We start from the raw sequence: 71,072 nt of genomic DNA on the forward strand, positions 1-71,072 counted from the left end.
GGCTCAGGAAACATCTTAAACCCAAAGCATCTGCCCAGCTCTTCACATCCAGTACAAACCTGAGGTGAATGATCCCCTCTGACTTCCTCCCAGAGCCATTTCAGTGGCAATCAGAGGGAACATTTCCCAGAGAAACAGTTCATATCAAATTTATAAGCCTTCCCTTGGGGAGGAAACATCCATTTCCCTTTCTACCTGTCATTCTTCCTTGTTTATTGAATCAATAAGGCCTGAAATCTGGCAGGCGTTAAGTAAAAAATGAGCTGCTTATATCAAAGAGAGCCTGGATGGATAAAAAAACCCCACCCCAAACTGTTAAAATCAAGATGCAGTTAATGGGAGCAAAAATAAATAGAAACAGAATCTAAATGTAAATGAATATTACATCACCACTGGCATTTAAGCTCATTTTCAAATCCAGAATTAGAAACAGATTTAACTTGCAGAAACTTGCTGTGTTCACACAGACAGAGCTGCTTTGGGGGCACAGCTCTGAACCTTCTGCTCCCCCCTCAAAAAAAAACCATCTGGAGGTGGAGAAAGGAGCAAGGGGAATCAGGCAGAGAGGGCAAAGCCTGACTTTCTGGTCAAAAAGAGGGTGAAGAGGTCAGGAGAAATACAATTATGTCCCTTTCTCTGCAGGAGATGCAGTCTGGTTGTGTTTGCAGCTCCCACTGAATTCACTCAGCCTCAAGCAGATTAAAGGTGAAAGCAAATAATTCAATTCCAGCTCAGGAGAAGGTTGGGCCCTTAATTAACTGAGAAAGATTCCAGAAAGAGGAAAATAACCCCAAATGGAGTTTGAGCATCAGATTTCTTGCCCAGCTGTCACCTCAAACCCTCAAGATCCGTGGTGAGCAAGCTCAAGGCACAGTCACAGACTGGGAATACTCCTGGAGTGCTGAAGTTTGGAGGTGCACCTGGACACCTCCTCCTCCATCACCCTTCCCGTGGGAGAACCTGCTCAATCCCTGCTCTCCTCCTCCAGGGGCATTACCCCCTGGATATTGTTAATCTCCCCCTATCTGAGTGGGGGCAGAACCTTCCTGGGGTGAAACTTCTCCAAGTTTACGATTCCATGGCACCCTTCCCATTGGTGGATTCCTGCTGGTTTAAAGGGCCCCGTGGCAGCATTTTGAGGACTGTCATGGTACAAAACACAAAAAACACAACTCCAGTAACAGAATTCAACAGCTCCACCAGTCTCCCATGACAGCTTGGCCCAAGGTGCAGCCCAGCAGGACCCAGTTTTCCAGGGAGACTGGAGGTTAAAACATTATCAACACAGATAACAGGCTTTTAGAGATGCTTTATCCAACCATTTTCTCCTTCCTTTCATAGAATCCAAGAATCCCAGAATGGTTTGGTTGGGAAGGGACCTTAAAACCCATCCAGTTCCACAGGCATGGACACCTTCCACTAGACCAGGCTGCTCCAAGCTCTGTTTCAACCCGAGATTTGGTCCCTTTTGGAGCTCATGAAATCCCATTAATTTTTCATGAACTTGGATCCCATGGGTCAAAACTCTTTTTTACCTGGAAAATGTCATCTTCATCTTGGAAAAAGCAAGTTTGTACCAAAAGAAAGAGTCATAGGAAATGGTTCACTAGAGGAGCTCTGTACTCTCACAGTTAGTGAGGCAAGGGCTCATGGAACTAATAAATTATTCTTTCTTACTTTGGTATTCCTAATGTCACTGTCCTGAATCACTCTGAGCTAGAAAGTCAAGTTTCACAGATCTGGAAATACCCACAGAAACATTTGTGGGGACACAAAGGGAATCACTGTCTGTTTAAAGGTCCTTCTGCCATGTTTGGGTATAATTCAGTTTGCAACACGGTGATATTAATACAAAATTATTGAATCCTTAAGGATCTTAAAGAAAAACTACTTGCTCCCAAATCTTTACTGTGGAGAGAGGAACAAAGTGTCTCATTTCAAGAGACCATGGCAGGGAGTTGGAAGAAGATGATCTTTAAGGTCTCTCCCTACCCAAAGCATTCTGTGATTCTGTGAAAGACTCGTGACAGATGAAGAAAGGCAAAGCCATGCAAAGCAGACTTCAGAAAAAAACCTGAAAAAAACAATAATGGCTCTTCCCTTTTGATGGAGAAAACTTGGAGCAGCTATATTTGGATTTGTAACCAGAAAACAACACTGTGCTTTCTGAAAAAGTGCCGTGTCCTTTCAGAGGTACCAGAGGTCTGAGGTGGCACAGGGTCAGTGCCGTTATTGGCTCGCTCTGATCTCTTGGAATAGCTCTTCTCTGACCAGGAATTCTATGAAAAGATCAGTGGAATGCTGCTTTCAGCATGAAATCATCTTGCTGCAAAGGATCTGAGACCTGAACACTGAGGCGTTTTCCTTCCTCATGACCCCCACACTCACACACGGAAGCTCTGGTGCCACAGGAAGCTCCAGCACTGGTGGGCTCCTCACTTAGCTGAGCTCCTTCCCTCTGCTTCCCTGAGAATTGTCATTTCGCTGTGGGAATGTGTCATTTGTGAAGGCAGACGAGGCAGGAGAGGGAAGGGAGGAGGGACAAAGGCAAAGCTCACCTTTGCAAACAGCAGCATCTGCCCTGATTGTGGCCAACAGGGACAGGAGGCAACTGAGTCTCAGCTGCTGAGGCTGGTGGGGTGTGTGTGGGACACACCAGGCAAGGACCACCCTAAAACACAGCCAGGCTCAGTCCCAGCAGTGGGAGAACATGTTCCCATGGGGATTTGGATGGGCAGAATAAAGGTAGGGAAAGGAGTGGGCAAAAGTACCAGGAGCTCTGCAAGCACAAGTCCTCATTTCACACAGACACTGAAGAAAGGCTTTGTCAGCTCTTTCAGATCGTCAGTCTTGGGGGTTGTCTCCTCTGGGACCTCAGGCAGGAGCAGGGCAGTGCCCATCCCTGTGCTGGCCCTGCTGGGGCATCTCCAGTGCTGGGGCAGTTCTGGGCCCCTCATTCCAAGAGAGACACTGAGGGGCTGGAGTGTGTGCAGGGACGGGAACGGAGCTGGGAAGGGGCTGGAGCAGCAGGAGGGGCTGAGGGAGCTGGGGGGGCTCAGCCTGGAGAAAAGGAGGCTCAGGGGGGACCTTCTGGTTCTGCAATCCCTGACAGGAGGGGGGAGCCGGGGGGGGGTCGAGCTCTGCTCCCAGGGAACAGGGACAGGAGGAGAGGGAACGGCCTCAGCTGTGCCAGGGGAGGGGCAGGTGGGACATCAGGAGGAATTTCTGCCTGGAAAGGGTGGTCAGGCACTGGCAGGGGCTGCCCAGGGAGGTTTGGAGTGCCCAGCCCTGGAGGTGTCCAGAAAGGACTGAATGTGGCACTCAGTGCTCTGGGCTGGGGACGAGGTGGGGATGGGACACAGGGGGGACTCGATGAACCTGGAGGGCTTTTCCAACCTTAATGATTCCGGGATTCTCTGATTTTCTTCTCTATTAAAGTGCCAAGAATGCCTGTCCAACCCCCTGTAAGTTCAGAGGGGCTCAGGGTCATGTTCCAGGTGAGTGTGAGGAGGGGTCAGTGCCCACCCAGCCCCAGAGAGAGCCCTGCAGGTACATCCACAGTGCCAGTGTGGTGGGGATAGCCCTGTGTCCCCTCAGGGCTCCCTGCCTGTTTGCTTCCAACCAGGAATAATTTCTTCAGGAAGAAAGAGCCAGTTGAGCAGCTTCATCCTGCAGGAGCTCCTCTGCAGCACCCCTGGAATGCCTTGGATTTGGAAACCAGGCTCTCACCAGCCACCAAGATGATCTGTCGGAGGCATTCCTCCCCCTGCAGGAGGTTTTAAGATATTTAAGAGGGTCTAAGAAATTCCCTGTGCCACATTCCATAAACATGATGTGCTCAGGCCCTGGGAAGGTCTAGAGAAGACAGGTAGAATTCTGTCACCCCCATCACGTGCCTCAAACTCCAGGTATTTTGAGACTTTTTAGGTAATGAAGGTTAGAGTTGAATCAAGATCCCCTGGGCAGCTAAAGAAGATTTGAGATGATTGTCCCTTATTCTTATGTGCCTTAGACAGTCAAATTATTGTGCATAAGCTGGAATTTGAGGTTTGAAATCAAAATCTCCCATATGGGAAGAAGAGGGGAGAGGGATCCTTTGACCTCCCACGAGCCAAAGCAAGAATGACAGAGTTAAGGATGTGACTTTAGGAAGCCTGGCACTCTGAAATTTAATCATGTCTGCTGTGGCAGGGAGAATTAATTTTTTTAAAACAGGAAAAGCTTAAATATTTCCCAAAATATGCATCCTCCATGACTATTTGTAAGGCATCGTGGATGGGCTTGGCACTTCACTGACAGAAACACTGGCAGGTCTCTGCCTGGAGGAATTTCTAATTAGAGCAGAGCAAGGGAAGATGATGGGTAAGAGTGTATGGGAGGACAGGGATACAACAGGGAAAGATCAAGAGGAGAATTAGATGTTCTTTTCTGCCTTTTTTTTTTTTTTTTGGCTCATTTTAATGTGATACATTTTAAACCTAAGATTAAGATCTGACTGAACTTCAGGTTTTTTGCTGCCCAGATTTTCTTCCGCTCCAAACTGGAGCATAAAACCAAAAAATTTGAAATTCCTCCTGCAGTAAATCCACACAGGAAAGGTGATGTGGGAACAGCCTCCCTGAGCTGCCTCACTTTCCTTGGTGAGAGCATTTTTATCCAGCTTTATCCTCCTGGAAACAATTGTGGTAGAAATCAAAGCACAGTAGACTGTGCTTTGCTGCTGTGGAACACCCAAGGCACAAGGAGGCCTTGGATGTCTCCCTGGGTTCTGTGGAAAGTTTTGGGAAGGGAGCTGTTCCTGGGAAGTGGTTTGAGGTGGCCAAAGAGTTCCTAATGGCAAACAGCTTCAGGAGAAATCCCTCAACTACACCCAACCCACCACAGAAGAACAGGGGCTGGAATCAAAGTGCTGGGTGTGGGATGGTGTGAGAAAAAAGAGGGAAAAATGAAGGAAAAAAGATGAATCCAAGGCCCTTGAGGGAGGCCAAGGGAGCCAGGACAGCTGTGCTCTTTCCCAGTATTTGAATTAAAATCCAACCCAAAGCAATTCCCTCAGCCAGAAGCTGCAGGTCCAGGAGAGCACAGAGCCCTCCAAACCTCTGTGGGCACAGAGCTGGGAGCACTGGGCACTGTGAAAACAGGGGGATGGCATTTCACTGACCCCTGGGACATCTCACAGGAGCAGGAATCACCGGTTCTGCTCTCACAGGAGCAGGATTCACTGGTTCTGCTCCCAGAGGAGCAGGATTCACTGGATCTGCTCTCATAGGAGAGCTGAAATGCCGAGCAGATGCCACATTTGGGGACACAGCTCCTCCCCTGCTAATAATCTGTTCCAAAACTCAGGGAGGCCCAGAATGCCTCGATCCAAGGGTTCCACATGGGATACTGGGATCTAATCTTTCTTCAGACTCTGTTTCTGACTTCTAAAGCTGGCTAGGGATTTCCCTGGATGCTGCCACCTCCCCAGATGAATGTGAAGCACAGTTCACCACATCCACCTTTCAAATGAGCTCCCTTGTCCTCAGAATCCAAAGTGTTGGGGACACCTCACTCCCTTTACCTAGGCCCATGAAGTGCCACCTATAACCTTTCAGGAACTGAAAAACAAGCAGGAAGACACATCTCTGTAAGATCCCAGCCCTTTTTGGGTGGGAAGAGAACAGCTGTGATGAACCCACACATCTCCTGGGTGCTGAGCTTCCTAAAGGATACCCCTGGCCTGGAGACATTGCCAACCCCCGATGGCCAGCAGCATCCAGGGAACCAGAGCAGGCTACACATTCCCACATCATTTCAAGTCTGTTAATACAGTGCTGGAGTGAAGAGCTTTCCCTCAAGCCCACAACTGTGATTTGGAAGGCTCTGGCTGTGTCTTGCACATCAGTGAGTCACTCTGTATTTTCTTGCTGCCTGAGAAACAATTATGACTGTGCAGGAAGGAGAAAGGCAAAACAAGTTTTGATCTTGCTCTGGGTTAAGCACTTGATTTGAACTCAGGAATAAGCCCCTGGGGGGTGTAAAATCACTGCTGGGAAGGGGAAAGGTGGTAGGTTCCAAGGAGTGAGGACAAAGACAGTCACACAAGCACAATTTACCTGCTGCAGGTAAACTAAAGCCTTCCTACAGCAGAAGAAAAGAGCCTCCCTTGGAGAATAAACACAGAGTGACTGGGAGGTGTTAAAGGCAGAGAACTACAAGGAATTATGTGATAAAATAAATGGATAAAGCCAAAGCAATGGTGTGGAGAAGGGAAATGGAGTGTTTAGGCACATGTTACAAACCCAGGCTTTTACAGAACTGTGCTCATTCCTTTTGCTGAATCTCCTGAATTTCCACCACTGTGGAAGTCCTGGTTGCAACAGCACAGGGCTGATAACAAGAGGACAGGAGAAGGACTTGGAAAAATATTTAGCTGTGGATAAAGTCCATGAAGGAAAGAAAACAACAAACCAGCTCTGAATAAAATACATTTTTGGCTGCCTTTCATCCAGATCTCCCACCAGTTTTTATTTACACATCAACACATCTAGGCTCATGGTAATTCCATAGAGGCTGTGGCTGCCCCATCCCTGGAAGTGTCCAAGGCCAGGTTGGACAGGGCTTGGAGCAACTTGGGCTAATGGGCAGTGTCCTGGGGGTTGGAATGAGATGGTCTTTAGGGTCTCTTCCATCCCAACCCATTCCATGATTCCATGAGCCAGGAACAAAGCAGCAGCTGGCAGTGCCAGGCCCTGACACTCACCCAGTGCTGGAACCAGCCCCAGGGCCCCTTTCCCAACCTCAGGAACACTCACAGAGTAGCCACAAACCCAGGAAGTGACACTGAATTCCTCTCAGCAGGGTAACAGTGCCCATCTGTGGGGAAAGAGCTGTGCTCTGTGCCATCCACACCCAGCCAGCACTGAGGCCCAGGCTGGCTCTTTCCCTCTGAGCTGCAATCCACGTTATCTGGGCCATGGGAAGAGCCAGGTGCCTCCTCTCCACAGCCATCTGTGACCAGGCAGGATGGTGGTGCTGGATCAGGAGCCTTTCCCAGGGAGCAGGGGACAGTGAAGCTCAGGGAAAGGAGGGGATGTGGAGGAGCAGCACTGCCCAGCCCGCTGCTCTCAGGTCTCTGAGTGGGGAAGGGGCAGTGACAACAACACAGGACCCTCCAGCACCTGCTCCCACTGAGCATCCCTTCTGCAAGGGCAGAGGCTGCTGCTGCTGAGGCTGAGAAGGGTCCTCAGACCACCAAAGGAACACAACCAGCACAAGAACTCCCACTGGCAGCTGCGGGGTGGCAAAGTTTCCTGTAGGGTTTTCATCAGGCCGAGGGCTCCTCTGTTCTCACAGCTGCATAGGAAGCCACCTGGGGCATTGGACATCCCAAAGAGCCCAGAGCACCCCTTCCCATCCCACTGCGGAGCAGATCTCCTGGAAATGGCTTTTCCTGGAGCTGAAATCAAACCACCCAACTGCAAATTCAAGGGGCACCTGCACTAAAGAGAACCCAGAGGCTTCAGACTGAGGAAAAGGAGAGGTGGGAGATCTTTCCACATCTGATTTTTCCTGCCTTCCTTGGGAGTGCTTTCTGCCTGTCTGTGTTGGTTGTGAGGATGCAGCTGGGGCCCCCTGTCCAAAAAAAGGGAGTGCAGAACTGCTCTGCAGGGACTGGGGGAACCCCAAACCCCACGGTGCTGCCTCAGGGAGAAGGGACCAGGTCACAGAGGAGGATGTGCTGCATGTCTGGTGATCCATGGCTGGGGCTGCTTTGTGCTCAGAGAAGGAAAAGGAAAAAAGGAAAAGGGTAAAAAAAGGAAAAGGGTAAAAAAAGGAAAAAGGGGAAAAGGAAGGGGGAAAGGGGGAGAAAAGAAGGGGGAGAAAAGAAGGGGGAGAAAAGAAGGGGGAGAAAAGAAGGGGGAGAAAAGAAGGGGGAGAAAAGAAGGGGGAGAAAAGAAGGGGGGAGAAAAGAAGGGGGAGAAAAGAAGAAGGGAGAAAAGAAGGGGGAGAAAAGAAGGGGGAGAAAAGAAGGGGGAGAAAAGGAAAGGAAAAAGGAAAGGAAATAGGACAAAGGAAAAAAAGAAAAGGGGAAAAGGGAAAAGGGGAAAAGGGAAAAGGGGAAGGGGAAAAGGGGAAGGGGAAAAGGGGGAAGGAAAAGGGGAAGGGGAAAAGGGGAAGGGGAAAAGGGGGAAGGGGAAAAGGGGAAGGGGAAAAGGGGAAAGGAAAAAGGGAAGGGGAAAAGGGGGAAGGGGAAAGGGGAAGGGGAGAAAGGGAAAAGGGGAAGAGAAAAGGGGGAAGGGGAAAAGGGGAAGGAAAAGGAAGAAAAGGGGGAAGGGGAAAAAGGAAGGAAAAGGGGGAAGGGGAAGAAAAGGAAAAAGGGAAGGAAGGAAAAAAGGAAGGGGAAAAAAGGGGGAAGGGGAAAAAAAAAGGGGAAGGGAAAAAAAGGGGAAGGGGAAAAAAGGGGAAGGGGAAAGAAAAGGGGAAGGGAAGAAAAGGAGGAAAAGGAAGGAAAAGGAAAAAGGGAAAAAGGGAAAAAAGGGGAAAAGGGGAAAAGGGGAAAAGGGGAAAAGGGGAAAAGGGGAAAAGGGGAAAAGGGGAAAAGGGGAAAAGGGGAAAAGGAAGGAGAGAGAGGTTGGTTCTGTATAAGGCTCGTTTTGGTACCACTCTGGTTTCTGCTACAACAAATGCTTGAAGATGAACGAAAAGGCTCTTACCACCCTGTGGGTGTGTCTACAGGGTGTGTCTCAGACATCCAAAGCAGTTGGATGATTCCCCTTCCTCTGGAACAGCTGCTTTCAGTGCCCCTGATTTGCTCTGTGGATGCAGAGCTGGATCCTGCTGTCACTTTGCAACAAGACTCACTGGACCATTGGAGCACCTTCACTTCCACCTCCTCTCCTCTTCCTTCTGAGCAATAATTTGACTAAAGAAAAAGGCTTTTCATGTGGGATCAGAGGTGCAGGCCCCAGAGAGCGAAAGGATGAGTCCTGTGAACTGTCAGTGCTCAGAATTCCTCCAGCTCCCCCCAGCAGAGCTCAGCACCTCCTGAGAGCAGGATTAATGAGCAACAGCAGCACCAAAACTCTTCACAAAACAGGAACGTTGTGCTCAGATGCCAGGGGGGTGGAAGACACAAGCTCTGCAAGTTCCATGACTGGACCTGGACTATGATTCACCTGTTCCACTCCATCCTCTGGCTTTTCCCCTTCCCTTAGGCCTTCTGAGTCACAGCTCACTGAGCTTTGGCCTAAACTTCAAATCAGTAGAGCTGCTTCAACTGTTTCTCTGTGGGCTGGTAATGTTCAGATGTAGTAAAACAAAGCCAAACTCCTTGAATTGTTATTTCCTTCTGTTTAAAGAATTTAAACCCACGATTTGAAAACATATCTGATTTCCCTTTCTCAGTACACGGCAGGACCTGGGATATGCAGAAGCAACAAGTGAACAAAAAAATCCATCCTCCCGAGGCTTCCCATCCTCTTTCTTCCATGCTATTTCCATTAATCAGGAGTGGAAAATGTAAACATTGGTTTAGCTGCTTCGCTGCAAACTCCTCTAGGTTTTCCAGAGTGCAAGCTGTGCATCAGTAAACCTGATCTGCTTATTCTGGATGTGATCCTAAACCTTTCCAGAGTTCCAGAATATCCTCAGTGAGCAACAAAAACACTTCCCAAGGAATCAGTGAAAAAGGGGACACCACAAGTGTCCTCCTCTCCAAATGGGATGCACTGGTGCTATCACAGATTCACTCACAGCTTCCAGTGAGGAGTTCCAGTTACACTGGTTGGGATTTGTCCTTCCCCACCCTCCCAGGATCCTCTCGGTGCAATCAGGGTTGGAACAGATGGGGCTCATTAGAGAGGCACATCCCTAATAAATATCCCAGCCTTGATACTTGTTAAAATCATTCATTTTAACTTGATGCAACAACAAATTATGCAGGGCAGCTGTGCTGGCAGCACAGTAATTTGTGTCAACCCCCCACCGTGACATTGGGAAAAGGGAGCTGGGAATGAGGAGCCAAAAAAAGGCAGTGGTTTGTTGTTGGCACAGCTTAATGAAGGTGTCATTAATGAGGCCAATGATTGGTATCATCTGGTGGAACAAAAGGAGCAGCACTTCTGCTGCCTTCCATTCCCAATGCCAGGACTCTGCAGCCATGGTTCAACAATGGGATCTGCTGGAACGTCAGCAGGGTTGGAAATAACCCCCCAGAAATAACCCCCTTGTGCTAAGGTGTTCTTGGAGGGTGCAGCAATGAGGGGGAAATATCTATTACTGCTGAGGAGATAATGGGACATTCCTGGGTAAAGACTGGAGATAACAGGACATTCCTAGGTAAAGACATGCTCCAGGTGCCATTCAGGTGCCATCCATGCCAGCTCAGGTGCCAATTCCCCACGTGCTCCGTTCTGGAAGCTGTTGGGAAGCAGAGAGGTCATGGATTATTATCAGCAAATTGTAGGTTGTTTTATTCCAAGCCCAAACCTACAGAGTCAGGCCTGGAGGAGACAATGTCCTCAGTGCAATCTGGACTGCTTGCTTTCCAGAACAGGCTCCCAAATGCCCAAAATATCTTCTATACACCCCTGTGTTACTGGGAAAAGGGCTGCACTGAGAAGGGAACTGGTGCCTTCAGCAGTGCCAGCTCAGGGCAATCATGAGCTCAAACTACTGGGAGAGTTGCACATTGACAGAAATAGGTGATTTCACCAAACAGGAGGAAATGCTTGTTTTCCTCTCATTTTAGCTGTGGAAATTAGGAGGAATTCTGTTGGATGTGCACTGTTGTAAAAACCTTGAGACAGGAGAATAAATCATGGAATCCCAGATTGGTTTGGGTTGGAAGGGACCTTAAAGCCCACCCAGTCCCACCCCTGCCATGGGCAGGGGCACCTTCCACTAGCCCAGGTTGTTCCAACCTGGCCTTGGACACTTCCAGGGATCCAGGGGCAGCCACAGCTGCTCTGGGCAACCTGTGCCAGGGCCTGCCCACCCTCCCAGGGAAGGATTTCTCCCCAATATCCCATCTCACCCTGCCCTCTAGCAGTGGAAAACCATTCCCCCTTGTCCTGGCACTCCAAGCCCTTGAAGTCCAGGAATTTTTCTCTCCACATTTGCTGACATGGAAGAAGTTCCTGGCACTTCCAGCAGCTGTCCATGCCTGGCTGTGGGAAGGGCTGTGCAGCAGCAGAGGTGCTTTAGGAGGCTGTGATGGGAGAAGGCTTTGGGCTCCTCCTGCTCTCCAGCAACATGTCCAGTGTTCAGCTTCCTCTGTACACCCCCCCTCACACCGGGGTCCCAGGACTGGGCTGCACCACCTGACACAGGGGACTGGGAGCCAAGTCACCCTGTGGATCACCATCTCCAGCCTTCATACTGCCAGGATACTCCTGCAGCACAGTCTCCAAGGGATTAACAGAGGATCTGCTTTCCCCTGCACAGATGACAGGGCAGCAAACACTTCCCTTGCCCTGCAGGGACCCCAGCGCTGAAAATCCCAAAGCAACACCTTCAACCTACCACAGGAAACCCGACAGCAGAGGAAGGGACAAGTTTACTCACCTCCTGGGTGCCATATGCTGGAGGGGAATATTTTGGGCTTTTAGGAAGCTTGGGGTTTCCATGTTTTCCATGTGTGAGGAAGCGTCTGCCACCAAGGAATGTTGCTCCATTGAGCTGCGAGCAACGGGTCCAAATATTCCTGGAGAAGGGATTTTGGGGTTTAGATGGGCTATTAATCATTTTCCCTGGAGCAACAGGCACCCAGCTCTGCACCAGGCACGGAGGGAGAGACGTGCTGGAGAGTTAAATCCCGCTGTAAGCACGTCATTTTCCAGCGGGTTGGGTCCAATTCCGGACACCACGAGCACATGTAGGACACAGTGACAAGCTGTGCTGTGCTGCAGCCCAATGCCGAGTGACAAAAATCCCAAATCCCTAAAAAGAGATTCAGGAAGTGGCTGGGTGGAAGGGTGAGCACAGGGAGGTGGTAATTAGATCAGTGGAGGAAGGTGGTAATTAGATCTGCTGCTCACCACGGGCTCAGCCTTCAGCTGTCACTCCCCCACTCCCGAGAACTTGTGGAAAACATTCCTGTCTCCTGGAGAGAGCATCCCTCCTCATCATGTGCAAATGGGCATCTGGGAGGGAAACTCTTCCACGAAAGCAGAGGAATCCTTGTCCCTGGATGACCAACTCCAGATCTGCCCAGTGGATCTCAGGCATGTCAGGAATGCAGTGATGGGACAAGGAGTGATGGTACAAATGGAAAGAGGAAATTTAGGTTAATATTAGGAAGGAATTCTTCCCTAGGAGGGTGGGCAGGCCCTGGCACAGGTTGCCCACAGCAGCTGTGGCTGCCCCTGGATCCCTGGGAGTGTCCAAGGCCAGGTTGGAGCACCCTGGGCTGGTGGAAGGTGTCCGTGCCCATGGCAGGGGTGGGACTGGATGGGCTTTCAGGTCCCTTCCAACCCCTTAACAATCTGTGATTTCATGTCCTCTCATGGTTATAACTCTGAATCCCAACCAGAGATCAGGGCAGATTCCAAAATCAGGGTGCTCACAGAGGTTTAATGTCATGTCATCTGACCACTTTCTGCTGGACTGATTTTCCAGTTGTTCCAGTCTTTATTTTTTTGACTAAATTTAGAACCAGTGGGACAACTGTGGCCCAGGGACATGGTGGGGTCACCACCACCCTCTGGAGGTGTTCAAGAGGTGTCTGGATGTGGCACTTGGGGACATGGTTTAGGGGTGATTGTGGTGGTGGTGGGTTGGCAGCTGGACTAGATGATCCTGAAGGTCTCTTTCAACCTTGATGATTCTGTGGAGATTAGGAATATTAGGTGTAGATTAGATATTAGGGAAAATTTCTTCATTAAAAGGGTTGTTCAGCACTGGCACACCAGGGAAGGACTTACCATCCCAGGAAATGTTCAAAAAGCACATGGATGTGGCACTGGAGGACATGGCTTGGTGGTGAACGTGGTAGTGGTGCCGATTGGTGGTTGGACTTGATGATCCTAAAGATCTTTTCCAGATAATCCCATGCATGTGGAATATAAATATTGTGCAACACACAGGTTTAGAGCACTTTAAACAGTTAACTTCCAGTAACAACTCTGGAAAGGTCTCATGAGTCCCCATTTTTAATTGCACGTTCTCCCTGCAGTGATCCAGTGATTCTAAGACACAGATCCCCAGTCCCTTCCATATTTTCTGATTTCCAGCCAATAAGCAGGACAGCACATCTCATGGCTACAAAAGCTTTGGCAGACTACAACAAATTTAAAAAAAATAAATAAAAAAATCTATACTGAATCAAAGGGTCAAAATTGAACTAGAGCACAATGTTTAGGTGCAGTGGATGTTGCTGCAGTGTTAGCAAAACCTCAGGCTCTAATCCCAGGTGTTATGTCCTACTAAATTTCCAGTTCCCTGAATTAAAAAGAAATTTTAAGGTTGTGAACAAAAGCTCCAAACCACGAACTGAGAATGAAATCAAAAAGATAAAACCAACTGAATTTGGAGTTGGCCTCCAGGTCAGTGGCGGGGGGGGCTGTGATGGCACAAGGAGGTGAAGTAAAGGTTGCAGAGGTTGCAGAGTCTCTGAATTATTTTCTCTCTTCCAGGGCAGGCTGATGTCATTCCCACCTGATGCAAAATGAAGGTATAATAAATCCCAAACGGAATCCTCGCTGTCCCTGCCTGGAGCAGGAGAGCAAACCAGCACGGCACAGGAACACTAGAGGGAGCAGAGGGTGAGGAGGAGCGAAGGCAGCAAAGGAAACGCCACTCCAGCTTCTGAGGTGGGTTTGAGGAGGAGGGGAAGGGAAAGGGGGGGTGTTTCTGGTGCCTCGAGCATTGTCCCAAATTTAGTGAGCAAACAGGAGGATGTGTGTGACAGGAAGGTGGAGGACAGAAGGCACCAGCTGGATTCTCCTTTTCCACGTGTGATTAAGGATTTGGGTTCTTCAGGTCCAGCTGAGAGCCAGGTCAGCACTTTTTGGGCATGACTTGCCCAGGCTCAGCTGGTCTCCTGGAAAAGCTGGATCCCAGCTCACTGCCCTGGGGCTGCTGGGCCTCTCCTTATGGGAAAGGGAGAAAGCAGGAATGTCCTTTTGCTCAGTGAGCAAGGCAGACACAACCCAGCCCAGAAAACCCACCCATCCTATCTGGTTCTTCCTCAGGTTTGCTCTGGAACTTCCCTAACCCCCCCGGCCAGTTCCAGGCTTTCTCACTGGTTTCCTCAGTGAAAATCCAAGCGGCCCCACGTCCCTTTAAATAATCAGAATGTGACTGGGCTGCTCCCTGCCCAGTTTAATTCTCTCCCTTTCAAAGGTATTAGGACTTATTAGCACTTCAGGAGTTTGTTTTCCAGCTCTGTGCTTTGATCCTCTGCTTCCACCAGGCAGCTCTCCCCGAGCTGCTTCCCGACTTGTTCCACAGTTAATTTGTTTGGAGATCACTGGAAGTCCGAGGGCTCCAGGCACTGGGAACGTGCCAGTTGGTGCCAGGTGATTTAATTTGGAGTGGGGCAGCAGGAAGGAGGAGTTTAAACCGTTTAAAGGCTTGTCCCTCTTGCCACTGAGGAGCAGGGAGAGCAGCAGATCTGCTCAGAAAGGCTGGGATTTAAGATCCAAGAGGTGACCTTGGAGCTCATTTATTTTGGGTGCTCAGCAGATGCTGAGACATGAACTGTGCATGTGAAATACCAGTTTAAGCTGCTCTGTCATGAGGAAGCCAAGCCTCAGCCTCTAATAAATCTCCAACAGAAGGTTGGCAAAATAACCTTCTGAGAAGCTGCATTTTGACAGGATTTTTTTTTTTTTTTTAAACCATTAAGTTTTGTTTGCTGGAGCTTTGCCTTGCAAAGTGCTGGATCTGCATCCCAACACGCTGCAGGTTTAGAGAACATTTCTCAGTGTCGCTTCATATTTTAAAAATATTCTGAAAGAGTGGATTTGTCTCCTCTAGGTACAGGCTGGACTTTAGGAGATGAAACCTTTGCGATTTATCCCAGTCTTATCTTATTAATATATTTTAATTATTACATCAGGAGAAGTAATAATTAATAATAATGTAATATCTTCATGTTACCAGCTGTCAGAATTAGCCCACACCCTTTCATGGGGGTGAAGCTACCACCAGTCTTTTTGTGGCAATCCCAACCCAATTTCCCAGCTGTCCAAAGGCTCCTTTTGCTGGCACTAATTCCCCCTTTAGGAGAACTGTGCAGCTTGGTGATATTAAAGTCAGCAAAACTCTGAAGTACAGATTCATTTTGCAGGTTTTGTACCAGGGAATGTTCCTGAGGTCAGTCCTACCTCAGCACCATGTGCTGAGGAAGGATTCCAGCCTCCCTGGCTGGCACAGAGCTCCAAGGAGAATGAAACTGCACCAGGAAAGCTCCACTTTGTACAAATATAATCCAACTACGTGCTGGGGCAAAGCACACACCACCAAAAAAAATGAGATTTGCTGACACATGGGCTTTGGCATCGCACACCTTTTCCTGTTCTGGACTAAGACAGCTCTCGGGACTCTCCTGGGCAGCCCTCATTGGCTGCACCAGTGAAAACGCTCTTTTTTTTTTGCAGCACAAAGGAAACTGTAGAAGAGTTTCTACTGGCAAAATGAAAAGAATTTTTAAAAAGTCACAGCCTATGGGGACGCAGGGCCAATGTCCTGCACTTGGGGCACCACAACCCCCAGCAGCCAAGGGGAAGAGCAGATGGAAAGTGCCCAGTGGGAAAGGCCCTGGGGGTGCTGGTGGCAGGGGGTGCCCAGGGAGGTTTGGAGTCCCCAGCCCTGGAGGTGTCCCAGGAAGGACTGGCAGTGGAACTCAGTGCTCTGGGCTGGGGGACAAAGTGGGCATCGGGCACATCAACAAGGCACAGGACGAGAGGAAATGGCCTCAAGCTGTGCCAGGTTGTTCAGGTTGGATATTGAGGAAAAATTCTTCATGGAAAGTGTTGCAAAGCATTGGAATGGAAGTGGTGGAGTCCCCATCCTTGGAAGTGTTCAAGAAACACTTGGGATGTGGCACTTGGGAACAGGTTTATTGGTGACCATGGTAGTGCTGGTTGGTGGTTGGACTTGATCTTAAAGGTCTTTTCCAACCTTAGCAGTCCCTTGATTCCCTGACACACAAAAGCCCTTGTTCAATCAGCTCCACAGAACAGCCACACAACAGGTTTTGAGTGGAGAGTTCAGGCATCCAGAAAATACAGTGGCATCTGGTGTGTGGATCAGCAGGAACAAAGCTCTGCAGAATAAAACTGAAAGGGGAGAAATGCTGGGGGGTCTGTGAAAGGAAACAACTGAGAGATGCACAAATGAGCCAACAAACTTCTCACAAGTGACACCACCGACACAGGTGTGAAGGTACCAGGTTTTTTTCCCCCAGGATTGTGACTGCACAGACTGAGACACGTGCAGGCACAGGAACTCCAAGGCTTCTGCAAGTGCAAGGTACAAACAGCAAAGGCTTAGGAATTACAAAAAACAACAACAGTAAAGCTTCAAATCTAAACAGCAAGGCGGAAATTTTAATTCAACTGTTGGGAAAAACAAAACCAAAGCAGAAATTAATCAAAAATCTATCACAGTTGCCACATTTCCCAGGGTCACAGGTGCTGCTGTGGAAGGAAAACTGAGCATTTACTGCTGCAAGACATTTTAGCAGAACTGAACACAACTGGCCAGGAATTTTACTGGGACTGTGTTCACTGATCCCACAGCAGGAAGGGCAGGTGGATCCAAGGGGGGATCGCACTGGAATGCAGGACTCAGATGTCCTCCCATCACCCAGGAACACCCAGGCTTGGTCCATTTCATATTCCCAGTTTTGCTTCCTCAGGTGGTCGAATGCCCAGAGCTGTGGCTGCCCCAGCCCTGGAAGTGTCCAAGGCCAGGTTGGAGCACCCTGGACTGGTGGGAGGTGTCCCTGCCCATGGCAGGGGTGGGACTGGATGGGCTTTAAGGTCCTTTCCAACCCAAACCATTCTGGAATTCTGTAACTTCTGAAACCATTGGCCAATTCAAACCTAATTTCAGAAAAGCCCAGAGAAAATCGTGTTTCATGAAAAAAAAAAAAAAGAGAGATTGGGTAGAACAAAGGACCAGGAACAATCTCCTTAAGCAACCTCTTGTGACTAAGAGATGGGAATCGCTGTGGGCTCATTCCCTGGTGACTCACTGAGTGGGGGATGAAAGGGCACCCTTTGTCTTAAAAAAACTACCCACAGGAACATGGGGTAAGATTGTGTTGTGGCTTCAATGACCTTAAGCTCAAATCCAGCTCTGCCAACAGAGTCTGGTGACACAGGAGGGTGAGCTCAGCTTGGTCTTTAAATCTGTTCTAACATCCCATTAGCAGCCTCTTCTACGGAGGTGAAACCCAACATTAACTCCACTTGTGCCTAGAAATGAGACAAAGCATGGCTGAGAACTCCTGAGATGAAATGCTGCTGGCAGAACCACACAGCTTCTGAGGCCCCTTACAAATCCCTGTGGCAGTTCCCTATGAACACCCCCTGGAATGGGATGTGGCACAGGGAACCAGCTCCTCCCCAGAACAGCTCTTTCTCTGGGATATCTGTGCCCATCCATCACCACAAGGCAGCAGAGGCAATTTGTGAGGTTCCAAACCTCATCTCCCTGGCTCTATTTTTCCTTCCCTCCTGCTACAGTTCCTGTCTCAGGGTGTGTGACAGCACCGAGGCTGCTGCAGCAATCAAGGATCCACTCGCAGCATCCCAGTTCCAAAGGCAAGAGATTCACTTCAGCAAAAGCCCAGCAAACATCCCCACTGCTCACAGAACACCTGAAAAGCATATTTGTGGAGTGTTTGTGTCAGCTGACAGAGCAAGGTGTGTAATGAGCACTCAGTTCTCACCCCATTCCGACCAAGGTTGTTTTAATCCCATCACCACCAGCTTGATGTGAAGGTCTGAAGCTGGTTATGCTTCAGGATATCTTATCATAGAATCATGGAATGGTTTGGGTCGGAAGGGACCTTAAAGACATCTCATTCCACCCCCTGCCATGGGCAGGGACACCTTTCATTACCCCAGATTGCTCCAACCTGACCTTGGACACTTCCAGGGGTCCAGGAGCAACCACAGCTGCTCTGGGCACCCTGTACCAGGGCCTCCCCACCCTCCCAGCCAACAATTCCTTCCCAATATCCCATCTTACCCTGCCCTCTGGCAGTTTGAAGCCATTCCCTGTGTCCTCCCCAACTTGTATTCACTGCCAGGAGCACCCTGGAAGAGCTATTTGACCACTGATCCCACATTATTAAGTGGGAGATTAATTAAACCCCCTAAAGTGTTAATCATTGATTTTCATGCCTCCCTGCAGTGTTATGTGTGATGCTTTTTCTCAGGGAGTTAAACCTATTGCTCTTGCTTTTGTGTCAAGATTATGAGATTAAGAGAAACCAATCACTTTCCATTTACACTCTGTGTAACTCTGGATAAATAAACCAGAATTACTCCAGGATTACAATCTCCTTAACTAAAGAGATGTCCTAAAAACCTCACTGGTGTCCAGGTAAATAATTAAACCCCACAAGTTCCTATTTCCTAGACCTGTTCCCTGCAGTCAAACATGCACCTGCTCACATTAATGATGATCACCCAATATTGGTGATCTGCCTTTATTCAGCAGGGCAGAGCCCACAGAGCCCTCGGAGTGGGAGCTGGGCTCTGTCCTGACCCAAACACCAGGAGCAGAGCCCAGTTAACCCAGTCCTGCGCCCTGCTGCTGCTGTTTGAGCCAGGACTCCCACTGAGCTGCAGCTGGAAATGATGAGGAACCCCAACTTTCTATTTGGAAAGACTCTCAGGTAGAGAAGCCACCGAGAAACCACCACCACCATGGAGTTACTGTGGGATCACTCACCAGTTAAAGCTGCAAAACACTTCAGAGCAAATGTTTACACTTTGCTCCATAAAATAGAGTGGGGAAAAGAGTGGGAGGAAAATGTAGCAGGCCAAAAAAGCTGACATTTGTGTAAATACCTGCCTCCAACCCCTCCGTTCCTAACCTTGCAGGATTTCAAAGTCCATCACTTGTTTTAGCACACCAGCTGCTTCTCCCTCAGAGCCGGTGACAGCGGGAGAGTGAGAATGACACCACTTGGAGACAAACCAGCTTGAGTGAAAAACAACTTTTGGATATATATATATATTACACACAATATTCCAAGTTAAAAGAACATTACTGGAAAAGCTAAGACAAATATTCCAAAGTGCCAAAATTCCAGGATTAAGTGGCCTGTGCGACCTGAATTGGAGCCTTTTGTGTGGTGCGGCATCGCTGCCACCCCCAATCACACAATCATGGACTATTTTTTCCTGCAGGGCCCTTACCCCCCTCAGAGGAGAGGGTGGATGATTCTAAATTAATGAGCAGCTATTTAATATTTGTTTTCTCTTGTTGTTCAGTGTGCAGCCCATTTCTGATGGTTCCCCTCCTCAGGGGTTACTCAGAAACAGCTGAACAACTCCCTGATTCAATGTTTAATTACGGAACAAGATGATTTTGCCTCTGCTTAGTTTAACCCACTTCACTAAACTCAGGTTCTACTCTGAGCACATGTGATTAATTTATTCCTGGCTCTTCCAAGGCTCACATTCCGAATACATTTTTGATTAACTTATTGTCCCATTTTATTTATATATCGTTCTGTTTTATCTCGACCGAGTGCTGAAAAAATTCTTAGAAAGTCTCTGTGTCGTAAAAGTGCTCGTAAATTTGGGACATCCAGTTTAGAAAATGAGATCATGCTTTTTGCAGAGTGTTTAGTGTTATATGGAGCTTTAAATGCTGCAAACTCAGGTCCAGCTGCAGCTCCAAGAACACAGAGCAGATATTGCCTCAAATTGAGCAGCCAGAAAATGAGGAGCATCCAGTTAATGAACACGTGGAAAAAGGTTCCATTTGCAGCAACTCAGCCTTAGAACCTCAGTGGTGAAGGTAGAAATTAAATCAAGATTCAGGGCTGCATTGAGCTGTGGAACCACAAAACCTGGGGCTGGGTTATCAACACACTGAACTGGGCAAATGCACCCAGAGCCACGGCCTCAAAGGCTCAAAGGCCACACCACAAAAACAGGGGAAAGAGAGGGAGAAGCCCCTAAATCACCACTCCCTAGGGTCAGACTCTTCTGCAGCTCAGCTGCCCTGTGTGACCATTTATCCTGCTCTTTAACTCATTTCTTGGGCTGTATTTCCAAACTGCTGCAGCTGGGTAGGAGAGTCAGAGACCTTTTGACAATGAAGCCTGCCAGGGTTCCAGTTTATCCCTAAACTGGTGAGCTTTGTGTGGATGGGAGGGCTGGGAGGGACCCTGTGTCAGTTGTTTCAGCTGGGAGGGGAGGATGGGGAGTCCCTGATTCCACACCAGGCTCTGAAGGGGCAGCTGTTTAGAGCCCATTTCCTATTTCCTTCAGGTCCCTTTCCATCGCTGTCAAACTGGCTCTGCTCCAGTTCTGCTTCACTTCTGGTTCTTCAGCCTATTTTCTTTCCCATTTTCCTCACCAGATGCTCTTCAGTGTCCATATTCCTGGTTTAGCCTCTGCAGTCACTCCCACAAAGCTCCTGGAGGCAGCTGTTTCCCACCTGGATCCCCCCCAACCACTTCCTAAACATTCCCTGAACACCATTGCCCCCAGTAAAGCACATCCTTTCCCTTCTCCCCATATGGTCCTGACTTCCCACCCTTACAAAGTCCTTAAGGAAACAGCAGCATTTCCTCCCAACATTGGGATTATCCTCTGAAATGAACTCTGTCTGCCAGGACTTGCAGCACTTGATTCTCACAGGGGAACCTTCACTTTTCTGAGCAACTCACAGAATGTATTGCACTGAGAACTTGGCCAAACTTGGATAAATTTTAATAAAGAGGGGAAAAAACCTACTGGAGGTGACGAATTCCATCACTCTCAACTTTTAGTTCCACCTTGCAGGACTAGAAGCAGGAATACCTCAGAGGGAAAGATGAAAGACCCCAAGACATGCAGAACTTAGAGAGTCTTACACATCTGGTCTGGCAAACTGTCCACAAAGCAACTGCAACTCAGAGAAGAGGAGGGGATGAGGACCCTTTGGCCTGGGACGAGAGAGCAGAGATGGAAGCACAAGAAAGCAGAAAACATGGGGTTTGTGTGTGCAGATGTCACAGAATCACAGAACCATGGAATGGTTTGGGCTGGAAGGGACCTGAAAGTCCATCCAGGACCACCCCCTGCCATGGGCAGGGACACCTCCCACCAGCCCAGGTTGCTCCAGCCTGGCCTTGGACACCTCCAGGGATGGGGCAGCCACAGCTCGATCCACAAAATGAGAGACTGCTGCCCTCAGGTCTGGCAGCTGCTGAACAGGGCCCTGTGCTTCCAAAGCTGCTGCATTTCCATTTTAAAAGGAATACAGAGGTGGGAAGAAAGGACCTGCTGCAGAAAACACAGCAGGGTGTGCACAGCTCGTGGAAGTGCCACTTGTGAGAGCATCATCCACTCCTCATCCACTCTGGAGAGACTGCCAGAGACACCACTGGTGACTGAACCATCTCCCTACCAGAGGCAAGGAGGGGTCTAAAGGAAATCCCAGAAAAGACAATGTTGGTGCTGGCAGGGATCTATTCTGGGATTCCTCGGGGTCATTTCAAAGAACCCGCCAGCTTCTGGAACACTCCTGACCTGTGCTGTGAAACAGGTACTGTAAAACCAGACAAACCGCCCTACCTGCACTATAGTCCACATTTCCAGAATGTCCATTCTTTGCTTCAAGTTTTTTTTCCAGGAGGTTTTGATCTGGTAAAAGAAACACATCAGCTCTCTAGTCACCAGTGATAGGACTGGAAATTTATGTAGATGTGCGCAGAAGGAGTTGACCTCAGGGGAAAAATCTAGATTTATATTGCTGGTGCTGAAGCAGAATTCATTCCTCACCCAGCAGACACAAACCCAGAGCTGTTTCAGGGTGAGAAAAGTCCCTGTACAACATCAAACATGTTGTTTATGTGGCCCAGACTTCTGACACTGGTCAGTCCCAGAAGCTTTTAGAAATGCTGTTACACTTCCAGGGAAAGATTAATACAGGAAATCTGCCCCACTAGGGAATTTCCTCCTTCCATGTGCTGAGTGTGTGTGTCTTACAGCCCCAGGCCACAATAAAAACCACCTCTGCTAACTCTGCATGCTTTTATTCCCACAAGGACACTGACACCTTCCCAGAAATCCTTCCAGTCTTTCAACCTTGGTGCACACCTGCACAAGTGAATTCCACTGGGGAATTCTGTGCTCTGTTACAGGCACATTTCCTTCCATTAATATTACCTGTAATGCCTTTCAATTCCACTGAATTTTTCCTTGCTCTCAAAAACTGTCAGATTAATTAGGAATTTCTGCCTCCCTCCCTCAGTTTTATGTATTTATATACTCCTACCATGCCCCTCTCACCTGCCTCCTTTCTGGAATAAAGAATTCAGCAACTGCCAGTCTTCTTCAGGAGCCATTTCAGAGATAGTGGAACAGCCTGATAATTCCAACAATGCCTCAGAAATCTCAAACCTCATTCCCCGTTTTATGATCAGGCTGCATGCAATTAAAATCAGAGAGACTGATAGATCAGCAGTGCTGGGCTAAGCCATTTTTACACTGTGTACTCATCCAGGAATAGGCTGGTAACTGATTTTTTTATTAAGTAAATTTTATCTCTCCCAATAAAACCGAACCTTCCGGTTAGGATGGGAGAGGAGAACAACTCCACACAAGCACTGAAACTTTCTGCATAATGTGATTTCATTTCGCTCTCTTTGGCTCTAAATTTTCCTCTTCCCCTGCAGTCAATATTTATAACTTTAGCAAATGAAGAGGAATTTGATGGCCTGGCTTTGCTGAGAAACTTTGCTTTTAATAACTTTTTTTTTTTTTTTTTTTTTACTGCGTTCCTGCTCTGCTCTGGCTGAGGAAAAGCCAAATTCCTTCCTTCCCACCCAGGTGGAAATGGGACTCTGCTTGGATCTCTACATGAGAAGAGCACCTTGACAGTAGTGTAGGCAGGGAAGCAGAGGAGGAGAAAACATCCCCTTGGGGGTGATCCCCTCACACAACACACCTACATCACAGGGGGGCTTTGATCTGCCACTGTTTGCAGTTTGAATTTCTAAGAGAAAGGACAATCTGAAAAAAAACCAATCCCAATTATAACCCTGAAAATAGAAGCAGCCATGGGAATATCAACAGTCTGACTGGGACACCAGGGATTTCCACACTGATGAAGAAGGAATGTTTCAGTGCAGGGTGGGAGAGAAGCTTTGGGCTCTTTTTCAGAGCTTGAAGAACTTCTCAAGGAGTTGCAAACGTTCATTTTCCTTCCAGACCTTGAACATACCAATGAACTTGGGACAGCATTCCCTGTCCAGAGATCATGAGCACAAAGGCACTTTGGTCTAAAGCACAGGATTGTAGAATTCCAGAGTGGTTTGGGTTGGAAGGACCTTAAAGCTCATCTCATTCCACCCCCTGCCCTGGGCAGGGACACCTTTCACTAGCCCAGGTTGCTCCAACCTGGCCTTGGACACTTCCAGGGCTGGGGCAGCCACAGCTGCTCTGAACAACCTGTGCCAGGGCCTGCCCACCCTCACAGCCAGGAATTTCTCCCTAAAGTCTTACTGAATCTTCACTGAATCCCTGAGTGGAAGTTTTCCTGGAGGAGCTAAAGCTGTTCCTTGTAAACCTGTTCCTGTCCACAGCCCCCTGAGAGCCACAAACTTCCAACTGATACAACTTTTGACCTGTCATGAGCTTTAAACCAGAGAAGATTCAGGAAGTGGCAAATTTGAGAGTGTGAGGAATTTGAGTGTATTAGTCACACTGGATTAAGAACAAGGAGTTGAAGAAAAGATTAACTGTAGCATCAAAATATATTAGAATCTTGTCAGACATTCCTTATTGGCTTAGTTATAAGTTCAGAGGCAAAGCTTTGGGAGAGTTAAATGTAATAAAACTGGAGGAAAAACTCCCCTTGCACCGATGCAAACTGGTGGAAATTTGTATTCCCAGGCCTTTGCATATGTATGTGTGTGCATATATATAAATATGCATGTATACACACACATTATATATAGCTTTTCCAGTTGACATAAGACACTTCAGTAAGAAGCAGGGTATAAAAATATAAAAGGAAAGTTTTGTGAAATGCAGAAGACAGAAAACTTCAGGCAGTAAGGAAAAAAGACCCTGGGGGTGAAATATAAATAAGGGATAACCGGGGCTGTAAAAGTCTTTGTTGGGGTTATTCTTTACCTGCCAGTGCTACCCAGAAATACAGAGAGATTGCCAAAAAATAAACCCGAAGAAAAGATGCCTGCAGAGGGTATAACTGCTGAAAACCAGGCCTCTGCTCCCTTGAAATGGGAGTTGCACGTCCAGCTCAGTCTCCAGGTTTTCCTCCAGACGAGCTGAGAAATGCCCCGGTTTGGTGGAGAGCACAGGGAAGTCCTGGCTATGTTTCCAGCAGGCCTGGGTTGTAGTAAAGATGCAAAGAGCTTTTTCTCCACCCATTCATCTGTCCTATAAAAGAACCAACTGCAATTGCAATTCCCCCTCCAGCTGGAGCAGCTGCACTGCCCTCATCCCTCTGGGATCCTCGGGAAGCAGGAGTGGAACAGGCACAGCTCACCCCTTTGCTGGGGAGAGGAAAGCAAGGGATGTGAAGTTATTCTGCAGGGAGACTGCACTGCACACCAAAGCACTCAGGGATGTGTTTTCATGCACACCAACGTGAAAGTTGCTTCCCTGATGTGGTATCCTGATTTATGTCCTCTCTGATCCAGAGGAGCTTCATTAAGAAGTTGCCAAGGATCAACATTTTGACTGTTTCAGCCTTTAAGTGCCAAAGCTAGTTCATTTTGTGCAAGCTGAGGGAAGGAGAGTCACTCTGTAGGCAGCTGCCACTTGTTCCATGGCTGTTTGAGTCATACTTGGGTGTGCAGTGACACACTCCCCTAGACATATCAGGTCTCTTGGCTCTGTTGTGGCGATCCCTCTGCTTCCCAAATCCTTTCCATCTTTAGGATGGAGCTTCCTTTGGGCAGGATGGAGCTTCCTTTGGGCAGGATGTTTCTGTAAGCAAAGGAATGAGGTAGCCTACTTTCCAAAGCTAATTTCTTTCTCCAAGTGTGGACATGAGGAAGGTGGCAGAGGGTGGGATGTGACTTCAAAGCAGATGGAAATGCAGAAGAACAGTTGCTTAGCACCTATAAAAGTCAGGCCCACTTCTTCACAAGAGATGTGTGTATTTAGGGATCCATATTTAGGAATCTGCATTTGAATTCTGGCCTCTAAATAACCTAAACCCATCACAGCTCTTTTGGAATGTGTGGGTGATTAAATAAACAATAAGATTAAAAGTCATAGGGATCCTGCTGCGGTCCTGACACCAACCAGCTCCTTGGCACTCAGGGACAGCTTTTGTGTTGCCTTGGGAGCTTTGCCATCTATTAATGAGTGACAGGGAACACAAAAAGGTGCTGTAGAAACTACATTCCACAATGATTCCTCAGCCAGTGGGACAATAGGGATCAGCCAGCAGTCTTCATCTGAGCAGGAGATACAAATTAAAGGTTGGAGTCAGAGGCAATTATTCAACCTGGACTATTTCTGTGGGCACGGGAATGTTTGGGAATGGGTCTGTAGCATCTCTTTCTCTGGGAATAAATCAATACAACACGGCAGGACAGAGACAAAGCATCTCAGAAATGTATTTTTAAAAAGGCTGTAGAAATGCTCGACAGCCAGGACGAATGTGCTCCAAAGCACTTGGAAACTGAAAACATTTCCTTCACATTCTGCTCCTTACCCGATTAGGAAAACTGGCCCGACAAAAGGAGCACGAAATTACCCTGTAATGACACAGATAAGGGAAGAAAACAGAAGCGTTTCATTCCCATCAGCATCTCCTGCCTTTGTCTCAGCCTGCTCTTTAAGCCCGGCTTATGCCGACACTATTAACGTGGGTGTCTGTGACCAACTCCGGTTTTATGTTAGTGACCTGATTCCGCACTAACACGCTCCTCCCAGCTCGGTGAAGCTCCCCATGTGATCCGTTCTTCCCCCTAAATAAAGTTGACAAATCTGGCTGTGCTCAGAGTGCTGCCGAGGGGGTGCGGAGCGATTCCCCCCCCGCAGCTGCGGCAGCGCCAGCGGGGCCGGGCCGGGCTCGGGGCTCCAGCACGGCGGGGCTCGGGGCTCCAGCAGCGCTGTCCCCTCCGGAGGAGCCCGGCGGGCCGAGCAGGATGCGGCCGGAGCGGGTGAGTGTGCGAGGAGGCTGCGATGGATCCTTTGTGCGGCTCGCCGGGAGCCGGAGGAGGGAGGGGGCAGCGGGCGCTATTTTTTAATGGGCACAGCCCGAAGGGTTGTTCCCTTCTCCGTGTGCCCCTTTCCCAAGGGATGTGCCCGAGGAGCCGGTTCCCAACAAAGCCCGTTTTCCCGGGTTCGGGCAGCGCCTGCGGCAGCGGGGCCAGCCGGGCCGGGCACGGGGGGAGATCGGGGGATGCTCCGCTGCATCCTGCGGTGTTGCTCCGGCCCCGCAGCACCCGGCGAGCACTCGGGGGACCCGGCACACGGCGCTGGGGCTGGCACGGCACGGCACGGCACCAGCGTACGGGCTGGCATGGCACGGCACGGCACGGCACGGCTCAGTGTGGCACCAGCGTGCAGGACCGGCACAGCTCCGCGGTACCCGCGAGCAGGGCTGGCACAGCGATAACCCTGTGCAGGGCTGGCACGGCACGGCACAGCCACAGCGCGGTGCCAGTGTCCGGGCTGGCACGGCACGGCCCCGGGCAGTGTGGTATCTGTACGGGCTGGCACGGCACGGCACGGAGCGGTGTGCAGGACTGGCACGGCACGGCACTGTGGTACCCGGTGTGCTGGGCTGGCACGGCACAGCACTGCACATTGTGGTACCAGTGTGCTGCACTGGCACCATCCCTGAGCAGGTTCCAGGGCTGCCCTGCCCCCCCCCCCACACTGCCCCCCAGCCTGGCTCAGGGCCATTGTGGCCCCCCTGGGTGTCCTGCTCCGGTCCCAGGTATGACCCCCCCTCCCCTGGGTGAAGCCCCTTCCCACAGCCCCACATCATCCTGCTACCAGCACAAAGGTGACCCTGGAACCCCCTTCCCCCTCCTCTCATGGGATGTGCATCCTCCTCTCCATCCCCACAGGGGCTCCAGGGACCCCCCACTCCTTCCCATCCATCCCACACCTTGTCCTGCTCCCTGTGCTCCCTGAACCCCTCACCCCCCAAGAGATGATGCCTCCATCCCATGCCCTCCCACCGTGTCCTGGGATCTCTAACACATTAACTGATCCCAAAGGCATTTCACAGAAGTTTCCCATTTGGAATGTGATTTGGAGCTAAAAGGAAAGTCTCTGCAGCAAGCACTGACTGCTTAAAGTCTTCATTCCTTTCTCCCCCCTTACCTATCCTTGAGCCTCTGTGCTGGGACCAGTTCACTGCACACCAGTTCGGCCACACAGAGCCCAGCACTGGCTTCAGATGGGGACAGGGGGCAGTGAGGAGGGGGACAGGTGCTTCCTGCTCTCCTGCACCTCCCAAATCACACCGAGACTATTCCCAGATAGTGCTGTGAGAAAAGAAATGGGATTTGATTCCAGAAATGTACAGACACAAAGTAGCTGCCTCTAAACTGACATTCATCACTCCCCCTCCCAGCCCCTGCTCCCTCCCACCCTTTCACTTATTATTTTCCTTGCATAATTTGAAAGGTGAAAATCCCTGAGTACTGAATATGAGGCAGTTCTAGACTGTGCCTGTTCATCAGGAACAGCCACAGTGGCTGCAAGGAGAAGAGTTTCCTTTTTAAATGAGTTGGATGAAAAACTTGAATGTTCAAACAATCTTTTGGTCTTTGGCACATTAAAAAAAAATAAAATGTTATTCCTGCAGGAGTTTCAATCTTGGCAGATTTTAGGTCCAAGAGAAAGGCTGCAGAGCCTCCCATCCATAACTGCTTTCCTTGCTTGTGGTAGGGAAAGAGAAAGAGAGAGAGGAGGGATTAAATAGGGAGGGGGGACACAAAACCAGATCTAATCTGTTCATCCCTATCACAATAAGCTCAGCATTTCAACCCTCCTTCACCTGCACAGAAGATGAAAATAAAAAGGCCATTGATTGCATTTTAGGGGGATTTTTAGGTTTTGGGTTTGTTCATTTGAATTCAGCTCTAAACAGCTTTCAGTTTTCATTTACCCTCTAACTCCAAGGGAACAATTAAACATCCACCTGTACCTGCACTGGTAAATCCTTGTTGTGGCTCTAAAAAACAAACCAGAGAATTGAGGCAAATTGAGCTTAAAAAACAGGCAAATAGGGAAAAATCACTGAGCAGGTTTAAGCTCAGTGTAGGCTTGGGAACTGCTCACTCCAGGGCTTGTATTTACACAGAATAACATTTCAAATACACACCAAAAAATTCCCAGGTTGCCTCTCTGTGATCACAGGATGCAACTGCCCCTGATTTTGGAAGGTGTATGAGAAGAACAGCATAAAAAAAGAAAAGAGTATGAACTAAATCAGGAAAAAGACCCTTTTCAAATGGAAGAAGAATCCCCATTTCACAGGGTACATTTTTTAGTTGATGATCTAAGCCTGTTCCTCGAGCAGGAAGGGCTTATCAGGAAAATCCTCCCTCCAAAGGGAGGAATGGTGGTGCTGCTTTGAGGAAAACAATCTCACCCGAGTTTTTAAAAGGCAGTGAAGCCCGTTTCTGAGTGAACAACATGAAGGAACAGATCTGCTCAGCTTCTCAGAGAGCAACACTTTGACCCAGCACTGTTTTCCAAGTTTCAAAGGAAACATTTCCTCAATGTAAGGCTGTGACAGGAACGAGCCTCAGTGCCTCTTCCTCACATGTTCCCGTGCGTGGCTGAGCCCACACACCTGTGGGGAGCATGGAACAAAAGCCACCCTAAAAATGTCAGCCAAGGATTTCACTGCTCAGGAGAAGAAACTTTCAGGATAATGTAATTTCACTGTATGAAAACCTGGATCCCAGGTGCCTTTCAGTGACACTGGGTCAGGGAGGGAATTCATCAGGTGTGCTGTCTACGACGGGTGTGCAGTTTGTTCCTGCTAAAAGGCAGCAGCAACTTCCACAAGGATTTGGGCTTTGTACAGCCCAAAGATCTGCCAAAACATGCAGTCACAAGCAGGCTGTAATCACACCTCAAAAAAGCTGCTCTGTTAATCAATCACAGTTACACTAAATTAACATGTCATACTACCACAAGTCACCAATAAAACCAGTGGGATGAATATCAGCTTCAGAGAGAGCCCAGATCTAAACACATTCACTGTTGCTTCAATGAATTTATGCTTCAAGGATTAATGAATTAAAATTAAAACCTTAAAAGCAGAATTAGCTCCATGTGGGTCCTCTGTAAAGTTAATGCCCAGGAACACAGTCCCTCTTGTTTCTGGCCCACAGACTCCCCCACAGGAGATCTTCTGGAAGCCAAAAGCACATTCCTGAGCAGGGGCACATCCTGAAACTTCCCCCTGAATCCTGGGAGCTGTTTTGCTCAGCATCTTTGCAGGCAGAAGGAAGGTAGGATCAGGTTCTGCTCTACAATTACTCAGTTTTCTCACACACCAATAACCCCTCAGAGTTCTCCGAACCCAGAGCAGCTTCAAGGAAAATCAGGATCCCCCCAGAAATTGTTCCTGTCATAGGAACTGGACTTTCTGTTGGCTCCTGGCCGTGGCCAGTGCTGGGATGAGTTCTCACAAGTGCTTCCAAAACTTGCAGCCTTTTTCTCTCCCTGCAGAAGGAAACCTCAGGTGTAATGAAGACACAACAGGCTGAACAACTCTAAGAGCAGAGTGCTCTTGTTCACCAAGATAAAACTAATCTGAAGGGAGAGACCAGGGCTAGAACTTTGTACACTTCATTAAAAGATTAATTGCCTTGCTTGAACCTTTATCTAAGCTGCCAGTTATAGCACTGGATGTAATCACAAGGGGCTTACGAAAATTCCATTTCCAAGGATGACCACGTGTGAAAATCTACTCCAGGTCATTTTTCCTCTTTTGTTTTGGGATTAACAATAGGGAAGAAAAAGGCATAAAGAGGTTTTTTTGATTTGAGGACTTTCCAGGTAAATGTATGGTGTTTAACACCCACAAACCTGGTGACACTGCAAAGATCCCTGAAGTGTCTTTCTGGAACAAGCCATGCCCCAAAGGACACAGATCCTACAAGAAAGGAGGAAGCCTGGCTGAGAGATTTCCACCTTAAGATTTCAAAAAACACTTCAAGCAGCCAAAGATAAATATTTCTGTGTAAATAGGTACATATTTAAAACACTCCTAAACCCTTTGTTCTTGCATGGGAGTTTATAGAAGATGCAGCAAGGCTAAAAATCTCATTACGTGTTTTTCAAAGCCTTTTCTCCTTCTCCCATTCCTTCCTCCTCTCCTTCCCTCCTCCTTGCCCCCACTTCCATTTGTTCCCACTCCCACTCTGCCTTTTATCTGCTGCTCCACAGCTCTGGAGGAGGAGGAAGAGCCATTTACACCCCAGGTTTCCAGCATGATGGAGACCCTTCATCCAAAGGTTTTTCACATCAAAAGGATGGAAATTCAGAGAAAGGAGCCACATTCTTCTCTAAATGCAATTAAAATGGAAGAGACAATTTGAAAGGCAGCAGGCAGATTTACAAGAAAGCTGAAGGCAAAAGGAAAGCAAGGCTGAAACTATATTAAAAAATCAATATATATTTAGGGTTATATAAATGGTAGAAGTAGTTCAGCATTGGCACAGAGAATGAGGGGATGAGAACACGAGAGAGACACACAGAGATGGAAACCAAGACTCTCCTGCTGCTGGTATCAGAGATTTTCTATATTAACTCACAGGGAGCAGGTTTACAGTTTCAGGTCAGTCACCTTTACTCTGGGAAGATGTTTTTGTGTGGCTTTCAGAAAGAGTATTGTACCTTTTTGTCACTTGCTGCTGGTTTATCAACCTCGATGGTCCTTCTCAACCAGCCTTGATCTCCAGCATCAGGAAACCAAAGGGAGTCTGAGCTCCCCAAAGGTCAGGGATGGGAAATCAGCTTCTCACGGACAAGGAAAGTGCAGGAGCTCATGGGATTCTTGGCCTTCATCCTTCTGATGAGGCTGAAGATTCCACACATCACCAGACTCACTCCTTCCTCTGAAACACAGAATCAGAAAGCAGAGTTATTCCAAAACACGGACTCCCAAAACACAATTAAAATGTCCTACAAGTCTGATCCCCACAGGTTATTTTGACTTTATTATTTTTTAGGTATCCAATGCAAATCCTCATTACTCTCTTTAATCTAACACCCATAACATCATCATTACCCAGGCTCTGGCAAACAGAGGCAAGGGCTGCCCTAAGAAAAGAGAGGAATCTCAGGGAAATAAAAAAGCTGCTGGTGAACATTCTTGTCTCTTTTCAGTAATTCAGATTTTTGACAGGTGCCAATAACCTGAATTAATCTTGAGACACTGATTTTTGTGACTGTAATTTGCTTTGTTCTTCTCACATAAATTGCATCCAACCCACTCATACTTTCCACCCTCAAAAACTATATAAAAAAAAAAAACCCTCAGAAATCTATTTCTCTCTCCTTTGTTGGAGTATTCAGAGGCCCAGAGGTCAAGCCTGGAGAATAAAAGGAAAGGCAATGCCTGTCCTAAGGATATTAGAAAACAAGGAGCAGGTTTTGTCCTCCCCACCTTATACTGAGCTGTGCTAAAACAAAAAGACAGGAGCCAGGGTAGGGAAGTCCATCCATGTTCTACACCGAGAGCCTGAGTTTATATAAGTATCAAATTCAAACATCAGTATTTCATTAAAAGCTTTAAAAATATAACTCACAGATTTTCTAATGTGCTTTCACAAGTTTATTCTAACAAATCAGTATTTCCAGACCAAGAAAAAAAAGAAAAACCAAAACAGTCCCATTACTTTTGTCAATACCTGAATCTTTCTAAGATATTTTATTAAATGTTAATGGGAATTAAATGTGCACAGGCCTGAAATCCTGGTTTGCATGCTTGCAGTGCTCAGGCCAAATACACTGAAGAATTATGACTCACACAAAACCAACAAAACACAGGAAGGATTATTTATTCTCTGCTTTTGAATTAAATCAGAGCATGGACAAGGAAGAATGTTTTGGAGGGGGGTGGTTGTTAAGGGAAAGTTTCCTTTGCTTTGCACACCCCCTGGTTGAACTTCAGGAGGTTCCTCTGTGTCCACCTCTCCAGTCTGGAATCCCAAGGACCTGGATTATCACCCTGCATGATCCCTTTCCATGCTGGGGCTGTGTCAGGAGCTCCTTGTTCACCCAAACAGCCCTTCTACTTCCAGCTGACACCCAAGCATGATGATTCCCAGGAAAAATCAAGAGTTTTCCCAAAGAACTTCCTTCTTGGCCCTTGCAGAGGCGGGAGGAGGGGCCCTGCAGCCATGGGTTGCAGTTTTTGAGGGTTCTCCCACCCCTTTTGCCATCCTGGCTCACCCATCGGTGCCCAAGGAAGGAGCATTCTCTGCCCTCGGGAAGCAAAGGCAGGGTGGCAGGTGGTGGTGGAGCCACCACGAGAGCCCTCACACACTGTTTGGAAGAGATTTCTCCAAAAAAGCAGCTTCTACCCCAAAATTCAGCTGGAGCACGAGCAGAACTTTGCAGATTTAAGGTTTTAAAAGCATTCCTGTTTTGCTTTTGAAAATCCACATCCCTGAGCTGATGGAGAAAGGGAGTTACAGATGACACCCCTGCACCTTCCTGAGCAGTCCAGTCCAGCACCAGCTGCCTAATGACTTCAGATCCTTCACATTTTATTGTCCCCACAGGACTCTGATAGCTGTGGATACAGATGAAATGAGAGACAGGCTCAGGCAAGTATGACAAGATCTGATTTCTCTTAGCACTGAGACATTCCCCCCTCCTGCACTGCCACGTGGGTGGTGGACACTTGGCTGCTCCATAAATCAGAGGGGGCATTTCTCAGTTTCTCAAGTTCTTTTATTGCAGTTTCTTTCTTTAGGCTACTTGAGAAAGATGTTGAATATGTAGCCCAGGAGCACTAAAATATTCTGCTGTCACCCCCTCCTGATCTATGACTTGCCAGCAGTGCCACACGTAGACATTCATCAAAGATGTGCCACACTGCACTTGGTCCCTTATGTGAAATGAACTTTCAATCAGCTCCACAAACACCTCAATTTACAGTAAAATCTGATTTTAAAACTTTCTGTAAAAGCCACATTTATTTCTGACTCTGGGAACATATTGTTCCAAACTGGCAAGAACTGCTATTTACATCCTTTCACATCAACAGAGTGCTAATCTACATAAACAGTCATTATTGCTACCAGGAAGGGGCTGTTAATTAGTAAGAGGGACCCTCAGTTCTCTGCTAGCCTGAGTGGGATGAACCTCCCATTTCTTTAAAGAGGGTGAATTACAACTGCACGCCATCAAACAGAGCATCTCTGAATAAACAATTCCACTCCCAAGATCTCTGAAACCTAACTTTGGCCTCCAAACATTTGGGAGGAGGGTGGAGGGGATTCAGAGCAAGCTGTTATTTGAAATAAATAGCCCTGAACGTGCTTAGAGCTCCTCAAAGTAAAATATCCCGGGGCCAAAGCCTGAGTGGAGCAGGAATGAAGAGCAGCCCAGCTTTGTTCCTCCTCAGATTGAAGTCTGAAAGGGGATTTTGATGAGGGGAGGGAAGTGGGAGGGCAGAGCAGCCCTTGAGAACTGCTCAGATGAGGAAATATTTTGGATTTGTCACACACAGCACGTATCAAAGCCAAATTACTTAAATGTGTTTGAAATTCCAGCAGAATTAGGAAAGAGGAGGGGTTTTAAATTCTAAATTACAGCTCAGTGCCTGTAGGGGACCTCTTCAATAATCCTGTGTCGTTTCTCACCCAGGGCCCTTTTCCAGGCTCCAGATTTGTAGTGAGGGCACCTCCCCAAGTCCAGGATAAGGAGGCCAAAAACCCCCCTTCCAAACCCTTCTCCAGACAAGCCCTGTCTGAAAGTAGATATCAGAGAGGAGGGGAATCAAACCTCTTTGTGAGAGCTCCTGTTTGCAGCTGATTTTGTTCCTGAGTGTGATGTGAGCAAATCCAAGTCACAAACCCTGCCTTTGATTTGACCCTCTTTTGGGAATATCTGGGAGAAGAAAAGAAACACCTCTCAGGGCAGCAATTCCTAAGATATAAAGTCCACTTGTTGCAGTGCCTTGAGTCCAAGGATAAGCTCTGCCACCGCAATGTTACTGGAATATTGATTTGATTTCCTCCAATTCTCTCCTGCAGAACACAAAGAATCCCAGACTGGCACTGGGCGACCCTTGGTGAAGGAGACAACACATTCCTGACCTCCTGACTTGGGATACAGAGGAGCTGTGCTGTAAACTCTGTGCCACAGGCTGTTCTTCCTGCAACCCCTGCCTTCCAAAAGAAAGAACACTTTTGATCTCATCCATGCCTGGAGAACCTGAGGAGGAAACCATCTCCTGGATGACAAAGGTGCCAAGGGAATCGTAGTCCTTGCTTCTCTGGGAATTCCCAGAACAGCTCCTGAATCCCAATGAGGCCCAGGTTCAAAGAGGTCCCTGGACCTGCACTTTTGGCTTCACCAGACTATGAGAACTTTGCTAAGTTAAATACAACAAGGGACACTGAGAGTGAGCAGCTGGAGGGGTCCCTGTCGTCCACCATCGCGCTGATCGTCGTGCTGACCATCATCTTCTCACTGCTGATGACATCCCTAATAACCTACTGCTTCCACAAGTGGAAACTCAGAGGGAGAAGACTGCAGAAGGCACAAGAGGAGTATCAGAAAGACCACGAAAAGAGCATTTGCCAAAGCACACCTGGACTTGTTTCATAAAAAAAAAAAAATGAAAGAAAAGGATCCACCACAAAGAACTCTTGAATTACCTGGAAATGAAAATAACGAAAGAACTGCAACTATGAGATTTCCAAACAAATACATCCTTGTTTTATCTCATTTCTAAGAGTTGTTAGCAGTTTGGAGATTTCCTATAGCTTTATTATACATATATATATATATATTTATATATTTAGTCTCATTTGTGCAAAGTAAAACCAACACAATTGCTTATCTCTAATCTCCTTTGTCATTTTAATCTCTCCACAACCTCTTTGGGCAACCTGTGGCAGTGATTCCTGGCTGGAGGATGGGGAGACCCTGGCACAGGTTGCCCAGAGCAGCTGTGGCTGCTCCTGGATCCCTGGAAGTGTCCAAGGCCAGGCTGGAGCACCCTGGGCCAGTGGAAGGTGTCCCTGCCCATGGCAGGGGTGGCACTGGATGGGCTTTTAGGTCCTGCCCAGCTCTAACCATCATTCTGTGTATTTACTAAACCAGTAAATTCAAATCTGCTGCTCAGACTCTTTCAAAAATCCACTAAATAAAGGTCAGATTTCGGGCCATGCAAACCAACTGATCCAACCCAGTGCAGTTGTGTTGTCCTGCACTGACACAACCATGGGCTGAAGGAGCTGAAATCCCCCTGGAGTCTGGAGCAAATCCCATTCCCAGCTGCTCAGAACAGCACCTGGTCCTGGAGAACAGCTCCTGTCTTCAGTGACAATCCAAGCAGGACCAAACCCCAAATTTAAGTCAGGATTTCCTGAGAGGTGCTCGTGGCATTCCAGCCACAAGTGGATCAAGGACACCCAGCCCAGCTTCCCAAGGGCAGAGCAGGACCACCACCCTTTTTTAACCAGGCTTCCAATTCTTTTTAAACCAACCATTCCCCAGTGTGTTTCTATTTGCAGAGCCTGTAATGTCATGTCACAGAGACACGGCAGATTTATCTGTGAGTAGCATCTCTAAGTCATATTTTCTAACAAAGTGATGGGTGTAATATTAATAGATGTAACTGTTTTAAAGTAGAAACAATGTAAAGTTACCCCCAAGCCCCCTGCTCAAGGATATAACCTGCTTGCAATTACCAGTAACGCTGTGTGTATTTTTAAACAAGCTATAATACTGTGATGATGCTGTAAATTTACTTCTGTAGGCAAAAAAAAAAAAAAAAAAGTTCTATTTAAAAATGTCAAGATGAAAGATGTAAATGTTCTGAAAGTGCTACCAACTAAAAATATGAATTTTCACAGAATATTCTAAAGGTTCTGTTCCATGCTACAGATATATTTTACAAAGGTATTTATGGGTCAAACACACCAGTCTGTGAGAACAGTACTATTTTATTACAAAATAAATACATGAATAAACAAGCAGTGAATATCCATGCCCAGAAGCTGGAAAATGTTTGGGTTTTTTTGTTTTTAAATCCCATGATCAGTTCTACAGGTCATTTAAAAGATGGAGGACCTTGTGCCTTATTGACATAAGGGATCCACCCCAACACATGTCCCAGCCTCCCCCCTCCAGATCCTGTCAGCACAGCCAGAAATCTGCAGAGTCAGTCATGGAGGGAAAAGGGACATGAAAACAATGCAAATGCAGTATTTCTAAGATTAATCTCTGTTTTGCCCAGATTCCAGCCCGTTTTTTTAAAGCCAGTGGCATTCAGAGCACCAGCCCTGGGGCAGGGGGTGATCTGCACATACACAGTGTCTCCCTGAGTGGAGACAATAAAAACTCCTTCTCTGAAAATCAAACTGAGTGGTAATAAAATTACACTTTGAAGAATGCAAATATGTGTGAAAATGCTTTAAAAATACGGGGCTGAAAGCACTGCAGCTCTTGCTGGAGGATCTATGGATGACGTGGGATAACTGCCCTGAAAGCTGCAGCTCGGGGGTTTTACCGAAGAGGAACTGGGATCACAATCCCTTCCAGCAGCAAAACCTTGTCCCTGGTGCCACCAACTTAAAATTCTCTGTCAAGCTCCCAATATGGGTAAAAGGGTTCAGCTCCTCTTCTTGGAAGCTGATCCAACTGGCTATGGGAAAAACCCGAACTCAAACCCACCTGGTTCTCCCCACAGCCCAACGCCAGGAGTGGAGATGAGTTTATGGAAGGGCAGGGAGTGACCCCAGGGTGGCCTGAAGTGTTCCAGTTTTTAGTAAAACTTCAGGGAAAGGGTTCAGGATTAATGTAAGGGGGTCATGGAGATGGTTGGAGGGCTGCAGAACCTCTCCCATGGGGAAAGGCTGAGAGAGTTGTGATTGTTCAGCCTGGAGAAGAGAAGGTTCCAGGGAAAAATCCCTGTGGCCTTTCAGCACTTGAAGGGGGCCTACAAGAGAGGGGCAAAGTTCCCAGCAGGACCTGCTGCCTCAGGACAAGGGAAAATGGTTTGAAACTGAAGGAGGGTTGATTTAGATTAGATATAGAAGTTTTTTACAATGAGGGTGGGCAGGCCCTGGCACAGGTTGCCCAGAGAAGCTGTGGCTGCCCCATCCCTGGAAGTGTCCAAGGTCAGTCTGGAGCAGCCTGGGCTGGTGGAAGGTGTCCCTGCCCATGGCAGGGGGAGAAGTGGATGGGCTTTAGAAGGTCCCTTCCAACCCAAACTGTTCTCTGATTCTAAACTGCACCAGTAGGACCACAACATATTTCCTCAGTAGCAGCAATTCATCATTTAAATTTCCCAGAATCCCAGACTGGTTTGGGTTGGGAGGGACCTTAAAGCTCAGCCAGTTCCAACCCCTGCCATGGGCAGGGACACCTTCCACTAGACCATTTCATCTTTGTTCCCAGCTTAGATCCAGGCAAGTTGATTACACTAAAACTTCATTCCCATTCAGACCTGTTGGGATGGAGATGGAAGTTTATCCTAGAGGAGATACAAAGAGATGGTCCAAGAGATGGCCAGAATGACTGTGCCTGACAGCCAGGCTAATTTTTTTCATAGCAGCAGCAAAGGCAAATGGAAGTGAAAATTCCCTTGCTGTAGTGCACAGGAAAACTGATTTTAATTTGAAGAATACAACTTTCTCCAAAGGGTCAGTTATAAAGCATAACATCACAAAAGTGGTTATCAGCATACACACAACATAAATGTGATAAACCTCTATTTGCACAAAGTTCAGAGCAATAAACTCTCATCACCAATCATTCAGAAGATTAAATAATGCAACTGTGTGTGCAGCATGAAGGCCAGAAAGATAAAGCTCCAAAGCATTTTTACCAGGCAGATTGATTTGTTGCTGAGCCACAGCTGTTTTCCATATGAATCCCCCTTGAGCCACCACAGTCCTTTCATACCCCAGCAAGCACAAACAAGGCAGCAGATGAATCAATATTCCTTGATCAGAGTTTTAGAGGGTTTCTTTTGATCAAAAGAAAAATCTGCTGCTGGAGGGGGAGCTCCTGTGAGGGGGGAAAAAAAAGGGAAAGACATGATCTACTCTCTTTCCCACATCTTCCCTGTCAGAGTTTTTGGATCTCTCAAGCCTCAAAAGCTGCAGGATTATAAAATAAATTATTTAGAGGCCTGGATCATTCATTCCATAGGACATCTCTAAGAGCTGCTACAAGAAAACAGAAGGCAAACACTCAGATCTTGGAGTCATCCTTGATAAAAAAAACAAAACAAGTGTAGTGAGCAGCAGGAAATGCATCCAAGAGGCAGCAGCAAAATCTGCTTTGATTTTTCAGAGGAGTTACCTGAGCTGTGTTTGTAACATTTATGCAAACAAACAAGAGCTGTGCAGTCACTGTGTGTGAGCGTGACAACTACTCCACAGACAAACACTGTCAGCCTCCTAACCCAAATAACTCACAGTTCAGGGCTTTTACAGGAGGGCTCCATGGGAGCTGCAAAGAAGGATTTCAGTATCTTTACAAAGCTTCTATGAAAGGCAAAATGCCAAAATATATGGATTGTATTCTTAAGAAGAGTCCCGGAGCTCCCTTTTTGTGGGTTTTGCAAGGGATGAAACCTGTGTTCGTTGGCAAAACCAACAAAATGACACTTTCAGAGGATTCAGCTCCTTTGCCTGCCAGCCCTTCTGAGACTCCACCTGGAGCCCTGGGAGCCCTTGGCCTCATGTTTGCAGATGGCTGAAGAATTCCAGAGGCTCGGGAGAAACAGGGAGGGCAGGGTTAAGCAAATAAGGAACAGTGATGGAGCATCCAGAAAGAAAAGCTTTGGGAGACTGGAAGGGATTTCAATATTTCTGAGGATTCCAGAGGAAGAAACCAGCAGAGTTTCTTCATTCCCAGGTAACCACATATAATCTGCAGTGACAGCTCAGAGTGAAAGCCAAGCTTAGGGGAACATTTCTGATCGACTATTAAACCTGTCTGCAGGAAACCACAACAAGTAGCTGAGCAAGCAGCAAGAACAACCAGCTCTGAATAACTCAGGGCTCTGTGTGTGGGGGGGGGTTTAACCCACTCAGGATCAGCTCCCAGTGGAATCATTCCCAGCTGGTTTTTTAAGCACCAAGAGGCAGAACTTTGCCCACACCCACCTCCATATCCAGCACTTCTCTTCAGGTTTTTCCATTGATTTGTGGGAAGGGAAAGCAAGAGGCTAAACAGCCCTCCAGCACTCTTAGAAACACAGAGCACACAGAAGGGAAAAACTACACAGGGAGAAAACACAAACCCAACTTCAACAACGCATTTTTCTTGTCCCAAAATGGGAAAAAATCAAATGCAACTGGAAGATTTAATCCTCTTTGCTTTCTAACAAAAATTCAGGGAGAGTTCACAGTTAAGGATATTCCTTCAAGATTTCCAAAGACCTAAAATGCACAGAAAGTCAGGAAGCTGGAGACTGATGAGAGGCAGGAACTTTGTGGGTCACACAAGGCCACCGGGTCCCAGCAGGAGTGGCAAGACGAGCTCTTGCTGCCAGCACTGATCCCAAAGGTGCTGTGCCCACACATCAGCTTAAGGCTTTTGAGGCCACTAGGAAGATGATATCACTGTCCAGCCCACTGAGATTCCCAGCACAAAGCCATTTTATTTGCATGTGTCCCGAAGCCCAGATATATTCTTTCAAAGACAGTGACTTTGTCATCTTGAAAAATTGCAAAAAATTCCAAGGCAAAAATATTATTCAGCATCTTATTCCAATTTTCATCCATGTTGTTTTTTCTCTCCTGGACACCTCTCCTCCACCAATTCCAGGATTAATTTATTATCATTTCTCGTCCTGTTGCCATCCGCCGTCTTGCTGATTAAATTCTGTTATAGTCTCATTATTTCACTTCTATAAATACCCCTTTTCATTTTACTGCTTTCTATAGTTACTTTGCAACCTGCTTCTTTTCTCCTCCACCTAGGGCCCTCACTTTCAATTTAACATGAGACAGTGGGCAAAGCCTGAGCTGAACTGCAGTAATTACACCTTCCTGCCCCGAAAAACAGAATCAGTCATTTTTCTTACTGATGGAAGCAGCTGTGAGCTGCTCTGAAATCCCACAGCAATCCCACAAAAAACAATATTTATTGCTTGCCAGATTAATAATAGAAACTCTTGGCTTCTGTAATTTGAAAAACATATAGAGATGGATTACAAGATATCACAACATTTGCATTTAGGAAAAATAAGAGTTGACTCAGAACCCAGACACAACATGCTGGACATATCTGGTTCCACCTGCAGGAATATTAAACCACCACCCAATTCATCACTGCCAGAGCAGGTTATATCCATAATAGTTGGTATTCCATGTGCAACTCTCCCAGCTCTTTATGTCCTTGAGCCATTTTACCACTTTCAGGACTTACATTTTCTGACCTTCCAGCCTTTGCCACAAGGCCCTGGGATCCTCTGAAGGTTTGGGAAAGCTTCTGAGGGCTTCTCCTAGAAGTGTGAGCACGTCCTGAAACAGAAAGAAAACATGGATTTGTATTCCTGGCATTTCTCATGTCCTGTATCCCAGACCTGCAGCTCCATCCAGCCCCTCAAAGGCAGCTGGGTGGGCAGCACTTCAGCAGCACAATTTGGGGGAGGGGTTTAAAGGGTCCTGTTTTAAAGGGTCCTGTTTAAACATTCATGGCCAGTGATCTGCTCCACAAAGCAGGTTTCTTCCCTAAGGAGGGGAAAGGAAAAGCAGGTGGCCTTTGAGGGAAGCAGGGAGGAAAACAAGGAGAAGAAAAGTGAAGCTTCACTTGACACACAAGTTCTTCAATCTTAGGTATGGAGTGAGAGTCAAAAATCAGGAGAGTGGAATTCTTAGGGAAAAAAGGGAATGTGTGGTACAACACAAACTCCCACCTTGCTCACAAACATGGGAAGAGGTCTCAGAGCTTCAGGAAGGCACTACTCATTCACTGCTCAGGAACAACCTGAATCCCTTTCAAGAAGGGAGAGAAGAGCTCTTCCTTCAGAAAGATTCAAGGAATTCTGTACCTCTCAGCTCCATTGCCTCCCATCCGCTCCAGAGGCACTTCCCACCAATAAAGCTTCAACCTTGGGACACTGGTACAGACAGAAAACAGTTTTTCCAAGAAGAAATCTCAGGGTATCCCGAAGGTCTCAGCCTCCATAACATCTTGCGGGGTCCTATTCCAAGGCTCCTACCCCAAAGGATGAGCCAGGAAGACCAGAGTGGGCCCAGTTACCTGCTATCACACCAATTTATTTACCAGTTTGTCCTGTACAGCCCATCAGAAAGCAAAACCAAGAGAGACCCGGAACCAGTTCTAGGACATCCTGGGAATGACCTTCAGCTTCCATAAATCAGGCAGGCTCAGATGATTTGGTCACTCTTCTGGTCCTAAAGCATTTTATTAATTGCCAAAATATTCGGGTCACTCTGATCTCACTGCCAGCAATCAGGGGGAAATCTGCCTTCCAGATCCCTTGGTTGCAGCACCTACAGAATGTTAATAAAACATTATTTAACACATCTTTTTAACATTATTTGCTTACTCTGGAGTAAATCTGTTCTTCCAGTTTCTCTTGGATTAAAGCACTTTCCATCAGAGTCTTTTTTTGCCTGACAAAGGCAATCCTGGCCAGCTCTGCCTCCTTCTTCTGGCAGTCAGGGCATGAAGAAGCCTCGTGGATTTGAGCTTCTGTCACCTGGAAGAGGAGACTTTGGTGCAATGAGCAGTGTCTGTCCCAGTGAGATGGCACTCCTTAAGAATGATCAATAAAAATACAGATAGAGGGACTGTCTAAAGACAAAAACTGGCTTTTTAGGCAAATTCTTTCCTAGTCAGCAATAACTCCCCCATCTCTACGTGCCTGTCCCTCTGCTGGCAGTGTTCACAAGGCCTCCCGCACCAGCCACAGGTTGTGCTTCTCTTCACAAATTCTAAGAGCAAATCAACTGGGAAGCAATTAGTTCAAACATGCAGCTCTGAGGCAGAATAGGAATAAAATCCTACAAACAAAATCCTGCAGTTCCCTTAGGAAGATAACCAGGCCTACCCCTGTGTTAGTTCATCCACCATGAAAACTTAAGAGCATTTAACAGCATGACACAAATGCCAGTGCTTGTGCTTTTGTGAAATGTCCATAGGTTTATCTGATTTCATTGACTCTGATTCCATCTGCCTACACAAACACAGGAAGCTGCTCCAAAAGCAGCAGAATCAACCCTGGCAAGTCACATCTCAAGCCTCTCTGTCCTCTTCTTCCTTGACTTCTTCTCTGCACAAAAATGTGTGTGGAGGTAAAGACAGAAGCAAACAGAGCAGCTACTTTTCTTAGAAAATATATTTTCTAATATAAAATATTAGAAAAATAAAGAGGAAGCAAAAATTCTACAAAATTTGGAAGGTGAGTTAACGTTAATGCAGTGAAACAATGCAGATGGCTGAAATCTCCAAATAATTTTAACAGACAGATTTAAACAGAAATAATTTTCACACCAAAACTGAATTTAAAGTATTACTTTAAAAAGTATTACTTTAATTACTTTTACAGAAGGGGGAAGGAGCTGTGGCAAAAAGCCCATGCTCTGGTGGGAAAAACCACTGGACTGGTGAAAAAGAAAAGCACTTGAAATTGGGTAAAGGTGATAGAGATGTTTCTTAATCAAGGGACTGAGGTCACCAAGATTTTATTGGACCTGCTCTAATTCTTAATATTGCCTAATAACTAAGAAAGCTGGGAGCAGGGGGCTTGCCTTTGGAATTCTTTTAATCCTAGAATCACAAAGACTTCACAGCAAATAAATTGCAGAATAATTTGATAAATAACCGGTACCAACATAAGCAGCAAAAAAGGCTTTTTCTTCAGCTGATCCAGGGCTTACTGTGTGTGCAGTGACTGCTGATCCCAGCCTGGCTCAGTCACACACATCATCACTTTATCAGCAGGCAGTTTTGGAGGATGATTTGACCCATCAGTGCTAGGGTATCAGCCCAGAAGCTCTTTCAGAGGCCTGAATGTGGCATCGCTGAGCTCTGCCTGCTTTGATGGTCATGGCATGGCTTCATTACCCAGTGCTTTAGCCCAGAGCTCCCTGGTGTTCACCTGTTTAACAGTCTCTCTGGTGTTTTCCAGGAGGATTCTGTTCATCAGCCGAGCAGGAACGATGCAGTTCGCAGCTCTGGTCCCAGTTTTCCCTGCTGGGACTCCATCCTGCAGCTTCCTTGCCTTGCCCATGTTTGGCTGCTCAGAGCTCAGCTGCTGCTTCATCCCATTTATCTTCCTGGTGCAAAAGGACCTGAGAGCATCCAGTTCTCCACCAAATAACTCAGGAATTTCTGTCAGGCATAAGTCAACAAAACAAAAACATCAATTACTCTATCAAGGAAAGAGAAGAATTCCCTCCTATATCTATATATCTATATCTAACTATAAATCTATATCTATCTATGTCTATATATTCCATTCTAGTTATAAAATAAATATAAATAGAAATATTGGCTATATAAATATTAGCTATATGACAGATATGAATAATAAATTATTTATTATCTAGTATGAAATGACATATTATATATTTATATTTTACATATTTCCTTCATGTATATATATTTATATCTTCATTTTATATAAATATAATGTTTAAGGACATCTTTCCCTCTCTCATCTTCTCTTATCCTTCCCCGTGGCATCTAAAAATAAATAAAATCAAGATTATACTTCAGGTGAGTGGGTTAGGATGGATTATATATATTCTTTTCTATCTATTTCTATATATATTATACTTTAGATTCAATACTTTATATATTATTGTGATAGTTTGGACCTGGCTCCCTGCCAAATGTCCAAAAGTCACGACAGCAGCCCCCTTTCCCCTTCCCTTCTTCCTTTAGGGCAAAGGTAAAAAAACTATATAAAAAAAATTAAAGAATTCAAAGTCAAGCTGCTTATATAAAAAAATATATATATTTACGTAAATTACAGTTATATACAGTTAAGATGCTATATACACAGTAAAAGGGGATCCACCCCCCGAAGGAATAGGGAAAGGGGAAAAAAAGGGACAAAAGGGAACAAAAGGGACACCAAACAGGTATACTCGATCAAACTCAAGAACTATACTAATAACTAACAACGTCCTTTAGAAAAGCAGGATTGGCAGACACAGCCAGCACTCTCTGAACCCCCCACGTGGCAGGCCAGCGGTCACTGCAGCCTCAGCTTTAGATAAGCGAGACCAACACAAGGACCCACTGCTCCTGAACCTCGCCAAAAGAAAAGAGAGTGAGGTCTCTGATCTCCAACTTACTTATACTCTGGTTTACGTAAAAATCGTATGGAATACTGGGAACTTGGCCACTTCCTTAGTTACAAACTGGTCACCAGGAAGGCCTAGATCAAAACCATCACAATTATATATGTTATATAAGATATATTTTCTATATAAAAAAATAATAAAAATAAAGATAAAAAAATCTGGGTGAGAACTGTAGGAACTTTAACAATAAATGTCTCTATGAATAAGCTCCAAATAGGGGAGGAGATGAGAACCTGAAAGAATGAGGCTACTAATGACATAGCTTAAATATCAGTAGTTAAATACTGGGACACTAAATAAACTGCCTCTCAATAACTGCCTCACACAGATTTGGCTTCTGCCTACCTGGAACTGCAACCAAAATGAGTTCACATTTAAAGAGGGCTCTTCATCTGGGAGCTCTGAGGAGCAATTCATAAGACAAATGAGAGGCAGTGGCCGGGGAAGTCACTCTGGAACAGCTCAGACAGATCCTACAACCTCAGCCAGGTACTTCTTCTTCTGGGGAAAGGCAATTCCACCAGAAAATACTTTCCCCTAAAGCTTCAACCATCACTTCCTGAGTTCTTTATAAGATCTTGTTTAAAAAACATCTTCCCCTCTCTCATCTCCTCTTATCCTTCCCAGTGGCACATAAAAATAAATAAAATCGAGATTATCCTTCAGCTGGGCGGGTTGGGATGGATTTACAACTTCATTCAGTGCTTTGGGGGGGGATTTTCCACAGGCTTAAACCACAATCAATACAGTATTTCATGGGCATCAGCATGGAATGAGGCTGTGCAGCACTGCCTCATTTGATTATGGAATTTAAACAATCCCTCCACATTGTTTTACCCCTTGTCAGGGTTAAATTCAGTTTTATTTCTCCTGCAGGTTCCACAGTGCCTGTGTGACAACCACTGGCACTCCAGTGCCATGGGACACCTTGGCAGAACCACAACACAGAGCCTTAAAAAAGCAGGAATGGAGAACTGCCCCTAAATGCTCTGGGATGAATTCAGCCCTGAGAAGACAAGCCAGAGCTGTGGAATTCTGCAAGGGCATCTCTTCAGGAATGCACCTGATGTTTATAGGGGATAAGGGATCCATAGTTAAAATGAGGCAAGGCAGGAGTCAGTGAGCTTTGCTTCCTGGATAACATGGAAAATATGTCATTTAAGTACAACTACAAGTTCACAATCAGGCACCACAGAGCAGTTTACTCCTCCTTAGAAGATGATATATCCAACTGACTGTAGGTAAAGACATGGTGATAATTTATAGACAGATGAATAAGAAAAAGCAATACCTTAAAAAGCGATTTAATGAAAACAAATTTGCTTTGTGGGATCATAAACATTTGTGTGGAATCCACCATTTCAGTCAGCAGGTGATTTTCCTTACTATTGCAATGTAAAACAGTGCAAATCATGAGCCACTTCTGGGTTTAATCACACTGAAAAATAGGGGCATGTTCATTTATGCTGAACACAGAATTAATTAAAAAATTTAAAAGTTACCATTATGGGGGGAGGAAAACCCAGAACAAAAGCATTTAAGTACTCAAAGCCATAAGTAAAAGCCCTGGGGTCTGTGACAATTTAATACCAGGCTAATTAATTCACTTAAGGTTCTCCTGACATACAGGAGTGCATTTTTATTAAGAATTGGTTTCTAATAATGCATGAATCCTGTGCTTTGCTCATCTGCACCTACAGACACCAGAAAGAAACACCAGCAAAGAGAACAGCAATTTTTAAATCTCCCTGCACAACTCGTTCCTGAAGTTACTTCTTAATATTAATTCCCATTTAACAGTAATCTCAGAGAGAATAAAAATTATCAAGGATGATAATTTTTCTGAAATAGGAACAAAAAAACCCCGAGAAAAGTCAGCACACAGTTAAATTGGGGAAAGTTTGTTTTTCTCTGCACACTGACCCCAGTTTCCAGTTTTCTCCCAGGTGGAGAAGGTTCACTTGTCCTTCAGCTCTGCACTGCCTGGTTTTATTCCTGGTGTCTCTCACATATTCCTCCCTTTCCATCTCAGATCCTTCTCCATTTGGGGTGGCAGACTGAAATGTCCCTGCCCTGTGCCCACAGAGGATCCCTGCAGTGCCGATCCCTGTTCCACAAGGACACTGTCCTGGTGCCCATCCAATGCTCCCCACGCGCTCTTCACTTTGCAGCAGCAGCAGGGAGCAGACAGTGGGCAGATCCCTGCACAATCCACAGCTTTTGGAAGAAACTCCCTCTTTCCCAGTTCCATTAATGAACTCTTTACGAGCAGGGTTTCCATTTCTGGTTGGAATTTCCACATCCAGCCCATGTTACTTCTACTTAACTACAGAATCAGAAGACAGGTCTGGAATCTCAGGGCCTTTTTTCCTTTTAGCTTGACAGCACAATCACAGTAACGAGAATGATTAAATGAGGGATGGTGACTGCAGGAGGGAGGAGGCAGAAGAGGTGACAGGAGTAGCAGAAGTGCCACCAGGACAGGCATCGAGTCAGAGACACATCTCATGCAGCAGGAAGGTCACAAAACATGGAATATTTCGGAAGTAAAGCCCCAAACTGGCCCAAGAAGCTGCTGTGATGACAGAAAGCCTTGGTGTGTACCACCAGAGATAAGTTAATCCCCATGTCTACACCCCAAACCCTGCTGGGAGCTTTGTAACTAAGTGACCTAAATAAATTTGGCTTTCTGTGACATTTTAAATCTGTGAGGGGAGGGTGTGAAAGAGGGAAAGTCTTTCCTGAGTTTCCTTTCCCTTTGAAACTAACTTTGATTTAATAGGAAAATTGGCAGGCATTTTGCTGTTATGCTCTACTGATACTCTATTTTAAGAAGAAAAAAAGGAAAAAGAGAGAATTGTGCAAGCCAGCAATTGATAACTACTCTTCAGAAAGATTTTCCCTCTGCATCTTAAGACCTTCATGATCATCCAAAGTGATTTGTACAGCTGAGTGCAGCAGGTCAGGGTAACGTGCTGACAGCAAACAGTTTGTGAAAGATCCCTGCAGGTAACACAGAACTGACCTAACCAGGCTGAACTATTGGGTTATTTTTCACAAATAGGAATTTAAAGCAAATTTAACTCCTCCAGTACAGTGAATCATTGTAGAATCATGGAATGGTTTGGGTTGGTCCCACGGGCAGGGACACCTTCCACTAGTCCAGGTTGCTCCAAGCGCTGTCCAACCTGGCCTTGGACACTTCCAGGGATGGGGCAGTCACAGCTTCTCTGGGCAACCTGTGCCAGGGCCTGCCCACCCTCACAGCCAAGAATTCCTTCCCAATATCCCATCTCTCCTTGCCCTCTGGCAGTGGGAAGCCATTCCCTGTGCCCTGTCCCTCCATGCCTTGTCCCCAGTCCCTCTCCAGCTCTCCTGGAGCCCCTTTAGGCCCTGCAAGGGGCTCTCAGGTCTCCCTGGAGCCTTCTCTTCTCCAGGGGAACCCCCCAGCTCTCCCAGCCTGGCTCCAGAGCAGGGTTTCCAATGAAGTGTTGCTGGTTGGAATTTCCACATCCAGCCCATGTTACTTCTACTTAACTACAGAATCAGAAGACAAGTCTGGAATCTCAGTGCCTTTTTCACTTTTAGCTTGACAGCACAATCACAGTAACAATAACGACTGAGTGACTGAACTGTACCTGAGCCACAAAACTGATGCTGCTCAAACATTTCTTGGCCTCCAAATAACTCACATTAACATCTCACGCTCTCTCACTTTTGACAGCAATGGTGCAGTGGAAAATAAACAAGCAAAGCATTTAATGTAGACACATTACAAAGGTGAGATCAAACTTGTGAGCCCAGCACCACTCACGGGGTGAAAAAGCCCCACTTGAATTTTCAGACAGATCCAAGTTGAAGAATTGCAGCTTGCTGAGTAAATTTTAAAGATGACTAATGATCTTTGGAATCATCTCTATGGAACTGGGGATTTAGAGTCATGTGGTGATACGTTTTGCCTAATAACTCCGGGGGAAGAGGGACAGAGAACAGGACAGAGAAAGAGACCTATGACAAAAATTTCTCCCTTCTACCAAGGCCAGCATTCAGGTTTTTCTTCTTTCAGCCCACAAAGAAAACTAGGAAGAAATAAGAATCACATTCCAGGACATTTCCATAGGCAAACCAGAACTTTTTTTTCCCTCCCTATTAGTGATAGAGATAAGAAAAAAAGGGTTTATTACAAAGAAGACCAATTCAGAAGTACCCTGCATGCTCAGTGCACACATAATTCACTCTGCTGAGTGTACTGAGGGGACTCACTGTGCAGCAAATCTAGTTCTGTGAGCTCATCTTCTATTATATTTTTTTAAAAAAATCTCTAAGTTGCTAAAACAGTACAAGGCTTGGGAGCTCCTGAGCACTGAGTGGCTGAGTCAAAGAGAAGGAGGCAGTTGTAGGTGCCAGTGAGCAAAAGCTGCTCTGCTTTATTTCATTTGTATGTTGATATTCTGCAGTAAATGCTGTCCATGGCTAAAGTATCGTTGCTGCTGCTGAATGAGGGGATAACACAGACAAGCATGAAGTACATTTTGTGCTCTTCCTGTTGATGTGGTTGGGAGCACTGCTGTTACAATGCCAAGGGACAGCACAGGCAGAAGGCAACACATCTCCATAAATCAGCACTAGAGAATGACACAGAACTGCTCAAGGCCTCTCCTTAGCCATCAGCATCCACACACCAAAGGCAGAACATTCCCTTCTGTAGAACTACAAAAATCTGGAAGTGATTCTATGAGTAAAATCTCGCAAGTGCAACTTCCAAGGGAAAGTAGAGATGGAAAACATCCTCAGCCTCAAAGTGTGGTTCCTTCCTCATTCAGCCACTCTGGAGCTCCTCGGCGCCCTTCCAGTTTCTCCATGAATCAGCCCCAGGTTCTGAGGTATTTTAGGAACATCAGCTCTGAGGAGCTGGCCAGGACAAGCCTCTCTACTACAGATGAGCTGCTCTACCAAAAGCCTGCACGGCAGCCTTGGGAAAGCAGGAACACAAGGATAAATGCAGCAGATGAGTCAGGAACTCACAGCTTTGACTCACCACTGCTGGCAGTGAGCTCAACAATTAAGAATAGCCTAGAAATGACCTTAGCTCCTGTTTTTCTAGGATGGTTTGAGGATGTTTGTGCCACAAAGTGCCCAGGCAGGAGGATCTCCTGGTTAATCAGTCTTACAGGTGACATACAAAACTCCTGAGCTTGTTCACTTCCCATGAACACACAGACTGAGGAAGATTCCCTGTCTGCTTCCACTAATTTTTTGCTCAATTACAGCTTTCTTGCTCTTTTTTTTTTTTTTTAATTAAAAATAGCATCTCTGACACACTTTTGAGAGAGACTTTAGCAGGACTTGTATCCCACCATCTGCTCTCACAGTTGCTTGTGTAACCAGTACATGGAAAGGCATCCTCTTCCTTCCTCCCTGCCCCTCTCCTCCTCCTCCACACACTCCATCATTGTGGTGGGTAAAGCTGCTCCGTTGTTCTGGCCAAACTTGGTGCCCTGCTGCCTCCCTCAGCTTGGGAAGGGAATTAAAACAGGGCAAACAGGTAACTCAATAATCCACAAAGTTGATTAACAGGGGAAAAACATCTCACGCAATAAATTCCAAAGTCATGTTTATTTTGGAGGGAAAAACTCCACACTTCTAATACCTGTACTGGTATTGGAGCTGAAAGAGAAATCTGGAGAGAAAAAAAACTTAACAGTCCATGCAGTAAAATGTGAGGATTACAGTTAAATTTAAAATGTGGGTACATTTTTTAATGTATTTATCCCGATTCTGTGATAATGCATCCCTTGGTAATGCCAAGATATCAGGAGCATCAAAGCTATGTGTGCATGGGAGACAAACTGCTTTCCAAGGAAGCCTAAAAGAGAAACTTTGTATTTAATTACCCAGCTAATTATCTGGCTTAATAGCCTGTATATAAAATTTAAATCTAGTTAAAGTTTACATCCCCTCTCAGAAGAAATGATTACAACCTCTACTGAAGCAGCTGAACTCACCAGCATGAGTTTTGATGACAGAGTTGTCTTGCTTAACCTCAGCTTCTTTAATTTTTAGATCTCTCCAACTTCCCATGGCATCCATCCATTTTCCTATGGCAACTCTTTCCAGAGCTGCAGAATCCACTCCTTCAGATTGCTCCTCTGCAGTGAAAAAAAGGCAACTTTGGGTACACCTTGTGAGGAAAGCAGGAGTGCAGAAACGCAAACAATGCTCCACTGCAACAGCTCACTTTGCCCTGGTGAGGGAAAAGAAACCCCAAGCCACAGGAATACACAGATGAGACCAGGGATTTCAGCTAAACAAGCTTTTCTCTCTTAAAATCCCTCCCACTGCTCAGTCCTCATCACCCCACTGAAGCAGGATTCACTGAGAAAATGGGAGCCTGTTCACACACCCCATTTGATCTGTAACGTCACAGTAATCTGCTCTCCCTCCTTCAGCCCCATCAGTTATCTGCAGCCCTTTCTTTTGTGGCCACACGCTCTTGGGAGCTCAGCTGAGCTGTCTCAGGGTACTGATCCAAGTGCAAAATCAGGTGGCACAAGGGAAATGAAAATTCTCTATCAGCCCCTTGTTCTCCAGCTTGTTCCAGTTGGATTGTGTGATCCTTGTGGGTCCCTTCCAACCCAGAACATTCTGGGATTGTGGGAACTCCAGTTCTGTAGGAACTGAGGAGACACGAAGATGTGAAAGCAAAGGGCTGGGAAAAGACAAAACACTTGGAAGGGCTGAGAAGTCCCTGCCAGTGACAGCAAGGTGCACATGGCATGGCCCCAACTCCAAACAGGGAGCACTTCATCTCCCTGCTCTGATTTCAGGGTTCTATCAGCAAATTCCATGGGCTTAGACAAAGGAAATAACATGTCCCTGTGGAAGGAGCAGCATGACAGGCTTTCTGTGGGTTTTACGATTTATATATGCTGCTCTCAGGAAAATATATACCACAGAAAGCAATCAATTCCCCCCCAAAAAATTCTCTGTGAATTATTCCCCGGTTTCTCATTTAACTGGGAGCATTCAGAAGACTCTGATTTTATGAAATATTAACCTGGTAAAGATAAAGAGTGGTAACACTTATTAAAGAAACCTCTGTGTACACAGTAAGGATTACTCCTAGCATGTGTTCCTTGATGTCAGAAATAAGGATTTCAATCGTTAGACATTTAAAGAATCTTTTTATATTTCCAGGGGAAAAAAAAAAGGGATTAAAACATATCATTTGTAAAACTACAAAAATTTTAAGCAAAAAACACAAGTCAGACAGTGCTCAATTATAGGACTGTATCGTGAATTGACAGCAAGACAACGATCACCTCTGTATTCCCATTTTTGAAGCACTGATCTCTAGTGCTGAATTTGTGCTCCGATAAACAGCGTTTACATTCATGGATATGTATTTAACAGCAAAGTTTGGCCTCCACAGTTGGAATTTCAGGCTTAAAAAGTATCTTTAAAGGATTCCTAATGATAATGGTGCCAGTTATTACTGCAGAGTGGAGCAAATCTCAAGTAAAATGTTGGATGGATGAGGGACAGGAGGAACATCTCTACTGGACTTGTCTGAAGCAGGAAAAGAAACAGCTTCCCAATATGAAACCTCAGTCAGTAACTATAATTAACATTATCTATTATATAATATATAATTATGATATATAAAATAGATATTATAATACATAATTAACGTTACATATTGGCATATGCCAGCTGACCAAGCTGAACTGAACAGAACCAGATCACAAAACTAACAGCCAACAGACATTAAAATAAATCTTGTTTACACTACCTTTAAAAACACATTAAAAGTGTTGTAGCTAATCTTTAAAGCTATAAAGTTTATATATGCTGCAAGCTCCCAAACTGAATTAAAAGATTATTCATCTCTACAAGTACTCACAAGATTTACCACGTCAAACTCGGAGAAAAGGAGAATGACAGAGAACCCCACAGAGAGAAAAGAAAACCTATCAGGGCATTTATCCCTCATCTAATGCAGCTTCTTCCCTGCCCAGAGAAGCTGAGGCTGCCCCACCCCTGGGAGTGCTCAGGGCCAGGCTGGGTGGGTAATCCAGCCTTCCTCAGTATTTCAAACCCTGGAGCTTTCCCTTGGAAGACTTCTTTAATGGCCCAGCTACTTTTCAGATGTGGTAACTCAGTCAAGACAACTCGCAGAATTTTTTTTTTTTAAGATGCCAACAGAATTTCAGCATCAGGAGATTACAGAGGGAGGCTTTCCACAGTCACAATCGCTCCACACGGAGCTGCTGGCGAATCCTGGGAGCACAGAGCTGGTCAGCACACCCAGGGTCTGCTCCTCTGCACGGCAGGAACCCTGTGGGCCATCTTCACATGTTCCTGTTGCTGGTTCCAGTCCCCAGAGCACTGCTGGGAGGCTGGGAAAGGAGGTGTCTGGGAGGGAAAGCTCTTCATACCTGCATGACCTTGGCCTGCCAAGCATGACGTGCTTTCCAACACATCTGAGCCCTCCCAATCCTCTGGGGGACAGCAGGAGCCAGATGGTTTGATCTCCTCCTCGCTGAAGGACTCAAAGGTATCTTCTGAATAGTCCAAAGCAGAGCTGCTGTAACTCTGGCTCAGCTCCATCCACCCCTTTGGGTGGCTCCCAGAGCTCCCTGAAGGGACAGTCCCCACGGGGCAACACTGCAAGAAAAAACAACAGCAAACAAGTTGAATTGCTCAGGGAGAGGGGCAGGATTACTTACAGCACAGGGGGCAGATGGAGGGCTGTCACAGCCCAGCTCACACCTCATTTAGCTCCCCCAACAGGGGGATAAAATCACAGCTCAGCCACTGGATCGAGGCAGCACCTTCAAAGTACAAGCTCAGATCCATAGGGTAAGTGCACAGTAACAATCAGCACCAGCCAGGAATCCTGGGCAGCATTCCTTTCAAACCTGCAGTGAATTACAGTAACACTTGGACAGAAGCATTCTTCAAAAAAAAAGAAAAATTAAATGGTAAATCTTTGCTTTCAGATTTTGAGGCCTCTCAGCACTCCAAAACACAAAACCTTGTTCTGCCTAGATTTCTTCTAGAAAATAAAAAACACAACAAGCATGAGCCAGCTGGTGCTCTCCAATGAAGACTCGAGCTCCTAAAGTGAAAAACAGGTAAAGTTCTCCAGATACAAGCTCCAAGCACAAAACAAACCTCAGATGGAAACCTATCATGCTACAGATTTATTTTAAAGCTCTGTTCTTACTTATTTCATCCTTTTTAAATTAGAATAATACCCCTTCTTCCTGGGAACTTAAGGACTTAAATAACTTTGTCCGAAACAATTTTGTCTCAATTTTTTCCCAACTCCCATTAAGCAAGGAGAGTAAATATGTGGGTAACATCCCTCTGGAAAGATGCTGGCAGCAGTCACAGCTCCTCCAGCAGAGAGATGGGAACCCAGTGTGATAATAGGAGGTAGAAGAAGGCACTTTCTATCCTGGACTTGGGGTTTAGGTAGCTTTGGTTTACAGGTGCTGGCCATTTCCCTACTGAACATGCTCTGCTGCCTTTTTTTACCCACCCCATTACTGCCAAAATATTTCTGCACACTCTGTAAAGACCCTGTGCCCCTAAAACAAATTCAGCCCTTCCTTCCCAAGCCTAGACTTCCAAAACTCAGCTGCAGTCCCAAATCTCTAAGTCCAGAGGTTTCCGTTTTTAACGGGGTGCCAAAAACTAAAAGAATTGTTCTGATTTGAACTGGAGATATTAATAAACACTAAGAAGTTCTTTTGTTCCTTACACCACCACTTAGTCAGTGGTCATTATGGTCTGGTGTGCTGAAGAAAACAATAGGAATTGCAAACACAGTGAATTAGTTCTCCAGCCCCCAGCTGACCCAAGTGGCAACTGCACAAGCAGCACAGGGAGGGTTAAGAAGTAAGAAAATTAATTTCAGTGAGTAATAAGACTGGCTGAGCGAGAAATGTTTCATAATATCTCACTCATTTCCACAAGGAAAGCAGCTGTTTGTCAAAATATCAGTAGATAACTGTAATAAACTGTAAGTATATTTATAAGTAGCACATAAAACTATTTACAGAAAATTTCAAACAGTTTTACAACAACTGTAAAGTTCTCTCTGCTGTAACCACTATGTAACCTGGCCTAGTGGAAGGTGTCTCTGCCCATGGCAGGGGGGTTGGAAGGGACCTTAAAGCCCATCCAGTCCCACCCGTGCCATGGTTGGTCCACCAGCCCAGGGTGCTCCAACGTGGCCTGGGACAATTCCAGGGATCCAGGGGCAGCCACAGCTTCTCTGCCCAACGTGTGCCAGGGCCTCCCCACCCTCCCAGCCAGCAATTCCAACATCCCATCTCTCCCTGCCCTCTGGCAGTGGGAAGCCATTCCCTGTGTCCTGTCCCTCCATGCCTTGTCCCCAGTCCCTCTCCAGCTCTCCTGGAGCCCCTTCAGGCCCTGCAAGGGGCTCTCAGGTCTCCCTGGAGCCTTCTCTTCTCCAGGGGAACCCCCCCAGCTCTCCCAGCCTGGCTCCAGAGCAGAGGGATCCAGTCCTGGAGCAGCTCCGGGGCCTCCTCTGGACTCTCTCCAGCAGCTCCGTGTCCGATAACTCCTCATACTCATCCGCGTCCCCGCTCCCCTCACTCCCCGCTCCCCTCACGGGCTCCGAGAGCTGCTCTGCCCCCCTCACCACCTCTGGGACTGCTCCTTACCCAGACCCGGCTCCCCAGGCCGCCAAGGGGCGGGAATGGGGCGGGCTGGGGCAGGAATGGGGCAGGGAATGGGGCGGGGATAGGGCGGAATGGGGGCGGGGATGGGGCGGGAATGGGGAGGGAATGGGGCGGGAATGGGGCGGGGATGGGGCGGGAATGGGGAGGGAATGGGGAGGGAATGGGGCGGGGATAGGGCGGGGATGGGACGGAGACAGGGCGAGGCGATGGGGCAGGCCGGGCTGTCCCGCCCCCGAGGCGGCCGGTCCTGCCTTAAAACATTGCCAGTCTGAGGGAGCTGCACCTCGTCCAGCCCCGGACCCTGCACTTTTAAAAGGACACCGAGGCGCTGAGCGTACCCAGAGGAGCGGGGCAGGGTCTCAAACACTCGGCTGGTGAGGAGCGGCCGAGGGAGCCGGGGGGGTTTAGTCTCCAAAAGAGGAGACTCAACAACACCAGGCACCCCCAAAATTCCTGACCCTCCTTCCAAACCAGGATAAAGAGCACTTTACTGACAGCCTTGGTGCCCAGCAGCCAGCCCAGGGCAGCCCCACAGCTGTGTCCTGGGCTGGGCACGGGGAGAGCAGAACAGGCACTAAATGGGAGCCCTGTGGGATTTCCCAGTGCCTCCACCAGGCCGTCCACATATAAAACATCAGAAATCACTGCAAAAACACGGGTTAAAGGGCTGGCCATGGAGCGTTACAATGACTTTGCTAAAAACATCCAATGCTCCCGGTCAGCTGCAGCTCTGTTTTGCCATTAAGACAGAAAAGCCAAAAGAAACAGTAGGTATTTCTTAAATTACTTTTTCACCATTATTTTTAAATTACTCTTTTACCATTAGGACAGTGTGTCACATCCCATAAGATGAACACAGATGGTTCTCAAGACACTTGTAATTCTTTCTCTTCAAAACAACAGAATCAACTCCCCCCCTCTGTACAACTCTCCCCAGCCCTGACAGGAGGCTGTGGTGAGGTGGGGTCTGGTCTGTTTGCTGTGCCTGCAGTGAGAGGAAAGAGGGAATGACCTTAAACTGAGACGGGGGAGATCCAGATTAGATATTAGAAAACAGATTTTCACTGTTCAGGTGGTCAGGCATTGGAACAGGGAGAGACTCCACCACCCAGGGAGGTCACGGAGTCACCATCCCTGGAGGCATCCAAGAGGCACCTGGATTTGGCACTGGGTGATGTGTTTAGATGTCTAGGGGTTACAGTGGTGGTGCCGGGTTGATGGTTGGACTGGATGACCTTTAGGGTCTCTCCCAACCTCGGTGACCCTGTGATACAGCTGTTGTTAGGCTGGGGATGCTGCCTGAGGCTTGGGGTGCTGGTTGTACTGTGGCTGCACCCTCAGATGTGACACTTCATGGAAATAAAGGGCAAAATGTTTGCATTTCAGGGCATGAAATCTACCTGTGTTTTCAGGTACAATTTCCATCATGATAAAACCAGCTCTTCTGTACCCTGTGATCTTGCTCTAATATTTCAGGTTGGCAATACCACTTTTTCTCTTTTGGTGAGGTTCTTTTTGGCAAGAGAGGCTGATTCTCCAGTTCTAGGAGACGCAGAGTGTGCTGTCTGGCACTTGCAGTCACTGAGGTGTTTTAGCCTGGTAAGCCCCTCATGCTGTATTTGGACTGACTGGCCAAGGTCTCAGCTTGGCAGAAATCTTTAGGACACATCTTGTCTTCTCTCCCATTTGATGAAGTGCAGCCCATGGTTTCAGCAGTGATCTCATGTCTCTTGAAAGAGACAACTCTGTGCTGCATCTATATATGTATGTAATAAAAAGGAAGGTTGGCCAGCATAATGAGATAGATCCCCAGTGCTGCAGGAGAGTAAGGAAATGCACTGATGCAGTGGAGTGGAAAGCCAAGTGGAATAAACAGCTCTGCCTACACATTGTTCAGGTGCTTTAAGATCCAGTTGTTGACTGCTTTCTGCAGTGAGGGCTGCTTGGGGCTGACCCTTTTCTTCTGGCTTGCTACAAGAAATTAAAATAATTCCCTTGTGATAAACATTTCTTTTACATTTTCCATCCATAGCAGTGATCAGAGAGGGATGTGAGTGGAAGGGGCAATTATCTGTGCTGCAGGAGGTGGGAGTCAGCTGCATACCAGGAATATGTAATTAAGGGAGGATAAGTTTAGCTCAGCCAAACCTGCATTGTGTATTAAACCTCCGCAACCCAGAGATTCACCTCCCACTGATGAAGTTCCTTTTTCTTCTCAGGACAGGAGCATTGCAGACCATCTCTCAAGCACACAGGCTGAGCGAGTTCAGCATCTGAGAGGATCTAAGACACAGCCTGACAGATTTCACACCCTGGGTTATAAATGGGGAAATAGGGTTGGGAGAAACATTACATTTTCTTTAAAATTCTAATCAACATACACAGAGAATAACACAGCTCCTCACAGTTCCCACTACAAACCTCCCTGGCAGCTTGTTACTTGATTATTTAGCATTCCCCATTTTTTTTTATTGAAGCAGTTGACATTAGATTATTAGTGACCTGGTTGATATTTGATTATTTTTTTTTTCCCTGGAGTTGTAGGTTCCTGTTCTAGGTCCTTTTTAAAATTCATCCTTTTAGAGCATGGAAAAATATATTGTTCCACCAAGTTTATTTCTCTGATATTTATTCAGTGCAGAGTGTCAAAGGCTTTTGATTCGAAGCCCAGGACACAGACAAGTCTTTTCACTGGTCTTCCCTAAAACAGGACATTTTATCACTTGCTGGTGTCTGGGAAGTTAATATGTTGGAACAGCATAATTATTTGAAGGAATATTTGTTTTTAAAGGATTTGTGGGAGATATTAGATGGCTCAACCCAGTTGTGTCACAAGGTATTAAGGTTTCTGTCTGCTAATGTCATGGAGTTGGGCCTGTATAGAGCCATAAATAATATTGTGGGAGAAGCAGTGACAGACTTTTACTCCAGGTCGTCTCTTTATCATGTGTTGTATTAAATGTCAGCACAATCCTTGAATTCCTTGGTGTGGGGAAATGCTTTTTGATGTCTCCTTCTATTAAAGCTGGAATATCCCTGTTAACCAGAGGGCTCCATGGAAATCAGACTTGCAAGGTGTGTTTCTCAAATAATCATCATCTCCTTAATGTTGCCAGCAGAACTAATTGGGCTGTCACAACGAGGTTTGGTGTTCAGGCAGGGAATTATGATGGAATTAAGCTTGTTCTGATGGGGGGGAGGTTCAAGTGACTCATTAATGAGATGCTCATTTCATTATCCTGTAGGAAAAGGCAGTTTGAGGTTATATTTTTTTAAAAAAACCTGTAAATATGAAGGACAAATGCAAGAACTCTTATAATAAAGTTTGAAAACAAGTTCAAGATACACTAAAGGTTTTCCTCTTTATGGGCACAGGCATTGAAAGTACTGCCAAGGAACACCTGGACACCATAAATCATGGATGAGAGTGCAGAGGTTGAAAAGACTACAAAGGAAAGGCTTTGGAAATGCAGCATCCCGAGAAGTTACTGTTTGAGGCCTGCTGTATTTAAAATGGCCATTTTACCTTCCCTTAATTCACATCTCTAATGAGAAAATGGATGGATGTTTGCCTAAAGTTGCTGGAGACTGGCAGGTGTCCATGGCAGAGCAGAGCTCTGCAGACAAAGGGAATGGGAGAAGTGTCCACGGAGCTTCAGACAGCAAAAAATATGTATATTCATAGACGGCTGTTGTTAATTATGCTTTGGTTGGTGTAGGAAACCACAATTAGCTCGACTACACTCTGCCTTCCTAATTTTGCCTTGTACTTTCAGCTGGATAAATCTCCTTCCTCTCCTGAGTCCTAACGGGGTGAGAAAGAGCAAATCTCAATCTTCCCACGTTGGTGCCTTTCAGAACAAGCTGCAGGCTTCCTGGTGAGTCCTCTCTCCTTCCAGGAGCAAGAATTTCAGTAACCTGGTGGGAAAACATCTGAAAATGCAATGAAGTTCCATTAGGTAGCATTATCAAATATCTATTCCCATGGATATGTTTCCATTTATGTGGAAGCATCTGAACTCCTCACCAGAGACACCTGGGCTGGGACTGAATCTCTAAATCCCATCTTTCACAACAGTCCTGATCCTTTGGGTCTGAATAAATCCAGTGCTGCTTTTAACAGTAATCTGAGCCCAGGAACATTCCCAGATCTTGCCCTAAGGGACACAAAAAGGTGTTGGGTCTTTAATTTTGGATCCTTGTGGATGTGTTTGCATCAGTTCATTTGCACTTCTCCCTATGCAATGTTATTGTTGGTGCTTTAAATAGCTGGATAGTGGAGACCAGTGGTTTATCCCTGTGCTTCCAAGGAACAATGCATTCCCTTAGATGGACAGCTTGTGGGCTTTTTTGCTGAACGTCACCTTAATTCAGGTGAAAGAGGAGAAGTCGGAAAGCTGCAGAGTCAACGCTTGAGATTTTCTTCATTTTCTTCTCTCCTTTTATTATTTTTGCTTTAGTGATTTCCCTGGGGGCCATCCCGCTGAATTCCCAGTGGGTTGCTGTGGGGAGAGCTTTCAAAGGGAATGGCAAAGGCTCTTGCCAGATCAATACTAGACTTATCAATCAGTTTTCCTTGGTAATAAGTTGACTCTTCTGGGAGTCTTTAAGAATGTACTTCAAACTGCTGAGTTATTTTGACAGTTCAGAAAATGCTTTAATTTCAAAACTGCAGCTTTTCATATTGACCCTGTGTTTAACCCATCCTGTTGTGAAAACACAGGGTTTATTTGTTCCTCAGAGAGTTTTTGGGATCCTAGGCATTGCAGGATTGAAGTGCCCTGCACATGCTGGAGGTCACATTAGCAAGGCTTTTTCTGTTTTCCTTCTAATTCTTTATTGGGGGAATATTATTTCTGCTGGAGAAGGTGGAGTGGGTTTGTAGTTTGTTCAGAGGACCTTTTGTTTCTGAGCAATCTCATGGTCCTGGAGAAAGAACCATCAGTGTTGCTCTGAGCATTTCCTTACTGGTAAGGAGGGGAGTTGGTTTGGGTGATTGTATTTTTGGAGGAAAAACTCCTTATTTTCTGGGACTGTTTGAGAACTCCGAAAATAAACACTAATCTGAAGTTTGCCAACAGGTTTTTGTACCACTTGCCTCTGTGTGTAGGTGTTTGAGGACTTCCATGTCCTATCTGAGACAGATCTCAATAAATAATCCCCTCTATAACCCGAAATAGTGATTTGCACTGTAGTCAAGGTGTCCTTATCTTAACAACAACTATCTTGAAACATGGCTGGTGCCTCCAACTCCTATGGGACATCAGGTAGCTGAAGGCAACCAGATAAACCACTCTGTGCTTTCTGGAACACTCCTCAAGACTCTGAGCTGAATAATGCTGCAACTATTGAGTAAATTTATCATTCCCTCTTTACAGAGGTTATAGAGAAACAACCATTGTAGAAGTGTTAACTCTGAAGTCCCACTAATATAACAGCCCTCATGCGTGGATTTGGTGGGTTTTTTGTTGTTCTCCGATTATTTACGGTTTTGAAAAGTTCCTGTTAAAAATACAAGCATGCATGTGCCTCAAATGTCCTTAAAAACCAATGAAATGTGTGTGTGGGAACACATTTTGCACTGCATTATTTTGAAGAATATTAAAAACACTGATTACTCTCCAGAGACAGGTGAACTAAGGATTAGTGCTGCCACACCATAGGTAAGGAAGCAGAGGCATAAAGAGCAAATGACTCTTTTAAGGTCACACAGAGTGACAGCCAAGATTCCTGGGTTCAATCCTTGCTGTGACAAGATGCATCTTGTTATTCGTTATCTTTTTCATTATTAATCTTTGATAAGGAAAACATTGCCTAATTGTCTCTGTTCTCATTCGCAGTGAATCACCATTTCACAGCACCCTCAAGTTCAAGCTCAGAACTTTATGTCCTTTTTTTTTCCACCCCAAGTTTATTAAGCTCACTGATGGATATTTATGAAATAATTATGCCCCATTTGAGCTGCTGAGCCACCCACAGAGGGAGAAGATTGACAGCAGGAAGCTGACAGTGGGTTTGGCAGACAGGTTAAGTGATGCCATGCCCAGGGGACTGCCAGTGTCTGTGCATGAGAGAGGGTTTTCAGCATTCAGAGGATCTCACAGATCCTGTCAAATGCAGTTAATGTCTCCTCCTGGGAACTACAGAGATGGATTCCCTCTCTGCTTTAGATGCTTGGGCATAGCCATGCTCATAACCCTTTCCATTTGATAGCAGGTTGATCTTTGCTGTCAGAGCTCGGAGATGGAGGGCTCTGGATAATGAAGATGGAAGGGGGAATCAAAGCCAGGCTTTTTGGGGCTGATACATTCACCTGAAGGCTCCAGCTCTGCTTGGGGCTGTGGAGGAAGATTAGAGACTGATTCCTTTTGACTCCATCCACAGGCATGAGCCAGATTTCCTGATCAGTGTGGTCCCAACCAGCTCCACAAGCGCCGCTGAACCTTCCTGAGCTGCTTCAGGCAGCTGAAGGATCAGAAAGGCACTGAAACCACGGCCTTGGCTCAGCCCTGGCACGTCCTCTGCAGTAAATCGTTCTATCCCGTGCCACTAGACCAAGTCTCCAGCAGAAAATGAACTTGATGATCTGATTCTAATTAGTTTCTTGATTTAATGGCAGTAATTTTACTTTCCTGATGGTTGTCATTGCCCCAGCTAGCAGCAATAATAGACTTGGTTTCCTTAAAGGCCCATTTACAGTGCATCCTCTGCTGAATCTTAAGCAATAACAAGCAGAAGCCCATATTTATTTCAAAATTATGGTACTTAGATGGTTAAAAATGTCAGGTTCTCTTGCCTCAGGTTGATGACTGGGAATTGCCAGTATAAGAAAATGAACAGTCATAAAGTTAAAATATAGTTTGAATTGATCCCATTGCATCCTAAGATGATCTTTTTCTCTCTCACTGCTGATTTAAACACCTGGAAGTGAAAGTCTTCATAAAATTAGGAACAGGCAAACAAAATCTCTTAGGAAATGAAACAGCACATGTAAAAACACGTGATGTTTTTACCCCAGCATAAAACCAGAGTGACTCCCTAGAAGAGAATTAAAAACAACTGCAACAAATGGACCCATCTTCTTAATACCCTAATGGGTGAAGTGTCTTTAAAGTATCCTTCAGTTTGGGTTACTTGAACCAAATGTGCTTCCAAAAATGACACTTCAGCGAGACAGCTATAAAAACTTGTAGGCTGAGTTATTTTCTATTTAAAGTCCTATAAATTTAGCTTCCCACAAGTAGATTACAATCGGATTTGGTGTCTTCACTTTTATACGCCTAGCGACTGGCACAGTCCAAGGCTGGATTCAGCTGGGGCAAGTTGTCTACCCACAAGCACTGAAGGTTTGGGCTGGTTGTCAGCCCCTTGTCAAGCTTTATTCACTTCATTAAGAGTATATATACATATATATATATATATATATATCTCTACATCTGCCCTGCTTTGCCCTGTATCAAAGGGAATTTTCCAGTGTTATTTCTTGCACCTATTTACCTTTATACATTTTCCAAAGCAAGGAACACTTCCAGCTCTGAGGCCTTGAGCTTTCAAATTCCCCATTCACAGAACACCTGCTGACTCTTGTGATAACTCAGAAGACTCTGCTCCATTGTTCCTGAAGTTTGAAAAGCAAAGTCCATTTATAGTCCTGTCTGTTATGAATAATAATGATAATATAGACTCTGATCCACTGCATTCTTATTTATGTGTGAAGCTGTATCCATATGTATAGTCCCTTGGACATAGTTTATAAAACAAGGGTCAAATTGAGCCAACGTTGCATTTTGTGTGTTTATCATTAAATATTTAAAGCAAAATAGTTGTAAAAATAGATGGAAGATGCATTTTGAATGAAGGTTGTAAGGAAAATATGTAAGTGGGGAAAACACACTGGAATGTGCTGATGGTTTTAATTTAAAAATGAAATGTAAAGATGTATTTCTATTCTATGAGGAATTTGGGCCTAAATTTTGTGAAAGATTCACAAATTCTGAACGTCTAGATCAGAGATACATATAATTTGTAAGGGGAAAATTTTATTTCTCTGCTCTAACCAGCCCAAGTGTCTCTAACAAATGTGTTACTCTGAAGTGCAGATCAGAAAAACAACAAAGAACAAATCATAGTCAGAGCAGAGACCAAGATATTAAAACCATAATTCAGCCCCCAAGTTGACAGAGTGAGATGAGGCAGTGAAACTGTGGCCCCATTAGCATGTAACAGGAGATGTTATGTGTGTTTAAATGTATTCTGCCTGAATAAAATTGCTTGTCCTTGCAGCAGGGGTTATCACTTTGGTCCTTGGCAGCACTGGGGAACGTTAAACACAAGAGTAAGCTCGTGTCTAAAACTAAAAAGTCTGGATAAGATGACCTTGATCTAGGCTGGGAGAGTCCCAGGAGTTCCAGGAGCTTTATTAAAACTTAAAAGCTGGGCTGTTATTTAAATTTTATTCTTTTCCTCCCCAAATAAATGAAATATTGGCAGAATCTCTTGGGTGATGTGCCAGCTGAGGCTGTGTCCATCACCCTTGTGTGGATCCCTCTGAGGTACCAATCCAGTGGCTGCTGCCCATGGAAGGACAGGCCAAGGTGTTTTCCATCAGAACTGATTTCACAGACCCACAGAATCCCAGGATATGCTGAGTTGGAAGGGACCCACAAGGATCATCCAGTCCAACCCTCAGCCCTGCACAGGCCCAGCCCCAAGAGTCACCCCCTGTGCTCCAGAGGATCATCCAAACCCTCCTGGAGCTCTGGCAGCCTTGAGGAGCCTGTTCAGTTCCCAACCACCCTCTGGGGGAAGAACCTTTCCCTGAGATCCACCTGAGCCTGCCCTGACACAGCTCCAGCCATTCCCTGGGGGCTGTCCCTGTCACACAGAGCAGAGCTCAGTCCTGCCCCTCCTCTGCCTCTGCCCAGGATGTTGTGACTGCAGGTAGGTCTCCCCTCAGTCTCCTCTGCTCCAGCTGAACACACCAAATACCCTCAGTGTCCTCACATGGCCCCTCCAGACCTTCCCCATCCTCGTGGCCTCCTTTGGACACTCTCCAATGGCTCAATCTCTCCCTTCCATTGTGTCCCCCCAAACTGCCCCAAAGTTGAGGTGAGGCCTCAGGGCAGAGCAGAGTGGGACAATCCCCTCCCTGCTGCCCCAGGACAGGGATGTCCCTCCTGGCTGCCAGGGCACTGCTGACTCAGGGCCCGCTGGCACCCACCAGCACCCCCAGGGCCCTTTCCCGGCACTGCTTCCCAGCCTCTCATTCCCAGTGTGTCCATCCATCCGTGGTTGCCCCATCCCAGGGCAGAATCTGGCCCTTCCCCTGTTGAACTTCCCGTGGTTGGTGATTCCCAGCCCTGGGATCTGTAAGGTTTCCCTGCAGGGCCTCCCTGCCCGCCAGGGACTCCCCAGCCCCGCCCAGGTTTGGATCTCTATGGTGCTCAGAGGGTGTCCCAGCCACACAACCACCGTGCTGGGAAGAGACCTTCAGCAGTCCTGCAAGAGATCATCCAGTCCAGGAACATTTCAGTCATCTCCTTCTTTGCTCTAAGGCTTTTTTACAGAACTCCTGGTGTCCAGAGCCCCTGGCTTTGGGCTGGCACAGCTGCTGCCCACTCCAGACTGGGTCTGATAACAAATGCAGAATATCCTGACTCCCTCCAGCCATGCCAACAACTTCCAGCCCTAATTCAACCTTCCCTTTCTGTCTTCAAACAAGTATTTTTGCCAAGTCACTGTGAACACCTTCTACTTGGTGTACAGATGGAAATAATCCAAGAATTTCAGATTTTCACTCGTTTTCAGTACTAGGATTTTTACCAAAATGACGTGGCACGTTGGACTGTGGGGAACCTTTCTTCTTGTTGCAGTTACAGCCACTGCTCCGGAGCACAGGTGAGATATGCTGTTTTTTCCTGGGTTTCCCTGTGGGTTGTCAGGTGCGGGGAGATATTCCCACAGGCACAGCTGGCAATTGTGATCTTTGCAGCCATCCCAAAACCACTTGCCCTGTAATTCCTTCCTGACCTAAGTGATCCTCTCAGACCCCATACCACTGTTGCAGTAATAGAGTCAGTGTTACTACTACAAAGAAACACATTTTAGGATCTTTTATTTATAAAAAATGCACCCATGGAGTCACAGCAAGTACCAAACCAAGTGTTGCTTGTGGACAGAGCTGCCAATGGCTTCAGCTGCCTCTTCATTATTCAGCCTGCACATTTGTTGTTCTGGTTTTTATAAAGAGAAAGTATTACCAGTGTCTTGAGAGCCATCTGTGTTCACCTTCTGGGATATAACACACTGTCCTAATGGTTGAAAAAAAAAAAAAGTGTCATTTAAAAATGACCTACTGTTTCTCTTGGCTTTTCTGTTGTGCTCAGTGTCCTGGTTTGTCATGAGGCTCAGGAATTTTGGGGTGCCTGGGACACTGGTGTAGAAGAGGTGTAGGAGGAAAGACAGTCGTGTCAGGCTATTCCAGAATACCTGGGTCAGCCTTGGGGCTAAAAAAGGCAACTGCCTGAAGTCTTAGAGCCAGTGGAAGCATAAAGAGATTATGTCCTAGTGCAAGGTCTGCAACAGTCACACCTAAAGCCACCTGGGATTGTGAGAGGGAGATGAAGGGAATTTTCCCAGTTAAGGAGAAGTCAGTAAGAGAATATGATTTACAGTGCTGCCCACTCTGCTCCTCATCCCGTCCTCTGCTCACAGGACACCTCTCCATCAATCAGAGTTACTCCCTGTGTACAGGAGAAAGTCCGTGTTTGAAAGCCAGAATCAGTTCTCAGCTGTCTTTTACAGCTTCCTAAAGTAAAAAAGCCCAGATCTGAACAACCCCAGATTTTGTCACAGCCAATTTTTAATGCCGAGACTTCAATCCATGTGTATTTATTAACTACAATATATCAGCAATGTTTTAATTGTAAGCATACCTTCTCCTGCCACTGCATTTCTGAGAGGAAGGAAAACAGGGCTATCAGAGCGCTTTTGGAGCTTTAATCATCCTGCTTCCCACCCAGAGTGTTAAATTTGGTTACATAAAGATCTCTGGCCCTGCTTCTCTCCGTGCTTCATCTCTGTCTGTCTCTAGATGGATGCTCAGAGGAGTTGGTGAGTGATTTACTCAGTAAAGTGTGCATTTAAGGCTTCAGTTGCTTCTCTTAGGTAGAGCCCCCTCATCCTGCATCTCACAGTCCCTGAAAAGCAACAGGAAACTGCAGATGGAAAATGTAGTCCTTGAGAACGTGCTTTTTTAGTCCCAGATTTTCCACGTTGTTGTAATGTTTTAAATTGGCAGGAACACGGTCGAGTTAATGAGTGTAATTAATCAAAAAGATAATGAAGCATTAGGCCTGGAGCTGGCCCTGACCTGTGTGTGCTGCAGCTTCACCAGCCAACAACAACACAAAAGTGGATGGGATGAAGGTTAAATACCAGGTGCCTGCAGTGAATTTATCCAAGCTACATTAAACCATTTAGGCTTGGGTGAAGCCATGTTATCTCACCTTTGGGGGGCACAGACAGTGCCTCTAGTGCAGCTGAAAGGTGGCAGCTTAGAATCTCAGAACCACAGACTGGTTTGAGTTGGAAGGGACATTAAAGATCATCTTCTTCCAACCCTGGACACCTTCCACTATCCCAGGATGCTCCAAGCCCCATCCAACTCGGCCTTGGACACTTCCAGGGATGGGGAACTCCTGTAACTTGATGGTGTTGCTGCCCCTGCTGGTATTTGGACTGAACCTCTCAGCACAGATCTGGAGACCTTGTTTAAAAGAAACTTGAGTATATAAGAAAGGTATTAAGTTATTAGAGAGAGTTCAAAGGAGGGCAATGAAGATGGTGAAGGGCCTTGAGGGGAAGTTGTGTGAGGACACTGAGGGCACTTGGTGTGTTCAGACTGAGACCTCCCTGCAGTCACAACTGCCTGGGCAGGGGCAGAGGAGGGGCAGGACTGAGCTCTGCTCTGGGTGACAGGGACAGCCCCCAGGGAATGGCTGGAGCTGTGTCAGGGCAGGCTCAGGGTGGATCTCAGGGAAAGGTTCTTCCCCCAGAGGGTGGTTGGCACTGAACAGGCTCCCCAGGGCAGTGGGCACAGCCCCAAGGCTGCCAGAGCTCCAGGAGGGTTTGGAGGATCCTCTGGGGCACAGGGGGTGACTCTTGGGGCTGGGCCTGTGCAGGGCTGAGGGTTGGACTGGGTGATCCTTGTGGGTCCCTTCCAGCTCAGCACATTCTGTGACCCTGTGAGTGTTGAGGCCCAACCCAGACAAACTCGTGGAGCATCCCATGGAGATCCTTGTCCTGCCTGGAACAGCCACACTGGGCAGTGACACTGTGTGGTGACATGAAGTGGGAAAAGCAGTATCCCTGTGCCTTCTGCCCCTTCCCTTTCCACTCACCTTCCCATATGTCAGAGGGCTTTGTGTTTGACATCTACTCTGAATCACCTTCTCCCTAAACCACTGATTTCCCCCTCCTGACTGAAGCTGCCCCTGGCAGAGAAACCTCTCCAAGCTGTCATCCTTCCAAAGAAACTTCCAAAGAAACTGCAGGCCAAGCAGTGCTGTGAGCCCTGTGAAACTGAGCCTGCCTCTGCTTTTTTTAATGGATGGATCATAATGCTGGGAGGGTTCTGTTCAGCCACCTGAAAACGTTCAGCAAGAGCAGCTTCAGCATTTGGTTTCTTGATCCATTAACAGAAGAAAACCTGCCCTGGCTCCCTCAGATGGCTGGTGCTGTTGGGATGATGGTTGTGCAGGGAGAAGATGCTCCAGAGCATTGTTATCACAGTGAAATATGGGAGGTTGTGCTGGTGTTAGGGATTATTTTTATTTATTTACCAGTAAGAATTATTAGCATTAGCTGTGCTTTCCACAGAGAAAGAATTCCATGCTCATTGTGATAAACCTGAAGCAATTGTTTTAAATAACAGACTGGACCTGCAATTAGGAGAGGGAGAATCCATTATAAGCTTTTTAATTGCTCAGGCACTGAGGAGAGACAAAAAAGGTTGCTGTTCATCACAGTGGTTTTACAGCACATCGCTGCTTTCTTTGCCTGGGATTTGTCATCCTGATGATTTAAGCTTCCTTTTTAAGCAAAATTTCTCTCTAATTCAACATACGCACTTGGGAGATTTGAGCCCCTGGGCTAGTTGATAATGTGATTGCAGATGTTTGCTTTCTCAAACAGATTACTGAGGTAGCTGAATGTGATATTGAGATTTAGCAGTTGTTATTAGGACTTGCCTTCCAGCAGGCCTGGGATGGGAATTTCGCTTTAATCACTGCAAGTTAAGAGTTATGAGGTTCAGATAAAATAACTGTTTGCAATTATGTGGCTGGAGCCTCCTGAGAGATCTAAAATTCACCTCAGACTGTTATTCAGCAAACAAGCTCTTAACTTGCCTGGCAGGATCCTTCTCTGCAGGAGCTCAGGTGCTCCAGCAGCATTTTGCTGGCCCAGGAGAAGTGAAGAGCCCAGGCTGGACAGGGCTTGGAGCAGCCTGGGCCAGTGGAAAATGTCCCTGCCCATGGCAGGGGGTGGGACCAGATGGGCTTTAAGGTCCTTCCAAGCCAAAGCATTCCAGGACTCTGCAATCCTGTGGTCTATGCAGAGGTGAGGGGGATGTGTGACCCTTCCAGGCCCTGCTCACCATCAAGTGTCAAGGAATCATCTGATTACATTTTTCCAGACCAGCTTCCTCATTTTTGTCCTCCTTTCCTTACTCCTTTCCACCCTGTTCCATGACATAATGGTTGGAACAGGGTTTCTGTTGGATAGGGGTGGCAAGATCAGGTTCTGAGTGTCTTGGCCTTGTCATTCCACTGCAAGTGATTTACTACCAGTTGTTCTTGTGGTGTCTGAACAAGTGCATGTTCTGTGGTGGAGACAGAGCCAAGAAATGCAGAGTATTTCACTATGGAAGAATTCCAGGAGCTCTTACCAAGGGATTTAAAATGATTTTACTATAAAATGTTAATTAATTCAACTTCCTAGATGGCCATTTGCCTGAATGGGGAGTAGGTACAGAAAAAAACACCTTGCCCAGGGTCATTTAGACAGAACAGACAGAAGCAGAAGTCAATGATCCAATGATTTTAGAAAGACTTAGTACTTTTTGGGAAAAATAAATTTGATTGGGTTAATGAATAAAAAACATCCTGAGGGGAGATGAAGCGTCATCACCCAGAGCAAGTAAAGTGTCTATCAAACATTTCAACACCTGTAAAACTGGGATGATTTTCCTTGTGTTTGTGCTAGCTGTCATTATCACAGGCCACCAAGAACTGGGGGTTTCTCTATTGCTATGTGTTCAGCTCACAAGGAGCTCTCAGCATCATCCAAGACAGGTCACAATAACAGTGGTAGATCTGAGTCTAGAAAATTAGGCTTAATCACAATTTCCAAAGTTAAGATCTACATCCAGCTCCTTTGAGCTCCTGAAAAGGTTTCAGTTTTGGAAAGGCTGCGTTTTTCCTTGCCGGCAAACAACGCACTCTCTCCAGGTGATGAAGCCATTTCCCATCCTGTCTCTCCAGCAGAAGTGCACAAGCTACAGCTTGACTGGAACATGAAGAAGAGGAAAGCTACCTTTCCTGCCAGAGCTGTCCCTGCTCAGCACAGCACTGCTCTCCCAGCAGAGCTTGCCACTGCTGGGCCCTGTCCTTGCTCCACCAAGCTGGGGCAGATTTCTCTGGTTTTCCCTCTGGTCCCGGGGCTGAGAGCTGGGTGGGTCTGGCTCTCTCCTGCTGGTGCCTGGGAGGATGCTCTGACTGTCAGATCAGGCTCCACCTGAGCAGGATGGTAAATGCTGAAAAAGCACTAATGACCACCCCCCATCTGGAATTAACACCCCTGGAGATCAAGAGTGTAAGCAACACCCTCACCCTCATTACAATTCACATTTTCTTCATATAAAACAGTGAAAAGTGAAGTCCACTCTCTGCTGACCTGTGGGAAATGGGAGAGACCTACAGCCACATTCCTGGGAAGAAGCAGAGAGCACAGTGTATCCTTCAGCTCCATAGACTGGGAGCTCTCTAATTCCATCAGCATTTTAGATGAACTCTGGAGCTTTCCTAGACTTGCATTCCTGCATGTCAATGCCAAAATATCTTCGGTTTTCAGCTCACCTCTGGCAAGCAAAGCACCAGGGAGCAGAGGCCCCACTTAGAATAGATTGAATTCCAGCCACAAAGAAACCTCATTTGGATGCTTCTTGCAGGAGACACTGTGCTGTGTTTCCTCAAACCCCAGAGCAGGAGTAAAACTGAAATTACTGAGGCAAACAGCTCAGGGAGTTTCAAACGAGGATTAGATAATTATATGAACAAGAATAGGGAGGATAAAAAGATAAGGGCTATCGAGTTGCCTGTATCTGCTTATAAATTCATCAGCAGGATACAGGGAAGGGAGAAATCCCATCAGCATTGCCATCAGGGAGGAGATCTCTGCATGAGCTGCATTGTCTTGCAGCAGTGACTTTGGATGTATCTCTGGGTTGCTAAGTAGAGGTGTTTAAAGAGCCCTTGTTTTGCAGTAGATGCTTGTTTGGCTCTTTCTGACATCCAGATCCCTTTGTTGTGCCTCAAATAGCTCAACACCGTGGAATGCCTGTTCCCTATGAAACAAGGAGTGTGTTGCTGATCATCTGGGACTCAGCTGAGCTCAGAATAGATCATTAC

General features: G+C 46.4%; 1 protein-coding gene and 1 long non-coding RNA gene across 7 annotated transcripts; one reads left to right on the forward strand and one right to left on the reverse strand.

Moving 5' to 3' along the window:
• Positions 1 to 9,208: 9,208 nt before the first annotated feature.
• Positions 9,209 to 55,403, reverse strand: CUNH8orf48 (chromosome unknown C8orf48 homolog). Of its 6 annotated transcripts, XR_007628315.1 has the most exons (8): positions 53,107 to 55,239; positions 50,674 to 50,817; positions 43,456 to 43,688; positions 41,902 to 42,054; positions 40,755 to 40,849; positions 31,023 to 31,243; positions 11,551 to 11,689; positions 9,209 to 10,404 (listed from the first exon to the last, which is right to left on the reverse strand). XR_007628315.1 is itself a non-coding variant. In XM_050310651.1 (7 exons), the coding sequence occupies exons 2-7, from the start codon at positions 53,276 to 53,278 to the stop codon at positions 31,147 to 31,149; spliced, it is 894 nt and encodes a 297-aa protein (XP_050166608.1). In that variant the 5' UTR covers positions 53,279 to 53,335; positions 55,366 to 55,403; the 3' UTR covers positions 29,877 to 31,146. The 6 variants fall into 6 exon arrangements, 2 of the variants coding, with proteins under 2 accessions (XP_050166609.1, XP_050166608.1); XR_007628317.1 differs by lacking the exon at positions 11,551 to 11,689; XR_007628316.1 differs by lacking the exons at positions 9,209 to 10,404; positions 11,551 to 11,689 and adding an exon at positions 27,326 to 27,649.
• Positions 26,072 to 36,767, forward strand: LOC126637419 (uncharacterized). The gene is made up of 2 exons (XR_007628321.1): positions 26,072 to 26,311; positions 34,394 to 36,767. It is a non-coding gene; the product is annotated as an uncharacterized LOC126637419 (long non-coding RNA).
• Positions 55,404 to 71,072: the final 15,669 nt, after the last annotated feature.

This window comes from Myiozetetes cayanensis, unplaced genomic scaffold (assembly GCF_022539395.1).
Source record: "Myiozetetes cayanensis isolate MyiCay16 unplaced genomic scaffold, myiCay2020 scf15, whole genome shotgun sequence".
In the NCBI taxonomy this organism is placed as follows: Eukaryota; Metazoa; Chordata; class Aves; order Passeriformes; family Tyrannidae; genus Myiozetetes; species Myiozetetes cayanensis.

Bases quoted from the DNA above. Each gene is read 5' to 3' on its own strand.
- CUNH8orf48 (XM_050310651.1), bottom strand. From the start codon at position 53,278: ATGGAGCTGAGCCAGAGTTACAGCAGCTCTGCTTTGGACTATTCAGAA. The intron at 40,850-41,901 runs GTAAGCAAATAA...TTTCTGTTTCAG, and splicing joins AAGAACAGATTTACTCCAGA to GACGTGCTCACACTTCTAGG. The intron at 31,244-40,754 runs GTAAGTCCTGAA...TCTGTGTTTCAG, and splicing joins AGGCTGGAAGGTCAGAAAAT to AGGAAGGAGTGAGTCTGGTG.